Consider the following 60,948-nt stretch of genomic DNA (forward strand, 5'->3'; position numbering starts at 1 on the left):
ATGGAATATAAAACTTGTATGAAATGTGGAATATGGAACATGAATAAAAAAAACTCTTTGCAGTTGATATTTAACTGCAACGACATAATCATAATGATATTACCATGATTATTATCATCATCATTAAAACTATCATCCCCCTCCATTCTTACATATTACCTCACAATTGACAAAATGTCCCGCCTTCCTAACCCTAATCCTAATCCTTATATCAAACTAAACTTAAAACCCTATCACAACCCTAACCCTAACCCTGCAGGTCCTTAGTCAAAATAAGAATAGTACCGGGAGCACATGTCGTGCTACCGTCGACTCGGGAATATCAACATTCATGCCTTTCATTAATGGATGTCATATAGGCGTGTACGCAAACCGAAACGCCTGACGATGCTACAGAGAAAATGTGTTTACCTACGTAGAAAATGAGGGTAAAACAATAACAAAGGTACCACCGACTTTATCGTTTATAGGCCACTTCATCGCTAATGTATTCAAAATGGTATGGATTTATGCTTTTTCCTCAGGATTTAGTTGCAAGCTATTCAATAGACCAGGTTAGTAACGTGACAAAGCGTTACGTGATGTGCCTTGTAACAACAGCTTTAAGTTTCCAACAACGAGGAGCCTTGTAACAGCTTTAAAGTTTTAAAGCTTACGAAATCCAAGTATACTGATGTCCTGTATGATTAATCTTTGTTTCCGAGACTTCGTCAAATGGGTCCTATAAAATCTAATGTTCCAATGAGTTTTCCACAGACAGCTGTCAGGTTGTCGTCAATTGACATAAGCTTGTATGATATTGATACAATAGTTCTCGGAATTAAAAAGAGACAGAAGGACTTTTACAATGCAAAGTTGTGTTAGTCAGCAAGACTCCAATGTCATTTGGGAGAGGCTTATATCGATCATTTGTTGAGTGTCCATGAACGTTTTGTCCTAATAAGAACCTATTTTGTGTAATGGATTGTGATTTTGCACAATAGGTGATCACGTCTATTGTGCGTAGCCATGTGGTGCTCAGGTGAGAAATTATACTGCACACATGACGTGAGTTTGAGGAAAGCGTAAATTTGTATGCTTGCCCACATAGTATCTGACACTAAAATTGGGGTTGAAACCAAAAGTATACAATACTGTGGACAACTGGCTGTGAAGTGGGGTTACTATATATTTATTTGTATACGTATATTATTTGGATGTGTGTGTTGGGTTGTTCGTTTGTTGTTGGTTTTTTTTGTGTGTGTGTGTGTGCATTTGCGTGTGTCTATGCCCATTGGATTTATAACAGTTCGGCGAATGATTGTAAGTATTATTGTACACACAGTGTGCACAATGTTCATTTCATATGCTTCTGAGTTTTAACGGGAACAAGGGCCGGGCTACTACCAAATTTCCAATTAGGCCTACACAAACATTGCCTTGGCAACCCTTGTTTGCTTTATCTTTCCTACCACGACTTTTGTCAGTTGACTGATGAGGAGGAGTAAATAAAGGATGATAGATCGACGTCAGATTCAGTCATCATTAAGTGACACGAACCCCGGGCACAACTTGAATGATATGATTTTATAGTCATAATTATAAACTCGTTATACTTTAATTTCATATCGTATTTTACAGAGAGGGAGAGAGAGAGAGAGAGAGAGAGATGTATAGCATGTTTTGCCCTGGGTATAAGAGCATACATTTGTCCGTGGATTACACAAATTTGTTTCCGTTCACTATATTTCCACCAATCAATATGCAAACTAAAACCTGCCGTCTTAACATTCCTATATGCTGGTCCGTTCATGTACCTTCTTTCATTCTTTCATCATAATGACGTCAGGATAAATTTGTAGACCGACTATTCCATGTCAAACAGACATTTAGAAATAAATACTTCATTCTAATCTGCAACTTGACGCACACTTTATTCTTTCAGTCGAGAAATATGAAATAAATCAGACATCGAACGCACTTACAAATATAGAATTAGCCTGTTATAAATATATCATGTGGGTACTGCAGCTAGATTTAATTCCATTCAATTCAATTGAATTTTATTTCCATCAAACAAAAAGTAATACATTATAAAGTATACATTTAACAACCCATATTGTTGAACATGAATATAATGCGAATTATTAAATTATTTTTCTTTATTGTTAATGTACCGTGTAATTTGTATTGAACAGTGTATTGTCAATATTGTGTATTCATCAAGTCTATTAATTCTTCTTCAAGAATCCTATGACTTGTACAAAAGAACAAAAACGTATCTGTATAATAACATTTGTCATGAGATTGTAGACACAAATAGAGACCAAATGAAATCAAATCAAAATATATGAACGAATGATTATTTCACAGGAAAGCAATGTACATTTTGCAATATTAAGAAAGAATAACATGATGAGAAAAGAGTGATCTATAAAAGCGAAGCTTGCTAAACGTAGATCACTCGAAAGAACAAAAATGTACCAACGACTTATTAATATAATGACCTAACCTGAGATAATTGAGTACTTACGCTACCATTAACAAAATCTGTTATCTGATATTGTGTTATGACGTCCAGATTGTCACTTGTAATGGAGTTTCAAATCATACACACACGTAGGGATATGTCCGGTCTAGTGGAGAAGATCTATAGTAGCTAGAGTTGGTGAATTAATTTCCATTCACAAGGTTCATATAAGAGGATATTATATCTAACAGAGTAGACCGTTTGATACGCCTCTGTGAAAGACCACAAGGGTGAGAGGATCGCGTGGTTCAATGTCGTATGGATTGGCAAACAATAGTCAGGTGGGCGTGGCTAGTAAGATACCATACTTTGTGATAACAATACAATTATTTCCCACACAATGAACCTTGTACGTGACGGTCCAACACACGCTATACTTATTGAGGTGTCGAATGACTCATTGTCAAATATTTACAGTTCTATCGTAGAGATCGATCTACGCCTGTGCGTGCGGGAACTTTTTTCTCTCTCCGCCCATTTTCTCTTTCTCTCTCTCTTTCTTTCTTTCTTTCTTTCTCTTTCTTTCTTTCTTTCTCTCTTCCTCTCTCTCTCTATCTATCTCTCTTGTTTTCTTTTTTTATGCATTCAATCATGAATTACATATGGATGATATTCCTATATGTACCTATTTGTATGTGAATGAAAATGAGCAAATATAATATGATCGCGATCATGGAATCTCGTTTCTCCGATCATTGTCATTCAATCATATCATATTTCTGGTCAGTTTCCCTATTATTGTGAACATCTATTATACATATACGATATCCTTATATCACAACGCAATAACTACATGTATTACATGGGTATCTGTACATTGCCATAGTACTCTTGTGCCACACTTTCCTTTCTATCGCCGTGTATAACATCAAAGTTTTTTTTCCAAATGGATAAATTTGGTGTAACGATAGAAATGACAGTAATGATATTGATGATGATAAAACTATGACTTTATGTCATTCCAATTATCACAATATTGTATTGATAACATCCACCTTCTCCATAGTACAGCTGTCTGTAAGTATTCTGAGGGATTTAAATGGAAAATATAAATCTACAAATCATACTGCTGATTACAGCCGTAAAGCCAAGTTCCTGATCTCATGGACATGCCTGGCTATTAGCCCAGCTTTGCTTGATTTTCTCGTTTTATTCACTTGCCACCAAACAAGGATGAGATTTTCTTCACACTTCATCGTAGTATACTTTCTGAAAGTTTCTAAGCATGAGCTCACTCTTCAGAAATATTCAAAAGGATAACACACTTATTTAAGATGAAAACTCCAATACAATGTATTTTCACCAATCATCTTATCATGCTCTTTTTTTCACCATTATCTTGCAGACCAAAGTGACAGAAAAACAAATATCTGGTAAGTCATCAGTCAACTTTTGTGCTTATCTTAGCCTTGGTCATCGTGGTCCAGGATTTTTTTCGCCTAATGTTTGTACAGTGTCTACACCAGCAGTTTACTCGATATGTACACCAAAGTAGTGCTGGTATATGACTGGGGCTCGTGAAAAAAAAAAAAGTCAGGTGTCGTGTGGTTATGTCACCCATTGAAGAACGGGAGTTTTAACTGCACAATAAAAATGAGCGTATGAATTCTGTCTGATGATGATAGCGTCCTGAGGTATCGTGTTTCAATTTTTTGAAGATTACGAGGTACTTATGAATCATGTTCCAAAAATACAGTTGTTTGTGCTATCATTATGCTTAAAGGATAATATTCTTTTATTCCCTTTCAGCTTCCGAGGCATGTGTTGTTGTCTGAGAATTGCAGAAATTCATTCAAACAGAATGCAAAATTTAGAAAAAAAACTTCTTTTCAGAAGGATTTTGTGGCTAATGCATGTAGATTTTAAAGAACTAAAAGTAAGATTAAAACTCCTTAGTCTGCCCACTTTCAAAACAAAAAGGCATGGGTCATGTGTTTCGCGCCAGATCAAAATGTTTCTTGTTTATCTCCTCATCATTGTTACCACTGTCATAATTCGAGGTGGCAGTTATGATATCGTTACCGTCACATTACATTCTCATCATTACTCTTGTTATCATTGTCTTATTATTCGAAGAGGTTATTCATGAATGGTACAATACAGTAGAAGTCAAGTAGAAATTGCAGCTGTTTCATCATTAATTTAGACGTTGTTAAACATGTTGCCTCTACTGGAGACAACCAAAAATGAAAGTAGCGTCATACTGGAGTAGAGTCACCACGTCCTACATAATCACCATTATCATTACCACCAACACTTGTAACTATTACGTCATCGTCACCATTACCACCGTCATCATTACCCTCATCATAACCATCACCACCACCACCACCATCATCGCCATCATCATCCTCATCATCATCAATCATCACCATCAATCATCACCATCATTATCATCATTATCATCAATCATCAACATCATTTCCATCATCATCATCATCATCCAAGTGACAGTCGCCATCACCTAACTTGTTGCCCTCTGTAGAATTTCAGGAAGCGTTCGGACTCTACGACCGTGATGGGGACGGCATTGTGTCCACCGACCTGCTGGGAGAGATGATGAGGTCACTGGGGTCATGTCCGACGGAAGCGGAAGTTGCAGAGTCCATCGCCATGGAGGACCCACATGGTGAGATAGTTTCACAGATGTAAGACCTTTAGCTATGTCTACATATTGATCGTTTTTATGTCTTTATAGCAAATTGGTCATAACAACCCGACCAAGGTTTGCCCAAACTAACGGTGCGAACAATGATGGATTCCACGTTGTGTGGTGTATCGAGTCTTATAAGGTGAATTTGAATGGCTCGTTTAAATTTTGTGCTGGGTAATCGCATTGGCACAGAAATAATATGAATGTATCGATATTCATAAATCGAACTTTGATACGTAAGAGTGGCACAAGACAAGGGTTTTATTACATTACAAAAAAACTCTGGTATTTTTCATCCAGGAAAGGGTGCCATTGACTTCAAGACTTTCACACGTATCATGGAAACGCACATGAGTCAGTCGCAAGTTGACGCCGAAGAATTCCGAGACGCGTTCCGGGTCTTCGATAAGGACGACACGGGGACTCTCAGGTCAGTTGTAGGGGTAAAGTATAACCTGCTGAGATGGGTCTAAAAGCACACTGTCATGATATAGACAGACAGATATATATACAGTCCGAACACGCAGAGAAAGGTATATAGAGATAGGTAGTTAAGTATTCCTTACAGATTTCTTTTCGAATATACGTGTATTCTTGACATGACATTGTTAGCTCGTATTTTGTAATAGAAGCTGAATGACAGCATGGAAATACTTCCTGAATGACGATTGCAGTAATCGTTTTATTTGAATGTCTTTCAACAAAATTCAACCTTTTTACACTAGTAGTGTATGAAATATGAACAATGATCATTACAGGATAAGGAACAGAAATAACATCAATAGACAGACAAATAAATAGGTAGATTTTAGTTTGATTGGATACATCATGAACATCGGGAAGATCAAAGCAGCTCAGAATTCAATTCACACACATTCAGGAAGGCGAGATAAAGAAACCGTAAGAGTTGTCTTTTTTTATAGAAATAACATGTCAAATTAACCTACTGATAATGTTTCAATGACATCGAATGTGAAGAAACGATTATATCAACGAAGTTTGGTTATATCAGACAGAAAATTGTGATGTGTAATTACTAACGAACATTTTAATGTTGACATCTGACCAATCAGCGCTGCCGAACTGCGTCACGTGATGACTAGTCTTGGTGAGAAACTTACAGACGCCGAGGTGGATGAGATGATAAGAGAGGCTGATGTTAGAAGCGACGGCAGAATTAACTACGAAGGTACTACATATTACTATCTGCTTTCGTGTTCCAGTGAAATGCCTCATAGTAAAGCTAATTTATCACTTTCTACTGCGAAAACATCGTCATAGTGCAACCAGATTATATTACATACAATTCACCATTTTGAAAAGAAAAAAAATGATTGTATGTAAAAATCTTCTTGGAAGAATGGGCCAGTTTGAAGGTTCTGTTACCTTTCTTATAACAGCAATGGTGCCCGGTGTTCCACAATTAATGGCTAATTGATTGTCTCTCTTTTTTCCCCCAACCATATATCTGTGCTTCAGCTTCAACCATGAATTTGATCGCATGTATCGACCCTGCTAATTATAGTAAACTTTTGGTCCTCTAGAATTTGGTCAACAAAATGATTCCATGGGAATGAGAAGAAAGGAGAAATTACAGTAATTACATTTGACGTTGTAATTTTCCAAACATTTCTTTTATAAGATGATAATTGCACTGCCTACATCTCATTAATCATTCTGTTGGTCCTAATCTTCACCTGTCTCAACGTTTGATTTGTGGTATAGACTGTAGAATGGTGGATGTTTGCAAAAATATTGAATGAAACCGCAGAAATAGTCGTAACAATGAATCTATTTGGTTTTAACATGTCTTCCGATCTGTCTTTGTTTTCTAACCAGAATTCGTGCAGATGGTAGCCCAGACTCAGAATATGGAGGTGTGACAATTCCCCATGGATCATAAGACTCCAAGAGATCTATCAAATACAGATTTTTATCTATCATGCTTGCACTCAGGTGTTGTGTTATGTCTATTAACAGTCGTGATGAGTAGTTCTCCAGCATGGCTTGACTTGAGTCTTGGTTGACCGTCAAGTCATTCCACCTGAATGGGAATTATGATAATGATAGTGTGTGAGACCCAGAAAGTAAAAAATACCAGGTATTGACTATATTTTGTACATATAGTTTAGACGAGTAAGATGTTACATTTGTGCATTTCTCTATCTTTCAGATGACGTGTACCATATTAAAAAAAAGTCGCACACTTTGCTTCCTTATTATAGTGCAATTTCAGCGTAAATGTTTTGAAGGGATTCATGGTTAGATAGCAAAGTGAGACGTTCAGTGCCTTTCTGTGTTCGAACTAAAGCGTAGTATCTTACAAAGTGCCAAAATACAACACAAGGGGAAATTCTCATAACGCGTCAGAGACGCCTTCTTTGTAAATTATGACCATTACCCACGATGCAATAAAATACATCATGACGTAAAGACTGTAGAGCTGATTTCTTCAAGGTGGCATCACACTATCCCTAAATTGGCATAAGATGGCAACGCGAATATGGGGTTTTAAATTTCGCACGAAGTTGGTCCCGAATTCGGTTAAAAGCCGATCAAGAGCCGAAGCGAATACATTGCCTACAGAAGGTCAGACAATGACACCAGAACCACACTAGAAGGCTACTCGAATCTGTGAATCTTTATTATAAAATGAACCTGTCTCCTGGCTATTTTTTTGGGCTTGCCAAAAGATTTTGCCATCCTTCACGAAATTGCTTCCGGAGCCCGAGAAACTCAATCGGCGTTCATACAATGGCTTAATTACTAGTTTATGGATGCTCTCACGAATGACAGGAAGTTTATACGATCAGAGCCGAATTTGAAAATGTCCTTGTCATGTCTCCATCTTTGCTCAATTTTGGGACGGTGTGAGACATGCATTAATTGGGATTGGCATGAATGGGGGTGTCATTTGCTTGCTCATGTATAGTATGATCGACAACTTTTCGCCAAAGTAGCAGGACGCCATCTTTTGACGTTGCATCTCCGTGCAATAGAAATGTTCCTCGGTATTTTACTCTTGTATATTGAAAGCATCTTGTAAAGGTTGGTGTATGTTCGAAATGTGACTCGTTGAATTATTTGTCGTATCATTGTTAATGAGCAGGGAAGAGTACAGAAAAAAGGGGGTTTCGTTTGTTTATTTGTTTGTTTTCAGATGAATATGTTTTATTGAATATAATTATAACATCATAAAGGTACATACTTCGCGAAATAATAAACATTTTCTACAAAACATATTTGGTTTTGTTATGCGTGTGCGGGTTTTTTTCGACTCCTCATAACTTCATCAAACTTACACGCATTATGTCAGTGATGGCAAACGTTAATGAGACAACTCATTAAAGGCTATGTGCCCATACGTATTTATTTGAGTAGGTTGAATCTTTGCAATATACCGTGGTAAAGCATGGTTGATTATAATAAGATAAACATCTATCATTACTGTCGTTTTATATTGTTATTGTAATCTCACAAAGGACGAAGCCCGAAAGCTCAAATAAAGGGGTTTGCAACACAGCTAGGACGTCCTCGGTGTCATTTTGTTGTCACTTATATACATAAAGTCACCTTACACTACCCCGCCATGTTTTTAACTATAAGCCCCTTGCTGCCGATATATATGTATATCTATAAATGTATAATATACTATTTATATAAGTAAATATATATCATATATATATGCATTTATATATATCATAATAAATATATATATATGTATATATATATATATCATAATAAATATATATATATGTATATATATATATATATATATATCAATCAAGTTGTATGTACATATAGATTATGCAAATATATATATTATGTACATGTATAGCACAACGATGTACATGTATATGCATTGTGATATTTGGATTATTTATATGAGACTCTCTTCTTCCCTCTTATACTCCACTCTTCTTCTTCTTCTTCCTTCTCTCTCTCTCTCTCTCTCTCTCTCCTCTCTCTCTCTCTCTCTATCACCATATTATTTACACTTGTTCAGCCCCTCTCTTTTATTCTTTACCTATCTAACAGTGTCTTTAAACCATTCTGGCTCTTATTGTCCCAACTCCACAGACCTCTAAACTTTTTTTCTCTACTTCTCAAGCTTTCTCTTTCCAGCAATCGTTCGGCTGTTGTAAGATAACACTTTTCCTCATCATACCTCACTCTCAAGAAATTTGTCTCTCCATAGCATTTCTCAACATCGGCTCGACTGTGACAAAGTAGAAAACCAAAGAACCACTCAGGGAAGCAGGTGTAAATTTTAGAAAAACGCGCGTATATACAAACTGTACGGCTTTTATTTACCCTGGATTATGTAACCAGATTTTCAGCCATTTTCTTTTTCCACCACCATGAGATTAATCTGCCATCTTATTAGCCCATTCACATTTTCAAATTTACATTGTTTGAACAAAAATCCCATAATGTTTCCAGATTCTCAGCCCTTTTCCCATAACCTTGAGGACAATTTATGCCTCAGTAATAATTTGTCATTGTTTTTATATAATGTTGTATACTTTTACATTTCCATAGGAAAAAGCGAATGGTTCTTCAGTTTCAAATTTCCCCGTTTGTTTATTTGTTTTTATACGCGACGGTTTATTATGAGGAAGACCTGAAGAGGTTGCTTTACTTTCTCGATGGATGGTTATAATTTGTTTTAAAAAGAGTGAAAGAAAAAGACATGTAAATGATAATGTGTCCTTTCTTCATATGAATTCCATTCATACCAGAGAGTACTGTCCAACCTGAAAAGAAAAGCTGAAATGTTAGCAGATAATTATTGTATGCATGAAAGCCAATTCTTAAACAGCGATTTTTTATGATGTATGTAATATCGAAATTTCATTCATAGATTCGCTAAACTCACAACTTTAATTGATCTATAAAGCCATCAACAACGATGCCAGCTTGATTTGTTGACACAAGTTTGCATAATACTCAGAATCGTTGTGGGATGTGACAAAAACTTGATGGTTTTCTTGTTTTGTTGTTATTGCTCTGTTTATACCAAGTTAACATTTCACATCTTGTTTGTGTTCCTCTCTGACATTCTAGCAGTGCCTTTCCAGTTTACTCCATAGTTTTGTTGCTTCCTTCCATTATATCCCATCGGCTACCGCGTATAGCTCTTTGAAAGAGTGTGCATATACTTGTAGTGCATCACCAGATGTGGTACTGATGTTTATTAAATTACTTGATAGACAACCGAAAATTTGCTTACCATGACTTTCTAAAATATTTTGTATGGAAAATAATGAAATGGCCTTCTACACTTGGATTATGTAAACTTTTAGTAACCATTGCACCCCCATGATTTTGTGCTTTTCAAATATTTGCAAGTGTAAAGACACTTACCTTCTCACAGACATGAAATGCTTGTCAGCCATTAGAGTGCCATAAAACTTACCTTCCGCTAGTGATCTATTTACACGGCTGTCACTGCAGCCCTCTGAATACGAAATTCATTTGCATAATACTCAGAATCCTTGTGGCATATGACAAATGAAAAATGAGTACTTTATGGTTTTCTTGTTTTGATGTTGCTGTTGTAACCAGTTAAAATAGCACATCTTGGTTGTCCTCTTTTCTCACATTTTAGCAGTGTCTTTTCTGATCACTCCATAGTTTTCTTTTGCTTTCTTGCACTGTGCCATCGGCTACTGTGTATAGCTCTGTGCATCACCAGCTATGGTATAGATGTTTGTCAGATTATTTGATAGACAACCAACAATTTGGTAACCATATTTTTTCAAGCATTTCAAAATAATGAGATGGCATTCTACGCTTGGATTATATGCACTTTCAGTGGACATTGCAGTTTTATGATTTTGCGCTTTTTAATTATTTGCAAATGTAAAAACACTTACCTTCTCGAAGACATGAAATGCTTGTCAGCCATTAGAGTGCCATAAAACTTACCTTCCGCTAGTGATCTATTTACACGGCTGTCACTGCAGCCCTCTGAATACGAAGTTCATCGAGAAAGGACTGTAGAGGCGGTCGTTTGTCGGCATCGCAGGAACAGACATAATTCCCCATATCGAGTAGGCCTTCGATCTTGATTTCTTGGCCGACGAAGCCGATCAATCTGCCCAGCTGGAACAGGTCGCTCAACTGTGATGTTGGCTGGTTTTCCAGGGCACACTCGGGTGCGTAGTGGCTGTAATTCACACCCTGCTCGTACTCAATAACGGCCTCCTCGTTCATATTCAACTTTCTGGGTCCAAATGACGACATTCCAAAGTCAATCAACTTACCGTACCATCTATCCTTCAAAACCAACAGAACGTTGTCCTCTTTTAAGTCGTTGTTGAGAATGCCTATCTCGTGCATAGCCTTCAGCCCACAGACCACGTCGATGAGGATGTCATACCAGGCAACGTTTGTAAGTTCGGGTCCTTTTCCATCGAACTTGTCGGCGATGGAATGTGCCTTTCCAGTACTGGCATCGCCGAGAAACTCCATAGCCATAGATAGCTTATCCCCTGAGCTTCGGAAGGCGCCGTAAAACTTGGGGAAATACTCCAGTCCGTCTAGGGCCATGTGAATGTCGATTTCCTTCTGGAAGTTCTTCTCGATCCGCTTTTGATAATCGATGGTAGTACTAGACGGAAGGGTGAGGATTTTGAGGGCCACAGGTGTACCAGTGACGGCATGGCGATGGAGGGAGACCACACCAAAGGCACCCTTGCCAATCTCCTGACAACTTCCCGACACATCCCACGGTACAAGATCATCCTGGCGAGCTACAGAAATATTTTTCGCTGGTGGGGAAAGATCCAAGGAGTGTGAGGCTGCACGACGTGTTGGTTGAGGCCTGTTGGCGGTCAGTTGGTCGGATGAAAGAGCCACTTTGTTACCTCCCAGTGACTGTGACTGTGACTGTCCAGGGCTAGAAATCTTGACAGTGGAGGAGGCTCGTGCCGCTTCTGGCGATCCTGACAGGTGGACAGTCTGGACGTGCTTCGTAGCGAGATGGGGAGATTTCGTGTTTGATTCCTGCTGATACTGAGGTGTCTGAGTCTCGACGTCTGAGAAGGTAGGCTTTGATGTCCTGAGATAGGCCTGTCATCAATTGAATGAGAGGGTAAAAATCTGCTGATGTAAGTGACATGAAGATGCGAATCTCACTTTGCATAAAAAATAAGTGCATCAATCAAAAATATATTGAAGATCCTAAATTCTATTCAGGTATTAGCCGTGAATTTAATCTAACTTCCAATAAGCTATGAGCGAGTACAAGTAACAATGAAAAGATGAATTACTGTAAAATAAGAGAATACACCCAACCTTTGACTATACTCACACTTAAAGTCTCTTCTGCCTCCTCGGCTCTCAAACGCTCCTTCTTCAACTGCCTCTCCATCTCCTGCTTCTCCTCCTTCAGCGACCACCACGCCTTCTCGATGTCTTCGACGATTCGTTCATTACTTACCTTTATCCCTAGAGTTCTGGCCAAGTTCTGTTAAAGTGACAGACAATATGTATTCTTTATCTGTTTTTTTTTCTGCGTTAAGTTGTCCTTCATTCTTTGTCGATATAATTATGCACACTTTTATTTGTTGATGAGTGGATGTGAGTGGACTTCTGTTTTTAACACCGAAACTCGTTAATGCCACAACTCTTAAAGAGAAGGAATGTTCACATGATCGAAGAAAGTCAGAACAGTTGGCTTTCTCTAGAGATGATGATGATGATGATCCACAGCATTTGTATGGCGCCATATATCTGTCACAGAAACATTCAAAGGCGCAGACTCCTCCAAGACAGTTAGCAATTAAATGTTTGGTGAAAAATGTGAGTCTTGAGTGAGGCTTTGAAGTGATCCAGTTTGTCAATTTCACGGAGGAAAGATGGGAGGGAGTTCCATAGGCGAGGAGCAATAGAGGAAAACGCCCGGTCTCCGTATCCCTTGAGATGTGTGATGGGCACCTGGAGAGTGAGGCCAGATGAACGAAGGCCAGGGCGAGGCTGTCGTCGCTCAATTAGGGAAGACAGGTATCCTGGGGCCAGACCATGAATGGCCTTAAAAGTGAGAAGTAAGATCTTGAAATCAATTCTGTTCTTGATGGGAAGCCAATGCAGCTCAGCCAGGACAGGGGTAATGTGATCATACTTCCTCAGCCCGGTGAGCAAGCGTGCTGCTGCATTCTGTACTGCTTGAAGTCTGTTCAAGGTTGCAGATGGAAGGCCAGCTAGGAGGCTGTTACAAAAATCCAGTCTTGATGTTATGAGTGAATGAGTGATGCTTTCTGCTGCTATCCTTGTAAGCAGAGGTCTAATAGCTGCGATGCTACGAAGCTGGAAGTAAGCAGTCTGGCATACCTGCGAAACATGCCTATCCATCCTCATAGACTGGTCAACATTCATTGTAAGATAATAAAAGAACATTTGCATGTCAATTTCATTTCAATTAATGAAAATTTCCCATTTACATGAACAAGATTAATTGAACGTTTTTGTGCACTTTACCTTGCATGGTCAAAACTCTTACCTCTAAATCAGACTCTATTCGATGATATCTTAGCCGACTTTCCTCCATCTTACTCGTCAGAGTCTGAAATTGAAAGAATATTGAAAAGAAATGATCTATAAGAGCGATGTTTGTTTGACATTCCGATCTGGTCTGCACATTGATTGATAGAATCAGGGCAGATTTGATATCCACTGAACAAGATAATGACAAAAAATATAGAAAAGATGCTTACGCGAATGTAATCCTCTGTGTTGTTCTGTTCCTGCTGGAGGTGCAGGATCTGGAGGAGCAAAGCACCAGACAAGTTGAGGCCCGGAGGGGAGCCGGCAGACTTGATCCGCTCTTGGCTTCGTGTGCGAATCACGAGGTCTTGCATGTTCTATTATAGGTACGGTGAAAAGTTTTGATTTCGATATGTTATGGCCACTTATGGTCTACTTTCATTGCCATAAACTCCCGGTGGCCAATGACACCGGTTTATGTCACTAATGAGCTTTTCATTGCATGAAACGCAAGGGTCTCTTTTCGTTGTTTTGTTGTTCTGATGTGCAGATATTTTTTCTACAGTAATCCCGGTCTTCCCCCATGAAATATCATATTGTAACTCCAATTCCTGAATAAATCTTATATATTTGCTATTCGTAATAACAAGTTATAATGATCACCCTTACTCTGTATTTTGATTGCCAGTAAAAAAAAAAAAATGAAATGAAATAGATAGATAAATAAATAGATAAATAAAATAATCGGCAAAATTCTAGTAATTACACGCTATATCTCTGGGAACATCTTCTTAAAATGACACCAAAAAAAAAAAAAAATATGTAACAACCATGTGGTGCCAAATTTTCGGTAGTACAAACAGCTAAGTGTCGATTGTATGTAAGTGTACTAATGTAGCGCGTACACGTGGTATTACCACGTACCTGTTCTGATCATTCTAGCTATAAGTCGTGCAACATTTCATGTCATACATGCAACGTCAGTAAAGCCGACTCACAGATGTTCGAGTCCTCGCCTTTCTGATGATCTCTTGGCTGAGAGGTTGAGATGGTGATGCACTCATCAACCAGAGAGAAAAGATTTGCAGAAATTCAAACATTCTGAAAGACAAATCCAGCAATTTAAAAATGTATGAGAGATTAAGGTCCCTAGATCATACAATTGTAGAAGGGATTATCATATTTCTAACAACTGTACTATCCTTCCAATATACACAATACTTCGGTATTGCTACTTTTGACCTTGAGGTGACTTTGAGAAAACTGAAAGCTGTGTTCGCTCTCTTATATGGCGACATTCCTGAAGGGAATCTACCTGTGTTATGATATAAATTGAAAAGAGGGTTTATGTTTACCTTGAAGCAAATTTCCTGGGCAAATAACCGAGATTCTGAGAAGAAATGAGGAAATTTCTAGAGAAATTTCTGAGAACAAGTGTACTCAAGCGAGAAGCTCAGTTATCACTGCCTTTTGTTGACACAAGCTGGAAGGGCGTCTCCAAGGAGTTCAACGCGTCATGCATGACACGCAGGTGTCTGACAGCGCTCTTGCTAAAACTCCAATCACAGGAGAGATGACAAGAAGTCAAAAAGCATTAGAGTAACTTTCAACCAATCGGGTGTATTGTTAGAAATCAGAATGTTAATGGCTGTTACGCGCAGAGGAGCGCGTACTGAAAACGGGGTCAAGACGCGAGTACACGCTGCGTATTGATCGTGTATTGTGGTAGACGTCACAATGACCTTTGTTCATTCATCTGTCATTAATTCTCTTCTTTATTACGTATGATCATTATAGGTATGGAGATTCTATTGAGTCTTTGTTGCGTTTGTAGTGTAATTTCTGTGCCCTGGGCAATGTTTCATAAAGTTGTTCGTAAAGTTACGAACGACTTACGAGCGACTGGTGATGAGTTCTTGTGGTGAATTATTGAAATTCTAGTAAGTATAGCACATCACAACTGATCACCAGTCGCTCGTAAGTTACGAACGGCTTTATGAAACACCCCCAGATTTGTGATTGTGTTTGTATTATTTCTTAGAAATGCTGAGATTCATGTTTCACCGTTGGTACATGCAATCAAAATGAACACCATTGCATTGTGCCTTATATGTTTCAAGAATTGCGTGTGTGTGTGTGTGTGTGTGTGTGTGTGTTTATATTGCATGCTTATGAAGTTCCTAGAAGCCTATATAGATGGTTTATCATCGCAGCAGTATATTTCCAGTCGTTTGTTTGCCATGCAGCAAACAGAGGCTCCGCTTTGACGCTGACTGGGAGATTTTTGTTCATGTATTTATATATTTATTTATTCATTCATTTATTTATTCATGTGTCTATTCATTTATTCAATTTATTCATTTATTCATTTATTCATTTATTCATTTATCCATTTATTCATTCGTTTATTCATCTATTTATTTATTCCATTTTGTTTTCACAGTTTAGCCCTTTTAGTAAATACAAAATAAAACAAAACAAAACAAAAGAAAATCTGATTTACACAGGGGCAATGCATAAAAACGACACGAAATTAAGATTATCTTTCTTAATAGATTGTACGCGACACATCATTCACAGAAAGGCTCGGAAAACATCCAAGGCCGAATGATATCTCCAGAAATGTTATTCATATAAAGAGAAAAACACACAGGAATATCAATTGAAATCTTAATGGCCTGTCTATCTGACGCAGCCTTTTTGAACACACTGACTTTGCAGCAGTCCTTGGTGGAAGTTATGTTGCCCTACATGACGCATACATTTCAGCCGACCCATTACACAGTCACACACACGTCAGCATGAGATCTAATGAGAGAGAGAAAGAGAGAGAGAGAGAGAGACGGTTCGAATCATAAAGATGCCAAGTAAATAGCCTAAATTATTTGTGAAAATGTTGAGAGGTTTAGGTTTTTGTTCGGGTCGTGGGTTGGGGCAAGATGAAAGGCCGAGCTATGAACATTCAAAGCACTCAACATGGATCAGAGCGAACTCGTAACCTTGCTCAAACACTGAGAGTTTTATACATGCATGTCTCCACACATAGAATATTGCAATTTACTGTCATTCTAAGCATCATGTACTTGAGAAGGAACGCCTGACGACCATTTAGGCCTATGGAATCCTCCCTCTGTATAATGTCATTTTAAAGAGACGATCAGATTCTGAATGCCAGTTTTAATGCTTCAATATTATGTTTAAATGCACGAAATGAGTGTATGTATAGATCCATGTCTAACATATCTAAAGATGCGTGTTTGATTCCTGTTTTACATCAGCGATGTCACATGTCCTTTCCTGCGATGCGAAAATAATTATGATTATGTACTTTTTTTTCTATGTTGCTGTCTACATTAATGTAGGGTTATCCTGGATTTTTTTTCATTCAATTTTTAGGTTGATATTGTAATTACGGTGGTATGACGAAGTAACATGTCACCGAACAAGTCGGAGACACATGTCGAGCTGTGTGACCTTTATCCTGTTTCGATAGTCTAACTTTTTGTAACGGGTCATGGGTGACCAAAAGTCAATTAAACTTCTTGCTATTCGATGATGATGGGTTGTCGAAGTGGATGTTCAGGTTGCCTGTAATCATAAGAGGAGTGGGTTTGTACACTCTGCAGTCAAGCATCTCAACGAAGTCGTCCAGGAATTGGGAAAATGACGAGTGATTTCCAGGTGGCCGTGCTGGAGCTGTAAGATGTAAAAGCACAAGAGAGAACCTCGAAATTTACATAATCCTCAGGGGTAGTAATGTGGGTGATTAGGCTATCTCGGAAGAGGAGACCAAATCCGCCTCCTCGTTTCGACGATCTGGGAAGGTGCTTGAACGTGAAACCATTTGGCAGGAGGTCAGCGATAACATACACCGACAATGTCTAGGCGGCGACCCAGTGTGAAGTCCTGTAATTCAGTTGATTTGTTCCTCAGTGAACGGAAACTTAGCATGCAAAAGTTGAGACAATTCCCCTGGTATAAGAAGAGCATTGTGGTTGAAGGTCAGAAGTGAATGGTTTTTGCTAGAGGACTTAAATATGTGACGATGCCGTCTGGAGCTTGACGTGCCCCAGTGTGTAGGTCGCTCACGAAGCAGGACGAGCTATTTGATTTTGAGAAAAGCATCAGGAGGCAGGGACAACTTGTCATCAATCCTGCAATGGCGATGGTCTCGATAGTCAGCATCGTAGGTCATAATTATACCCCAGTCACATAGAGATGCCGGATCACCCCGGATCTGATCCGGGGTGATCCAGGGTGATCCGGGGAGAGATCCGTTTTGACGCCTTGGGCATCCTTGGACATCCGGGAGGCCAACACGGCAACTTTTGGAGATGGCTGCTGTCACAGAATTTGCCCGATTTCCATCCTTTTATATGGAAATAAACGGAACAAAGAAATTTTCATAACCTCTGAGAACTGTTGGCAGGCTGTAACTCATACAAGATGAAACGGAGGAACCAATGTGCATTCAGTTAACTCAAATATTTTAATTGTCTATAACTGTGAATCTTGGTTTTACAGCAAGTTATAAAAAGAGAAAAAAACGAACATAAATTATTCCTGCTCAGTGGCTTTCTGGCTCTTAGGACTTTATTATGTTTAACTTAAATTGGACTTATTTCACCTCGAATGGCTGTCACGGGTGTACGCTGCGTGACGATGGCTTATGACGACGATGTATGACGATGACAATGCAGGTCGATGACGATGTCGGTCGACGACGGGGCCCCGTTACGCTGGTGCTGGTATGGACTGTCGCGTGGTCTGTCGTAGCAACTCTTCGCGATTGCCGTTCGCGTGGTCGCTCTCCCGACGGACGTCTTAGCGGTGTCTCCTCAGCATCCAGGAATGAAGTCCGGTCGACAGTCTATGCTCCCTTACTGCCTCGGAGCTGGTCGACAGTCAACGACGCCTTTATGCACCTGCCTCTTGCAGTATCAGTGGGCCCTTGACCCTTCGGGAAACCCGGAAACCCTTCAAATATTAAAATATTCAGATCACTTACAGCCAGAGCACTTGAGCACATTCATATTATCCTAATCAACGTTCAAATTACCTCATTATAAATATACAAATGTATCTCAGCTCATGCAACCATAAATAACAACCATTCTATATTCTATATCACATATTAACTTGAGCGTTTAACAATAGCCATTGTATCTACATCACATATTAACTGAAACCTTTATCACAATTCACTCTCAATTCGGATATCCGTTACAAAAACAACTTATGCCAATCAAATACATAAACACTTCAGAATTAATGCACTTACCACTATCTGTGGGTATCTCTAGTTAATACTGACTGGGGTGGCGGCCCCTGTCACCGTTACCGAGTGGCCATTCTCATACAATGGTGTCCCGGAGACAGCACCACAGCGTGATGTCCCCTTCAAGGCCTGATGTCATACTGCCGCTCCTTGCCACACATAGCACTACCGTGGCTCTACCGAGAGCGGTCTGGAATGTCTTCTATTGACATGTTAAAGAATTTGCATCAATTTACATACTTAAGTGCTTGATATTTACAAATTCCATGCAAATTGACCTCAGTGGAGGAGAGCGTCTGTCACTCCACTCGTGACAGCTGCTGAGTCTCCATGAAGTGTATAACATGCAGTATACACAGGGTTCATTCGACAATAAAAAAAAAAACAATATCGGGATCCTCTGGAAAATTTCAGAATACCTTAATGAAAACCACAAACACTCTTCAAATCCTTTACAATGCACTTATATTACCACACACCATTTCTGTAATATTGTGTGAGGGAACTATGGTATCAGCAAAACTAACTCTATAATTGTCGTTACAAAATCGTGCCGTAAGACTTATTGCTGGTTCTCACGACTAAGCACACACTGAATGTTTGTTTTATGATTTAGAATCTCTTAGAATCTCCAATGCACAATCATGCATGTAATAGTCTGTTGTTGTTGTTTTTTTTTTTTGGGGGGGGGGGTCATACTGATTTTTTTCAATACAAGTGGAGAAATAAAGCAAGCGAACAAACAAAATACCACTTTAAAATGACGAGTATATTTGCGTGGATTTACTCAATAATAATGACAAAGGGGAAAGTCTTGAGGTTGATTCTACGCCAAGAAGGAATGCAGTTGATTTCCCATTTCTAAGCTGTTAGTTAATTTCTCAAACATTTTTCTCAGCGGCCCGTTGGGGGCGTTCGATGTCTGCGCTGTTGTGACTCTTTATTTATAGCCCATCGGTTTGTCCCGCGTCTCCCAAAATACCGTTTGGGAATTAGGCTGCCAGATGAGCTAACGAGAAATGCGGTAGCATCGTCTCTGTATGGAGAAAGAGGGGAAAAAGACGAAGACACGCACACAAAATAAAAGATCCTGCAGGCAAGATTGACGCAATTTATTGCTGTTTGCAAAAGGAAGGAGAAAATTGTAGATTGCGGGCTGCTCATCGATCAAATTTATTTGACGGGAATGGGTTCAGCATTCACTGCAGTTGGATTCTGAGTACACAAGTACAACTGAAACCCTGTGTTTTTGGTTGGATTTTTTTATTATTATTGTTGTTTTTTGCATGTGTCTGAGTTTACAGGTATTCGTTTTTATTTTTGTTTTCGTTTTTGTTTTGTTTTGTTTTGTTTTGTTTTGTTTTGTTTTGTTTTGTTTTGTTTTTTGGTTAACAAGTGGGGGAAGTGGTGATATGACATTTGCTCCTGCGACAATTATTGCTCCGGTCTTATTTTCTCCAAGGACTTAGGATTACAGTTTTGATAGGGATTTAGGTTTAGTTTGATGTAAGGCTTAGGTTTAGGGTTAAGGTTTTGTTTGTGGGTAGGTTCTATGTTTGACCTAGGGTGCAGATATTTTATGGGAGCATACAGTCGCACGAACAAATTTTTAATGTCATGGAACCGGGTAAAATATCAAAGCGCGCGCCATAGTATATCAAGTTTTACACATCATGCCGATATGCTTTGGAATGCGCTTGCATGTTTTCACACTCTTTAAAAACAAGTGAATATGTCCATTCCTGTTAGTATTGATAAGTGCCATTTGTCTCTGTGTCTTTTTGTCTGGACACACATGTTGTGGGAATCCATTGTATTTCGTTAGGTCCGAAGAAGTTGTTTAGATGCAGAAGAATTACAACCTTCATAACCGTCGCTCAGAAAAGAAAGTAAAAGCACCGCTGGCAGTCATTAGTTGATGAAGTATAGGAAGCAGAGAAGGGAAATGGAGATGTGAATGCCAAGGTAAAGAAGCAAATAGGATTGGCCAAGGTTTGCTTTTTTCCCACCTTAGAATTTTCTCGCCTAATGTAGCCTGATGCACGTGCAATGGAGCATTAGGTGCAAGTCCTGCGTCAACAGGAAAAAACAAAAACGACAACAGAGACGAAGATAAAGCTAGCTCTCTCTTTATATGATCACTGGTGTCAATATTATAGCCGCCCACCATATCTCCTCCTCCCCCCCCCACCCCCCCTTCTCCGTCACCTGTTTTGACTCCGTCGGTATCATTAGGGACTGGAAATCGATTAGCACCACAATATCGATAGTCCCATTACGGGGTTGCACGTAAGCAAAATGTCATTTAAACAGCAGACGCATCCAGTATGCAATGAGACGGGCGCCTCTTTTGCGAGATAATCTCGTCTGTTGATATCAAATACATCTCGATAATTCTGTAATGATCATATTTTTAAAGAGGGTTGAGTGTTTTTATTTTATTCCTTCTTCTTAGAGATATCCTATACTCTTTCCGTCTCAGAGTCAAATCGTCGTCCGCAAAATGATAATACTAATGATAATAATAATAATAATAATAATAATAATAATAATAATAATAATAATAATAATAATGATAATAATAATAATAATAATAATGATAATAATAATAATAATGTGATGAGAGTTGATTTGGAAAGCATCGTATTGACATATTGCTAGAATCCACAAGTGCACTACTTTTTTTCTCTCTATAGCTTCTTCAATGTCAAGTTCTGGTAAAACTGATTCTCAGTTCGTGCGTATGCCTAAAGTGCAGTTCAAATCAAGACGACAAAACGGCTTAAATTGTCAGTGCTTCTTCCTACAGTGAAGACTTAATTGCACAACTCTCCCAGGAAATTGTCAAAGGTACTTCGTTGCCTAGCGACCATATGTGACGGCATCGGATTTAGGTCCTGATTATAATCGCAGGAGCAGCGAGCGTCTAGTCAGAGTCGACGCCAGGGCTGTCTGCTGTTCTTTAGGATCTTTTTTTCTTCAGAGGAAGGAAGCAAAAAGAGAAAGGTGTTAATGGTAAATCAGAGAAGGCTTATGACACGTGGTCAAGTGCAGATGAGCTGGGCGTGGCAGCATCGCTACTTATAAAACCTGTCTCAGTAGCTAGCCATGATTGATAGCATCCCTCTACAAAACCATGACACTCTATGAGTGCTATGGTCAGTGGAGGCAATACCATGTCCATCATGCAGCAACTTCAGACGATATCTTGTGGACATCAAACATCACTTTAAGCATGATAGTTAACGCTGTATTTGGCTCTATTTAGATAAGCCCATATCTATCATTAATGGTAATGGTAATGGTTTATCTAAAAATTCATTTGCAGCCATGGAGATGGCTGAATTGCAGAATTTTGTACGGTATCATATTTCATTTTATTTTATTCATAGCAACGAGGGTATTGCACTCATAGAAAGCGAAAGCGTTAACAAAACCAGACATTTTCCCTTTGCGCATCCCCTTTCCACTTGATATTCACAGAGGCAAAGCAGAAAGCCTCAAGCCTTTCATGCAAGACCGGGATCTGGTCGAACGACAAAGTTAATGGTCCATTTTTTAAATTCTTTAAGTCAACAGTGTATCGTCATTACGACAGTATAAAGACTGATAATTCTTCTGTTTTGATGGTCAGACATGATTGTGAAATATGACTGTAAGATGTGTGAATACAGGAGGTCCTTATCCTTCTCAACAGATGCATTGATAGAAGCTGAAAGGAAGACGTTTAATATATTTATTCATGAAAGTAGGAGCAAAATTAGTCTCCAAACAAACCTAGATCCTATTGAAAATGTCATTGCTGCATTATAGCTGACATTTTTTGCTCAGTTCAGCAGTGTTTTGTATTGAAAGATTATTTGCTATCAGGTATCTTTATTTCTATCTAGATTATGCTTTTTATGCATGTCATAACTATGTGGCTTGAATGATAATTGATTTTAACTCCTTCGATAGGCGGAGTATTCTGGAGCGGGGGCTGGTAGTTAATACCCCCTGCCTTTCGTAAAATGTCAGAAAAGGTGACGGCTGGTGTTCATGGATGACGGCACAACGGAAGTCATGATGTTGGTTCTGAGTGGGTGGTTGAAACACATGGGGGGGGATGTAATATCATTAAAGACTTCACCACAAGCAACCCATACTACGCCACTTAAGTGAAATGTTTGCAGGCACAATGTCTTGTTGAGGTGATTACTCACAAAACAGTGGTTTTCTCTTAACCAACAAGATTGTTCGGACTTTTTGATGAGTAATAATAAAAATCGATTTGAAATGAAATGAGATGACAAATAATAAGGTCTGCAACTATCGTTACAGTCCCGCTATGGTTTTTGGAGATCAATGTTTGTTTGTTTATTTGTTTGTTCGTTCGTTCCGTAAAGTGATCACCCCATACTGTACACATGCAGGTTAAGTCAAATAACGGAACTGACAGTGCAACTCTGGTCAAAGTTTCTCCCCCGTCATTTGTTTTTGCTGTTAGTGTGCGAAGGGAACATTTACATTGTGTCTTCTCGTAATATCACTTTTCCATCAAAATACCTATTAAAAGAAGGCGTTTATAGCAACAGTACAGGTAATGTCCGCTTGCCTGCAGATTATTAATGTTATAGTCTACACAGAAGGGGGAGGCAAAAATCCGGTAAGAGTCCAGTCCTTATAGCATACCATGTCAGTTGAGAAGCTGACATTTAAACTGGATTATTTCTCATGATACATGGCAGATTTCGCGCAGACGATGGCATGTGTGTTCAGAAGATTATGCTTATCCCATTATATTCTCATTCGTGATAGTGGTGGATGAATTAGTGTTCTCAATATAGTTTATAGGAAAATAATAGATTCTTAGTGACAAGTATCATAATGTTCAAGTGATTAGATGTTATTATATGTGTGTGTCTATATTGTATGTATGATATATACCATATACACATCAAAACTATAGTCATATTGATATATATGTATAATTATATAGATATATGTATGCGTATACAACAACATATAAATATATACATATACATGACTATACATAGAATTTAACATATTACATATAGGCCTATACTCATGTAAATACAATTTACATAGAGCATGATTAAACACGTAGTACTCAGGCTTGTCAATAATTCCACTGCGAGGTAAGTCCTCCTCGCAACCATCTATGCAACATGCAATGCTGTAAACTCTGATCGTATGGGGAGAAATCAAATTCTCTGGTTTGATTTTATCATCTGAAAGTAGCTCCGAATGTGCTGGTTGTCATAGATTATGCGGAAGATGTGCAATCGTGTTTTTGTCTTCTGATGACGTCATCACGACGACCTGTACGAGTGGCAAGACATACTTGCTGATCGAGACCCAAGAGTTATTTCTGCACTTATCTCACATTATGATATCAAGTAAATCCTTTCTCTGTTTTTTGGTAGTATACAAACCTAAAATAAAGGTCAAGTCGTGTAAATTGGTCACAGTATTGTGTGCTAGTGGAAATGGATTAATAGGTTTTTGAGAGATATAACACCTGCAATATGCTAAACATGTAGAAAGGTCTGAATTCCACACACTAGAGCGAATGCGATGAGATGCAATTTGCTCTGCGCAGTTGTCCACAGCATAGTCGCAGGAGGAACGATCTTCATTAGATGCTGAGTTGTTCGCTAAAAATCTCCGCCACACGAAGCACGACAGCACAGAGGCATCATCCAATTACATTCCCTTCTCCTCCACAGGCAGTTCATTTTTCATCGAAACACGGAATATGTAAGCATAAACTGAAAGGGTAATTTCGTGTGTGTGTTCGTGTTAGATTTTACTGCAAACACAAGGAGAAGGGATTTTCCATCTGTTTTCTTTTCGCCGGGAAGACTGTCCATCTGCGATTCTGAAAGGAGTGGAAGCAGTCGTTTAGCAATCTATCGGTGGGGAGGCTAGTCCTTTGTTTGTCGCACAGTGGGGTTTCTTTTTTCACCTGATCCGAGCGCAGTGTGTTATGAGCGACTGACTGTGTGTTGAAGACCCGACTTCGCACACTGAGCAGTGACAGCGTTTACTCCGGCGATGGCTACCTGCGTGCCACAATGGCTGCTATCATGCCTTCTCGTTGCAGCGGCTCTACTCGCCATCGGGGCCCGGGAAGCGTGGGCGGAAGGCGTAAGGACTGCCGACGCTGTGGACGCCATTAAAGCTGGTCGACAACAATTCCTTCAAGGCCTGAGAGGAGCCCTGGCTGCAGTAGCGGCACAGAAGGAGAACTTGGCCGAAGAACTACTCGCTGACTTTGCTGAGGAAGAAGAGGAAACGCTTGACGAGGAACTTGCTTTACTAGACCCCCCTAACGTGAAGACATCCGATATAAGATTGCCTGATGCAGCTATCAAGACGGTAAGCGGTTTCCAAAAGATGACAGTTGGTTTGGGGTTTTTTTGTCAGATTTTAGATCCAAATATATTTGGATAATGTATCCAGTATTGACAAGATGAACATTCAAAACAGACAACAATAATATCCTCGGCATTAACGAGATAAACACTCAACACATGCTCAAAGCAGACAACAATTCGTTGCAGGTAAAGAAACTAAAGACAATCTCTGTTCAAAATCTTTAATACACTCTGCAGGCAAAGGCCTACTAATCATGAAGTAAAGCACAAACACCATTATCCGTCATGAAATCTTGACAGAAATATGTAATATCACGACGACTGTTTCATAATAATTCATTACTACCCGAAAGAGAGATGAATAAGCTATTGAGACATTGAGTCTTCGTTGTCGCAACTAAGATATCGGAAGGTAGTGGAAAACCCTGAAGAGTTGAGTAACACAAAAAGACTGAAAGAGATATAGAGAGGAAGAGAGAAAGAGAGAGAGAGAGAGAGTAAAAGAGAGAGGGAGAGAAAGAGATGAGAAAAGGTCAAGGTAATGCTTTAAAAGAGTAGGAGTGTAAACATATTTCCCATACATGGAAACCTGATCGATCTTCTATAAAGTTACCTACCATATTAAATGATAAAAATATTCTTCACTTTTATACGTTTGAATTAAAAATTCATAGATAAAGTTATGTGTTGATTTCCATGATTATAATGTAGCTCCAAATAACTTATCATCATTACTTTCCTTTCTCTTCTCTCCACTTCTTTCCGCTCATATATTTCTAATCTTTCCCCTCGTACTCATTATAATACTATTCTCCTTGGTTTGATGTTATCATACACACTCGAGGTTTATGTTTTCCTTTAATATTCCTTTAGTTATAAAAAAAGAGAAGTATACAAGATACAACATCGCCCCAAGGCCGTTTATCCCAGTCACGCAAACTGCTTATGGAATACAGTCTCCTCCCTAAACCATAAAATGCGATGTTCTTGTATGCACACGCAATGTATCTATTCCATTCATACTCTTGGGCCCCATTTCATGAAGAGGTTGACACGATAGCAACTCTTGATTTAATGACAATTGTCATGGTAATGACAAGAATGCAGCTTCCTGATTGGCTGTTGCTATGAGAAGTTGCCATCCTTCCAAGAATTGCTATCCTATAACATCTTTTATAAAATGGGGTCCTGATTTTCATTTCATGAGAATGTTACTGTTAGCTTGTTGTATGAGTCATTTCTACAAGAAAAGAAAATAAGCTGAAACTAAAAGAGGATTACAGATTGTTGCAGTAAATGGGGTGATTCTAACGGAGATGAACTTGATTTTAGCCTAATAGAAAAGGAAAGTATTAAAGGAAAAGGTGGCTAGTTTGTGGACACGCAATTGCATCTATTCCATTCATTACTCTTGGGCCCCATATCATAAGAGGTTGACACGATAGCAACTCTTGTTTTAATGACAATTGTCATGGTAATGACAAGAATGCAGCTTATTGATTGGCTGTTGCTATGAGAAGTTGCCATCCTTCCAAGAATTGCTATCCTATAACATCTTTTATGAAATGGGGTCCTGATTTTCATTTCATGAGAATGTTACTGTTAGTTTGTTGTATGAGTCATTTCTACAAGAAAAGAAATAAAACAAGCTGAAACTATAGGAGGATTACTGATTGTTGCAGTATATGGGGTGATTCTAACGGAAAATCAACAGGGATATCCCCTCAAATATAGCCCAAAATGAGGGATAAGAAAAACAAAACAAAACAGAAATCGCGGCATGGCTGGACTAAGAAGATAATGTCAGTTTATGATTAGTAAACAACCTTACAGTCCGAAATTAGCGGGGGCTTCGCTTTTTTTTTCTAAGATGACAGAATTTACAACAGACAGACTGAAGACATTTTTAAACTCGAATATCAGAGAATAGAATGCTAGAAGTGACTTTGAAATGTGACATAATTGATCATCTAAACTTCAGTAGGAAATAAAAATCATGTTTGACAAAAAGGACATGATCTGCTAGAAAGGTAAAAAAGAATGATGAGGGAAAGAAAATGTCTTCACTTCGGGAAAACTTATGTCAAAAAAAAATACAAAAAAGTATAAGCATTTCACGCATTATATGAGGATATATTGAACAATGTTCATTGTTCATGTATCTGGGCCAAGAGAAGGAAGTGAAGGAATGAAACAAGAAAAACTATATGAATTATGAGTAGGCCCTACCTTTGATTCTTCATTGACATCAAGCAGCATAAAAAGACATTGGGAAAACTGGCAAACAAATGTCATCGATATTTGTCGAGCACTAATTGCCTTGTAAAAAAAAGAAAAAGGTGTCTTCAAATTCTCTCTTTTATCTATTAATCGGATAAAAACTCTCTTCCTTGCCTTATTCCTAACATGATGCACTTGAAAGCACTGTAAGAGTAAAACACACATTAATTTTGTCGGTCAACATTGTATCTCACACAGAGTTTTAATGACGTCACAGATTCTTGAATATTAATATCTATGTGTGAGAAACACACGTTATACATTCTGCAACCGATTAATTGCAGCTCGGCGGACAAAACACACAACAAAGAGATATGATGAAAAATATAGCTCATATTGATATTAATAGGAAAAAGAAAGTAAAAATACTTCATGGAAAAAAACAAAAGAAATTGATATAATGATAACAATAGTAATAGTAATTAAAAGAGTAGTTACAATGACAGTTGTTATAGTGAGCATTTTCGATTTATACATTTACTGACATAAACATGAGACGATGATCAGCAGGCCACGTAAGGAAGGAGAAAAGAAAAGAAGAAAATATGACTTTTTGCTTAAATATGAAAATCAATAATGTCTCACATCTTGAAATGAAGAGTTTTGCACAAGAGAGTCGGCTCTTATAGAACAGTGTCTGTTTGGATTCAATGTTAATTTACAGTGCCTAGAGACGTCTGTGTGCTAAGGAATCAATTATTTTCTAGAAAATGAGCATGATCAAGTTCCTTTGGGTAACATTATCCCGATAATTAGCTCAAAACTTTTATCTTATCCTGATGATTTGCTGTACTCACGTTTTACAGCCTAGAATCTCTTACGAAAGGTATTTTGGTATCTGAAATATTGACAGACTGAAAACAAAATAAAAGAAGTAGGACGGATGTGGTTGTCACAAGATTTTAATCAAGTAGCGTAGGAAGCAAGGATACGTCTGCATGAAAAACAATGAGAGAAATTCGACGCAGCATAGCCTATAGTAGTCCCTCGGGACTCTCGGGATTGCTCGTTTCTAAACACTCGCTGGATTCATGCAGGATGCGCAGTGATTACCAATGGTTTCGGGAAATTTAAAAAGAAAGATAAGTTTTCTTTCTTTCTTTCTTTCTTTCTTTTTTTTTTTTGGGGGGGGGGGGGCTAAACACACATGAATTACTGTCCATTGGAAACTTTCAACTCCAAGAAAATGCCATGTTCTTGTTTTGTCCTGAGACGTGTCAACCATTCTATGGAGAAACTGCTCCTATGTTTTCCCAAGTTTAATGGTATATGCTTTAATTTGGACTGACAAAAGAATTTCAAGGTTAGAAGGGAAGAGATTAGCTTTTAAAGTATTATGTTTAAAGGTATGTTTGCTCTGAAATTGTTTATACTTTGTACTGACAAATGAATTTAAAGTTTATAGACATTAAGAGATTAGCATTGAACAAGGCCAAATCCGTACCTTGAATGCTCATAATGTAATATTTCATTTCCTGTATAGCGAGTAGAGAGTTGTTCTAAATATCAGTTTAAAGCCTGCTCGAAATCTCACTGTAATGCAAGCTTTATGATGATTTTGGTTGTGAATACTCACAATCTTTTATAAATGTTAGACATTCAATGTGACATTTGTAAAAGTCACATTAGGGCAAATGAACTTTGGACGAGTGAACTAGTGTAAAAAAAGAAAAAAGAAGAAAAAAGGTTTTACCACATAGTAGCAAACTACACATCTTACATCTATATGCACACACACGCACACACTTTGGCCCCAGTATAGTTGTTGCTTGCTTATGTACAGGTCTCTCATTGATTTTCTCGTACGTTTTTGGTTTTTTTTTTTCGTAATTGAAAGCATTGGAGATGGTCTCTAATGCGGCAAGACGTGATGTATTCATGATTACGAATTTGATTGCAGAACGAGAAAGAAAATGTCAAGAGACCACAAACAGAATTAGACGAACATTTTTAAGTCAAGGTCCATGTTGGCCTTGGTTACATATAGGTGCTCAGATGGAATTACTCCGCGTGTTATTGATAAGACATGACCTCCACCCACGCAATGTCAGCGAAAAGAGGGAAAGTAGTATCGGCTGTATAACCAGAGGCAGGAGATTATTACGTGCCGTTCATGCAATTAGCCGACGCACCCGCTGGCTTGGACAGATTTGACACTCTTCGTGGAGGTGACGCAAGGCTCATTAAGGGAAAAAATGCGACAGCTACCACACAGTGTTTTTGTAAATTAGGAGTGAATGTACGTCCAGTTAGGACAAGGGCTTCTGTTCTAATGAAAGCTGCTGCATAAGATCGCGCACCATCATAACCATGGAGGTGTAATGTTTTTAGGACGCCACTCGGTGTATTTCAAGAAGCGTTTTCACAGTTTTAAGTCACCTAGCTCCGAAGGACTATAGGCGACGAGGATAAAGCGGCTTGCCTAGGGGATTCGATCCAGGGAACTCGTGATTGCAAATCCTCATAATGGCTCCAACAGCTCCTCTTCACCCTACTAGTATAATGAGAATTGAAAAGAATCAAGAAATGTCGTCTGTGTGTGCGTATGGAGGGGAAGGGGGGGGGGGGGACAGCTGACCAGGTAAAAATGGGAAGGGTCCAAAGTTGTCTGGAAGCGGCATAGAGCAAAAATTCTGGAATTTCTATGGGTTTGTGGTTTGTTGATGTTTTTTTTTTTACAGATAACCTTTAACCTTTTTAGTTTCCAAAATGTGTACTTCTTGTTATTTATTGATTAAAACCAAAAGTAAGGGTATGTGTGTGTGTGTGTGTGTGTGTGTGTGTGTGCGCGCGTGTGTTTGGGTGTGTGTACGTGTGTGTGCTTGGGTGAGCCATCCCCGACCCATGCTCGTGATAGTACATTGTAGCATGGGAAGGGGAAAAACGATCAAAATGAAAAGAAACTACTTTTTTATCAGAATCAGTCCATGCGTCTTGTAGAGATTAATGAGATTAACTGTTCTAAAAAAAAAATAGGGGTGGCGCAGGACAAGACATATGTAGAGGCCTCCAGATCAAATAGACTTTGGGAGGATATTGCATATTCGACTGTAATGACTCTGTGTTGAAGGCAAATACTGCTTGATCGCCTGATTAATGAGGCACACGATGACAAATTTCAAAACTAATTTGCGTAGGCGGTTTCAATTCGTAGCTGATTAATAACGACGTATATCGCTTGTGATAACTGGAGGGTCCCTTAGATTGAATTGGGGTAAAAACTGGACTGATCTCTTAAAAAGAAAAACAAAGATTCCGTCTTATCTTGTATCTGTGGTAAATACTTCAGTGGATATACAGGCATTCCTCCATTCTGTGTGAAACGACTATGTTCGCACAGTTAAGATATCAGAATTATAAATCTTCTCTTAACAGAATCGATGTGTCCTCTTCCCAATACATGTCACTTTCCATATTTCACACAATATCAACCAGTTGAGTGGCTAAGGTTATCGTTGTGGTTTTTATATATATTTGAAGGATTGTAACAAAAAGCAAATTATGCTACTATATGGCATTGATGAATTAACGTTTGCCTTGAATATTCATTTACCAAGTTTAAAATATGGATCCTCATCCAGTTTCCTGCATGTGGAAGTTATCAATTCTTATGAACATGACATACTGCCATGGCAGGGCATGGGTGATCGTAACTCGATGGTTATTGTCTGGATTTGATATTGATGAGGAACCCATAATACTGTAGGCTCTAGTCGAAACTGTATGATACTCTTAGGGACTATATAGCTCAGTTTGATAAAGGTCACAACAAAACAAAGAATATACTGGCCCTTTTAAGAGAATAGTCATAACGTTGTCTTTATATCAGGGAGGTCTCCTCACCTCCCTGCTTTATATCCTCATCGCCAAGATCTACACTAATTACACGGAAAGAGATGTGAACAAAAAAGAAGAACAACATAAATTATCTGGCTGTCTTTGATACACCCTCCTCAGGTCCCCAAACAGTGTATTGCGAAGGTGTTAAAATCCCCAGTTATTATAAAGACCATGGCTGCATTAATACTGCAGACCTATACCCGTATTATTATACACAGATGCTCGCGGATCAGTGGGGAATCATTGTGACGTCATCGTTTAACGATAGTTTTCCATACGTCTTGACGTCACACGTATCCTCTGTTTTAATGGAGCTCCTCTTTGTCACGTGATCAAATTAGCAAATTCGTGCACGGCAATGTTTTGACGAAGGATGACGTCCAAGCATGGTTTCGTATAATCAAGCTTCCCTCTCCCTGTATGAGTAGGGGAAAAACTATGGCCTCTTTCTATTATTTCTTCTTCTTCTTTTGCCCTTGTTGTATTGAATCGTCTTGTTTTGTCTTGTCTTGTCTTATCTCGATTCATTGTTTGGGTTCTTCGTAGACTTTCGCACCAAAAAAAAAAAAAAACAAACACACAAACAAACAAACAAACAGAAAATGACAACATTCATTTTGGCGTACGCATTCCTCCGTCGTATTGCATAATGACGTGAATTAGTTTAGTGACCAAAGAATGCCAAGATTAGAATTCGACGTGTCGCTTCGTGTTAAAACAAAAGAAATGCATGTAATCTAGGGGTTCAGTGTGTGTAAATGTCATTAGTCATGGACATAATATGTCCATGACTAATGACATATACACACACTGAACTGAATATGATCATTATTCACTATTCCCTTCAATAGACATGAAATGGCATCCCTATATTATAGGGATGCCATTTCATGTCTATTGAAGGGAATAGTGAATAATGATCATATTTGTAATATATCAAGCACGTGCTGATATAGTGTTACTATAGTGTTTATCATAATGGCTCTACACAAGCACCGCAGTCGAAAAACGATATTGCAGTCATTATTTTGATACGAAATACAATGAGGTATCTTAAAGGGATAATAGTATTAAAGTAATGCCGAGACAAAATAGCACACAAATGAGATTTCTTTGCACTTAATTTATTTTTCTATCATCTTCAGATAAAAAGGCGTGAGTTTGAGTTTATTTTAATCATATGCGGATTAAAAGCCTGCTTTAAACTGGACAGCTGTTTCACATTGAGCAACAGAGGACATACACAGCAAAATTGCAGACATATACAATCATATACAATAAATGACATCCGTGTAACAAGTTACGAGACCAACACAAAACAGTTGAAAAAATCAATGCAAAAAGCAAAATAAAACAAACAAACATTCATGCATATTCGCAGGCATTTAAATAAATAAACAGGTTGATATAACTACATAGCCGTCGCCTTACTTTCCGCTATGACGTCATGATCTCTTTCGTGAAACTTTTTACGTCGCCGATGATTCTTAAATGACCAGAAAGATTATTGAAAGATTTACGTGCGATATAAGATAAAATTAGAATGTGGTTTGGCATCACAATTCGAGTATTTAGCATACTTAGGTTTCGTAGTTTGATTATAAAACTTAGTGACTTAGGTAGAACACTGCTTGTTCATTATAATATATGTGTAGATTGAGTAAATTGAATGCTGTCAACTCAAACTAATAAGTCTTATCAATTCATTTTCTTTGTTACAAAGTGATTTTCGGACGTGCGGGACCTCTTTTTAAAGAACTTTTCACGTATTATGGGCACTCAACTTATCCTACAATGTGCAATATGACAAGATTAAACACAGTGTATGTTTTCAGTGTAAAGTCTATTCAACATTATTGACAAGTCACATTGAAAAAAAAAATTTCAGGTGTTGTCAAAAGTACGTTAATCATGCTCAAATAATTAAGTTTTGTATTCATAGTATACACACACACTCACACACACAAACACAAACACACATTGAAGTATCTAATTCTCTACATCAGCTGTATTCTATGATACAAATAGAAATAACCATTTCCCCTCATTTTTTTACTTACATTAATTAGATTTTTGGTCGGTTTCCCATTGTTTGCTCCATGTAAATGTATACATATGTATATATATATATATATATATATATATATATATATATATATACATAATCACAAGATATATATATATATATATATATATCACAAGATCTCTTTTGGTCATGACCTTGGAGTAAATATGAGACTTTAATAGCCTTATTTCATCAAATTGTTCTCCAATATTATAAAGGTGATGAATTATAGCTCAATACCCCTATAGATGTGCCATTATCCTATTTTATCATGTAAGACGCACACCGATGCTTTCGATAATTGTACACTATATGATAATACTCTTACTCTTTAGCTGTACTCGTATATATAACGTATAGTTTGCATGGAAGACTAGCAAACCTGCTGGCAGTTCTGACTGGGTCATCACAACTGTTTTATTTTATCTTTGTCCATATCTGCTTTTAATACGATTAATGTATCTCGTTTTGTTTGTTTTCCTTTTTGGTATTACTCTGATTCAGCAAATAGATGAATAAACAATTCCACTTATTTTTATTTTAATCATTTGTATTATCAATGACCTCGATGAAAACTTAAAACGCGCTTTCGGAGTTCTAAATTTATGTGTAATTTAGATGTTGACATTGCACGTAAGTATAATGATGGACTTTGTTGTTGTTGTTGCTGTTTCATGAGCTCTTTATGGCATGGGGCATAGAACATTTCTAGATTGAGAAACAGAAATATTACAGTCACCGCGGAGAGAGAAATTTATCGTCCAAGTGTGCTTGCTTCTCGAGCTGTCTGAATCACTTTGTGACGTCTTCCAATGTCGGAGATTGTTTCTAACATGCGACTGGCAATATCCAGTCCACACAGACACGGTCATTTCACTTTTTGACAATGTTTATGCCATCTTCTTCTCTTTGGGAAAAAAACCCAAAATAAACTGAAGAAGCGATGACATCTGGCACCCTTGCCATATTTCATTTCAGCAATAAAGGAAATAGCCTGCAATATCAATTTCGATGTACAATTATATTTGAAATAATATTGAACATCGAAAGCATTTCATAACAAGCACATGTGTGTGCTTTTTAGAGAGAGAGAGAGAGAGAGATAATGTGTGTGTGTGTGTGTGTGTGTGTGTGCACGCTCGCGCGTGGTTTGCGAGACGTAAAATTTATGTGTTTTCGTGACTATCCCTCCTTTGGTAGTGAAGGGGTTTTGTGTATGTGTGTGGGGGTTTTTTGTTTTGTTTTTTTGCTTTTTTTCAGTAAGTGTGCGTATTTGCATATTGTAGACCAGAAGCTATCGATTTTGCAAGAAATACCCACCTGCTTTTTTCAGTGGAGAGATAGAACCGATTAAGGGTGGCTGCATTTACTTTGGACAAAGACGTATAGGTTGATGAAGGATGAAATCTGTTGATAACATGGTTGGTTAATCGTGTGAATACATGGTAATGGTAATCATTAGGCGGAGACTCATCCATCAGCGAGTCTTCAGCTGTGTGCAGGGACGCGGAAGAACTATAAGGTCGCATGTTCACCTACTTTTCTCGTTGTGTCTTTATTTGATGTAAGGATTGTGAAAGTTATAGGCGATACTGCCATCACACCTATTTTCATCGTTATTAATCAACTCGTAAATTGATATTGGCAGATTGTTTTCAAAATAGTGAGAAGAACGAAATACTTGGTAATTGTAAGAAACATGCTATAAGAGTTTTGGACTCAGGCAGTGTTCTTCCATATGTAAAGTTATAAAAGGAATGTATGAATTCTATAATTAGAGGATATCACGTATTACAGGGATTCCATTCCTGTTTGTCTATCTCTTTACTCTTATTGAATTCTCCGATCGCATTTAATCAGTTTTGTCTATTGCACTATCGCTATGTTCGCACTAACATCTTTTCACTTTTTACATATTTAGTGTGTGAAAATTGATCGGAAAATTGGAACAACAATAACGGCAATGATAATTTTGATAATGATAAAAACATCGATGATATGGTAAACAAAAACATCAATGACAATGTTTATGACTGAGAGATGATACGATGAATATCAACAAAACTTGAAATCACACTGGGATTTTTTACAGATTTTATGAATGTGTGCGAGTATGTGTCTTTATTTGTTTTTATTCGACAACAGCTGCTCTTACTTCTTCAGCTATTGCCGATAAAACCCAAGATTTGATGGAATAATACTTAACAATAACATTATTTTGTAATCATCATGATAACAACAATCTGGATGAAATCTAATTAGCAGTAATATGAATAATGATAATGATGACAATAGCGGTGGGAATAAGAAGAGGGAGAATGTTGATAAGGCTGCTCGTGTATTTTCTTATTCAATGTATGAAACTGCGGGGAATTCGTATTCATACGCATGCTGTTTGCGTAGATAATCAAATTTGTACTGCATTACAACAGTAGACTCGCCAAAGATACAATCAATTCAACAAGCAAAATATACAGGACTGCGGAACGGGGGGGGGGTATACTATTGACCCTTGTTCCCCCCCCCCCCCCAAAAAAAAAAAGAAAAAAGATGATGTGTGAAATCATTTATTCAGCAACAAAAGAAGTGACAAAATGAATATTCGTCTTCAGCAGATTGTTGTCGCTCTCCATTTAAAAAGTTTTTCAACATTTTAACAAATTAGAATTCATGTAGCATTTTTTTTTGTATTTTACCTATGTCAGAATATGAGGAGACACATCCCTATAATATACAGTACTCTCTAGGCACTGATAACTTTCCTCGATACCTTTGCAATGATAACCTTGTCTTTCATTACATAGAACAGTACCTCAGATGTAGAGTGACTTAATCACACGCATTCACGCTTTTAAATTTGTTGAATCAGAAACTTTAATCAGATTCTGCATCGCAGTCTTGTTTTGTGCGATTTATGATCGTAGTGATCTTTGTGTCATTTTTTGACACGAAGCATCATTATTGTTTGTCTTCTTCTGCCCGTAATATTAGTATTGCCATTATCAGTATTACTGTAATCATTCTTGCAGTTATTCTTGTTAATCCTCAGTATTGATTTCGTCATTGTCGATAACTATAACAACATATTGTTTATTACATTTGCCCTCCGAATGATAATTTCAAACAATTTTGGGCTATATTCCCCCCCCCCACACACACACACACACACACAGAGAGAGAGAGAGAGAGAGACACTCCATTACTGCACATTGAGCGTCTGCATCCTCCCTCTCATATAGCAATACATGATGACCATCTGAATGGGTGTTCTTACGGAAAAAAAAAATCTATCGGCAGTATGTTGGGGGGAGGGGGAGGGGGAGGGGGGGGGGGGAGGGGAGGGGTTTATCAGCCTGCCAGCCGGTGTCGTTCAACCCCATAATCAAATAGTATATAGCACTCGCGCGCAAATGAATCGGATGTGGTTTTGTAGGCGTGTGTATGCTACTGTGCCTCCTTTCAATTCGGATTAATGGCGGTGGTTTTTAACGCTGAATTGCATTTACACCATGTGCACAATAAATCTATCGCTGTTCTTGTGAGACTGGCACAATAATATAGTAAACTCACTCATGAAATTCATGTATTTGCCACAGTTCATCGTCGATATTATGTATGTTATATCGTTTTTTTCGAATCCAATATTCTGCACAAACATTTTATAGGCAAACTATGAGAGCTATACGCTTCTGGTATCTAAACAATTTCATATCACATTTTCTACCACCACCACGAGAAACTGTGATAAGGACTTCGACGCGTAACAAGATGATAGTTAATACATGACCTTGTATACAGATGGACTATTAGCATTGGTAATACCTAAACTCAATTCAGTTCCTTCCCCTGGATTTAAAAAAAAAAGAGAGAGAAAAAGTCATCTATATACAGAATATGGCGGTACTCAAGGCACTCAAGACAAATAGGGCCCTGACAGTGTTGAGAAAACAGTTTCAACTGATGTTATAATGGTATCATAATTATCTTCTATTTATTACTTTAATCAAGTTTTGTAAATGATAGCTCAAAAACGGGCCTCATGGACGAGAATATAATGTAGAACATTTTATTTGTGTCTATTTATATCTGAAGTTTTGTTTTGTTTGTTTGCTTGTTTGTTTGTTTTTTGGATGTAGAAATGACAACAAACAAATAAGTTCATGCATCATTCCAAATCCGATCCATCAGTCCTCTGCAATCTTTGGTCTGAGATTTAGCCTGCCTTGCTACAAGTAGCTCCGGCTCATGAAAGGTAATTCCCACCAAAGCAGTACAGGAGAGCAGACAACCACGGGGAATTTAAGGAGGAAGTCTGCAATGTTGTGTTCATGACTTTAAGAAAAAGGTCAGATGTCACTAACTTAAGCCAACGCATTATATAGCATAAAGCCATATGCCAAGGGAGTGTTGGGAAAGGTTACCTCACTCGACAGAATTGATGTCCATTTGGGCATGCACTATCAATCGCTTTTCACATAGTGCGTTTAGGGTATGGACCCGTGGGCGACTGATTGCTTGAAATCAGTGCTGCGACGCTTGTGTCCTTTTTCACAGCACTTTGGAGAAAGCAATTTTCTTGGATAGGCCTATCTATATAAACCAGTTGAAGTGCGGGATTGTTGACATATTATTTTACGTTCGAATGAGAAAACCTCACAAGTACCTCCATGCTCTGTTTCAGATAATTGTAAAACTTAAAAACAAAAACAAACAAAAACAAAAACAGTTCACTAGATCTCACTTGGTGCTCGATATTATGGTTGGTTTTTTTTTTTTTTTTCGCTCAGGTCCTTGTCGGCCTTGTAGCCGAGATGCTGAAATGTTAATTATTAAAGATCAAAGAAGGCACACATCTATTTACCTATTTACCTATCATACTTCTGGAGAGAATGAAGTAGAGGGGCATTCCAGACAATTCATATAATCTTACACCTCATAGTGAATAAATCGTTAGTGCCATATTTTGTAGGATTCATTGTGGTCCTTGTGCAGATAAACCATCAGATAAACCACCACTCTGAAAACTTCAAAACATAAAACTGAACAAGGATGATGACTAAGAGACTCTCATATTCCTGTAATTTAGCAATGACATTCCATTACAATATCACTTGCTTTACAAGTTCACCAGAGTAGAATCTATGCATGCCTTCATCTTTTGTTCTGCTTCCTTTAGCGTCCAATCATGCATTCTTATGTGAAGCTGCTATGTCATCATCCTCGTTCATTGCGATTTGTCATGAATTTCTAAAACATTCTCATTTCTCATACCAATCACTATATATAAATTCCGAAAATCTGTACCCTGTATAACTAATTTATAAATGTTCAATGCAAGTCTAAAAATCGTCTGGAGGTCTCCTTTAAAGAAGTTGCTATTCCACAGCCGAGGCACTCGAAGACCTGGAGATACTAAGTACCTATAATCGAATTATGCCTGTAACATACAGGTACCTATGCTTGTAAGAAATAACCGAGTTGTTTATGATGGAAAGCTGAGTATAGAATACAGAATACTTTTGTTCTCCCTCCTTCTGATCTTTATGTTATAGATAACTTCTCTTCTATTTTTCCCTTCGCCATTCTCTCAGACTCTTCCTCATATTCCAATGAGATTGCTAGCGCTGTCAATTTGATTAGGCACACAATCTCTGAAGCTCGTCTCACTTTGATCTTCCCTTTCTTCCCACAAAAAGACTTTTTCCAAACAAGCTTATCGCAGCCCATCAGAGCAATGCTCATGAATAATGTATGGCCATTTCACTTGAGATAACTTGTCTCCACAAATGATGCCGTCGCCGCGCGGCGTGAGCTTCGCTCTTTCTATAGATCGATTATTGCCTGCTACTATACGGAGATCCGTAGTTTATTTTCATCTAAATCAAGATTTCTTTGTCATCATAGAAAGGAAACACAAGGAATCAAACAGAAAAAACCCCACCTACCCCCTAAACAAGCAAAAAAAAAAATATATTAAAGCAATCAAACACCCCAACAAAATGTGTCAAAAGTTAAAATGTAGACTATAGACAGATAATCAGGTTTGGTTACTAATATAGGTTTTACATAACACAATGTTGTCATATTTGAGAACTGATAAACTAACATTAGATTTTAGGCTTTATTACACTGCATTTTCAGCACAGCGTACAAAGGGACATCCGGGTATTTTCAGCCCAGTAATGGCGGACGTGCGCACACAGATCTTTTGTATCGAGAGCGTACTGCGATATGACACTCCTATCAATCTCAGTGATAATAGTCGATTAGTAGAGGCCGGAGGAGGTGCAGTGTGACATGTTTTGAAACCATGCCATTATCTTATATCCCCTGAAGTGCATGATAAACATGAATCACTTGAACCCATTTCAAGAAATTGTCTGCCAGTAATATTGAAGATGTTGTTGAAGTGGGTGTTGATGGAGTATTTGAAAAGGGGGCCTGCAACTATGTTCATGGGGTCTCATGAAAACATGATCATCATTCCATAAATAATTAAATGTGTACGTGTGTGCGTGTAATGATGTGCGGATGTTTGTATGTATGTGTTGAGTGTGTGTGTGTGTGTGTGTGTATGTTTGAAGGTAAATAAACGTAACTTTGCTACACAATATTATAATTCACTATTTCCTTAACCCAGTTTCATATGATTATGACTGCTGACTGCAATGACAAATTTCGGATGATCTCGCTGACCAGTTTTAGCATTCCCGTGGACTGATCAGTACTTGGGAAATGAAGTCAGAAGTATTGTACACGTCAGTGTTCCGTACGTTGTCCTACAACACTGTCCTCGAACCAGACCTAGAGTTTATAATCCATGGTCGAGCTTCCGGGACCTTTAATAATGTGAGAATGAGATTACCTATGGCGAACAAGATGGATGAAGACCATTACCAGGAAAGCAAGGGTTCGACACACGTTGAAGGCTATTATTACTAGACTGCAGAGAAAGGGTGCATTTCATGTCATACAAACGTGCAAACGTGCGCAATGATTCTGCTGATGCTTTTAATGCCCAACTTCATTTTAGCCATGTACAAATGTATATTTCATGTAAAAATCGACTATTGAAAAAAAAAAAAGTGGTTTCCTCCACAAGGTATCCGATATGTACAAAATGAGATGGAAGCCAAATTTGGTAATGATTATATGTGAAATCACATGGAACGATATTAATAACTTTGCGAGGATAAATCATAGAGGGGGTCGCTTACAAAGTCTACTCTGGGCATAATGGCGTAGGAGGAACACGTTATGCGTGCATGCAATAGCAGCTGTGTGAAATCGAGACACTCTTATGCCATCCCTTGGCTGCCATCATTCAGGTCGTTGTCTTCTACCATGCTCCTTTTCGTGTGATCTGGATTTGGGAATATGTGAATTTTCCATACAGCTTTTGACAAGTTCATGAAATGTATGTATATATATATATATATATATATATATATATATATCATATATATATACATACATATATTCATTTCATATATACATATATATATATTTCATATATATATATGCCCATGATCAGACGTGTTTTCATGTCTGTTTCAGAAACGGGTTTGATTAAGATCTTTTGTCACACCATGGGCACTGATGAAGAGTGTGACCTTGCCTTTCAGTATTTGAGAGCTATGCTCCGTTTTTAAGATCTTCAAGATCTAGGATTTATTATTTTTTTACGTCGTTCTTCTTCTACTGATTCGTTAACTATATATATATATATATATATATATATATATATATATATATACATGTATATATATTGAAAATATCTATGAATGGCCTATAATACATCGGTGTGGATCCTATGGATGAGGTTGTATGGGCTGGGGACAGTAAATGGTCTAGACTGTATCATCAACCCCGAGCTACCCGCTATCCCCTCATTTCAAATTGTTTTTATTTATCTGTACATGTTAGAAAGCATGAGAGATGAATCGCACTTTAATCCAGTAATCGAGGAGAATTCAGGTGCGTATCAAATTCTCATCATAAGATTTGCACCTCTGAATTTCACTGTATGTTTTGTGTTGGAAAGAAATGAAATACATGTAGAACGTCGTACCCTATTAAGTGGATTTTTACAAAATCAGAGGAGTTCGCAAAAAAGAAGAGGAATACATACAATATATTGCATATTTGTTTGTATACATTTGATATACATTAGATATGCCAAGAGAGAAACAGAAGCTACTTTTTTTTTCTCCTATGTTACTACTCCTAAGAACTGATTTGTCTTTCTCAAATGATTTCGTTGATACCATATTCATAGAGGTGAAACAGAAACGCGATAAAAACATTATCGTGGGAGTTGTTTACAAGGCCCCGGACACTGATTCTAGTGCATTTAACGACTTGCTCGAAAATTGTATCTCTAACATAGCTAAAGAAAATAAATTTTGTTACATTGTTGGTGATTTTAATTATGATATATTGAAATATTCTACACATTCCGCCACTGGTGATTTCTTGAGCATAATGTATGAAAATTGTTTTAGGCCTTTGATTACTAAGCCCACTCGTTTAACTCAATCTTCCTACACCTACATTGATAATATATTTACAAATGTCATGGATAAACCTATTATACCTGGGGTACTTTTCTCAGATATAACAGACCATCTACCGATCTTTCATATTACAAAGTCACATTGTGCTCAAGATACCCACTGGCCGAAAAGACATTGTAAACGGACCTTGAAAAAAATTGTGTGTGATGATCTCTTACGTGAATTGTATTCTAACAACTGGTCATGTGTCGAAAACTGTAAAGACCCCAATATTGCATATGAAGCTTTTATGAATGAATTTGAGTCCATGTGTGAAAAACATACGGTAGAATACAATGAGGCATTTAGGGGAAAGAAATACACTCCTAGGAAACCATGGATGACAAAAGGGATTATGTCATCAATTGCAAAAAAGCAGAGATTATATCGGAAACATATCACCTCCCCTTCCAAAAGAAATGAATTTTTGTACAAACAATTTAGAAATAGACTTAATAGACTTATTCGATTACGGAAGCAAGAGTATTACACACGTTTACTGGAACGAAACAAAAATGATATTTGTAAAACTTGGAAAGTTATCAATGAAATTCTGGGCAGACAAAGCAATGCCTCTAGATTGCCTCAACGTATTCTGAAGGGTCACAGATTAATAGAAGATGATAAAATGATTGCCAATATATTTAATTCTTATTTTGCATCAATAGGTTCTTGTATTTCAAAAAATGTCAACAAATCCTCAAACCATTTTTCAGATTATCTGGGCAATCAAGTAAATAAATCAGTTTTCTTTTTTCCTACTGATGAAAATGAAATCATCAAGCTCGTACAACGTTTAAAGAATACTTTGTCTGCTGGACATGATGATATAAGTGTTGTATTTATTAAGAAAACTGTTTTTGCAATTGCCAAGCCTCTTTCTATTATATTCAATTTATCGTTAACCACAGGTGTTGTACCAGATGCATTTAAGATCGCCAAAGTAATTCCAATCTATAAGAAAGGCGACAAACAAGCAATAGAAAATTACCGTCCTATTTCTCTTTTACCTGCATTTTCGAAAATCCTCGAACGCATTATCTATAATAGATTGTATGATCATTTGCTCCAGAACAAAATACTGGCCAAAGAACAGTTTGGATTTCGACCTTTATACTCAACTGAATTAGCTCTTTTACATACCCTCGAACAAATCCTTTCTTCACTCGACAACAAAGAAACCGTGATTGCCCTGTACGTTGATTTAAGTAAAGCTTTTGATTCGCTCGACCATAGCATTTTGCTGCACAAACTGGAACACTATGGTGTTAGAGGTGTACCCCTCAGTTGGTTCAGGGATTATCTGACAGATCGTAAGCAGTTCACATGTATTAATGGCACAAACTCTAGTACTTTACCTTTAACGTGTGGGGTCCCTCAAGGCAGTATTTTGGGCCCTCTTCTTTTTTTAATATACGCTAATGATATAATAAATACATCAAAGTTTTTACAATTCATTCTGTATGCAGATGACACAAATATATTGTTTTCACATAGAGATGTAAATACTCTGTATAGTACTGTCAACACTGAAATGATGTACGTTTGTGACTGGCTCCGAGCTAATAAGCTGCAGATAAATGTTGATAAGACAAAATATATGATATTCCACTCTAACAGAAGTTTTCGGCAAGATGTTTCATTGGTTTCGTATTCAGAAATTAAGATAGATAATCGAATTATTGATCAAGTTGATAGTATTAATTATTTAGGAGTTATTATTGATGATAAATTGACTTGGACTAAACATATAAATAATATTCATGGGAAGATAAGTATCTCTATTGGTATAATGCATAAGCTTTGTTCAATACTGCCGAAACATACTCTTTTTATGTTGTATAATGCCTTTATCTTGCCTCATTTTGATTATTGTAGTCTCGTATGGTCTGGAACCAGCTTAACTAATTTGTGTCGTTTATTTGTTTTACAGAAAAAAGCAATTCGAATTTGTTCAAACGCCAACTCTCTTGACCACACCGCTCCACTTTTCAAAAAATTGAATACTCTCACTCTCCCTGACAGTGTCTTAGTCAAACTGGGTCTTTTTATGTATGAATACTCGAATGCAATTTTACCTGACATTTTTGATGGTTCTTTTACACTGAACTGTGCATTACATAACATTGAAATTCGAAATAAGGGTAACATTGTGTTGCCATTTTGTCGCTTGAGCATAAAGCAAAAAAATTCTGTTTTATATAAAGGTGCTAAGTTTTGGAATAATTTGGATTCAATTTTTAAGAATGTATCCACTCAAAGTGCTTTTAAGTCTAGATATAAACAATATCTTTTAAATGCCTATTGAATTGTATCAGTCCATCTTTGTTAGTCTTGTTCTGTCTGTTTGTTTTTATTTGTGTAATGTAGTAGCATATGTCTTTTATTTCATCTTATTTGTCTATGTTATCTGTAACTGTCATTAAGTAATCTGAATGTAACTCTGAATTTGCATTTGCATGTATATTCTTATGTATCCAACTCTCCTAAAGGGGATCACTTGTCTCAAGCCTTTGGCTTTCTTTGTGAACTCCCCGACACATTTTACTCTGTATATATTTCCATTTTTATGATTATCAATAAAGTGAATTGAATTGAATAAGTTATGATTTGGAGAGGAATTTTGAAAATTTTGCAATCACAAAACAAAATCACAACACTGATAATTTTTATGAACATCAAAGATTTTACATGAAAGGCTTATACACTCTTCTTTAAAGAAGCACTAGCAAATCATGGAGATTTGACTTTTTCAAACTTGATGGCCTTAAGGGAAGAGCGTGGGGCTTGTAACTCATTCAGTGAATGGTGCTTGATAATTATTTTCACCATGATGGGAGAGAGTCACCAGAAATTCGTGCGAAATCACGGATCCAATTAAGAATAGATGTTTTGCGGAGGCCCGCCGAATTGATGAAACACACAGTCATATGACACTCGTGCAACCATGATAATTATTACACTGTTTCCCTGCGGCCGTTCCCCTTCTAGACACAGCACAACGCAAGGCCGAGAAAACATCACCCACGCACAGTACATAAAATGTCATCATCATTATTGATTATGGAAAGTTAGCTACATAGATCCAGCTCAAACAGGTTTACCTTTTGTGCTCTCGGCTATTAACGCAAAGCACATCAAAACAACAAACTTTGTGTCTTGTCTTTCTTATGTTCTTATGTCCCTTTTTACCGTCTTTATATCTTTTATATAAAGACATTTTGTTTTATATTTGTTTGTTTGTTTTTGCGAGAATTTATCACGCTGAACGCATCGGGCAAAATTTGAGTACATCAGATCAAAAGATTGTGCCGCTAATTACCATGAACATTAAAATGTTGGACATAAAAATGAGGACGAATATGTTATATATGTATATGATTATATAGATATGTATATACAGAAATGTGTATTTATTTAAAGAGTGAATAGACGTCAATCACGACAGGAATTTCGTTTCGAGTTAGTCCACATGTTGTATTCCTGCATTTCCGTGATAACTAATCACGACTTCGTTATCATTTCCATAATTCCATTTCATTGTGTGAGGACCTGACATCGATTACAGATGTTAAATACCGTGAATCAGCAGCAGAATTGGTAATGGTAAATGGTGTCAGCTAATCGATGACCTGTGCTGATTATGACGTCCTGTAAGGATTAATGCTTGTTCATTAAAAACACACACGCACACACACACACACACACACACAATCGCATGCACAGACACACAGAAAAACACTCACGGAAACTTTCTCTTTATTGTTTGGTGCAGGGCGGAGACATCGAGTGCACTGGCACCTCCCTCACGGAAGCTCAACAACACATTGGTGAGTGAAATGGATTAAGTTATCGTCATCGTTGTCATTGTTGATGTTGTTTGTACTGTTACAGAAGATACAGGAGCAAACCCTCTCAAATCGAAGATTTTCTGTGATTCTGGTATCAGATCCCCCAATTTATTAAAAAAAAAATCTGTCAACCATTTATCAATTCAATCAGTCAGTCAGTCAGTCACTTTTTTCCATTTCCAACAAAAACAGATTTTTACAGAAATTTAGTACATTAATCAACATTACAATGTACAATAAACAAAGTAATATAAGGTTGAAAAACTTCATCGCTCTCGATTGTCCCTCTCCCTGTCTGTCTGTCTCTGTCTCTGTCTCTCTCTGTCTCTGTCTCTCTCTCTCTATATATATATATATATGTATATATATGATAATTATGTTTGACCATATATACATATCTAATATATATTGAAATATATATGATATAATATGCGTATGTATATATATATGTTCAAACATACATTTTGTATATTTGATAATGTTACACCATGCTCTGATCTGAGCGAGATGTCGTGCCTTCGTAGGAAACCTTCACGTATAGATATAACATGGAATGCATACAATGTGCTGCCATTTTGCACCGTTTTGTGATAGGACGCGTGATTTCAAGCCTGGGCCCCTTAATAGACAGGAGAAAAAGTTTCATTCAGTCGGGTCATTCTTTTTCAGGACATCTCGTTGGCGTTTCACAGCGATCGAGACTTGGGCAAAATTATCCCATGCATCACTGTCTGTTTACAGCGCTCTCTCTCGGAATGAAAGCAACAACAGCAACAACAAAAATTGTCTGCAGTTTGCAACTTTCTGATAATTTATATAAAGTGGGTTATGACTCATACCCACAATCTTGATAAAAAATGTCATGCTTTTACTAACTTTAAAAAAAGAGAGAGAGAGAGAGAAGCGCAAATCGTTTGAGAATTAATTTCTCAAAGGCAAACAGCCTAAAAGCTTTGCTGTTGCATTCACTTTACATTCAACAACTCGGCGATATAGTAACGGAATCTAAAGCGAGCATAGTTCTGTTTTTAATTTACTCTTTGTCTTAACGGTATACGCAATTTTACAATAATCTAGCTCTTTTAGCTCACTATTAAAAATGTCTCAATACTAACATGATTATATAAATTATACCGGGAATGGATGATACTCGCTTATACTGGAGTCATTGTACTGATGTCTTCATCATATCATTATTCACGTTACTGTTCCTAAAACGTACGAACTATAGACTTATGCTTGATGGGACTCATCTCATTACAGACATGGAAACGAAAACCGAAGTTTCACAGGTTTTTCTTTTCTTTCTTTCCTTTTATTGTTCCTCTCCTAAATAAGATTGTATACCCGATCTTTATTATAGTCAACCTGTCAACAGATCGAGCACACGATATTATTCACGGAGAGCAACAGCAAAAACAAACAAATGAATAAACGAATGAATAAATAAACAAGTAAATTAATGAATAAATAGATTAATCAATTAATTAATAAACAAGTAAAAATGATCCGTAAATATACTCCGCAAAACTAATTCCATTCATATGTCATGGATAAGAAAATGAAAAAGAAATTACTCTATTTTATATATATACTTGATTTATTGATTTTTGTGGAAAAAATGATTATCATATAGAAAATCTAATCTTACCAAAATCTCTATATTTGATCTATAACTGATATGAACATTTTCTTTCGAAATGCATTGTGGTAAACCGAACTACGCTGTCAACCTTTAAATACGTTCAGACAGTTCTGTATCTCACCTTACGTTGATTCACGTCACAAGGTCGCTGGTACATCGTTACCTTAAATTATCTCAGACGGGATAGACAGCTAATGGTCTGTGTCGTCCCGTAAAATCACCCTGATGGTCCTGTCTTAATAGTCATTGGTCTATGTTTTCTTCATTCCCAGTCGGTTTCAGCCCGCTGATCAACCGGGAGTCGGTCATGCACATTGCTCTCTATGGTTGCCCGGACAAAGCGGCCAGCAATAAAGACTACTGGTAATCACCGCCCCGATTCGTTTCAACACTTTAAAGATATAAATATCTATATTATATATTTGCGAAATTAATGATGTGCTTCAGACAAAGCCCTTGCTTCCAAGTTTTGGATGTAGACATGTTACATAACTTTATTTAAGTTTATTCTTTGAATGCTCATTATATCTGTAAAATATTTCTTAGTTACGCCAGCATGAGCTCACGTTTCAAGCCATCGGTAGGGTATTAAATTAATGGATGTCCTTTTTATAGCAGGAATACAACAACGCAGACTCACATCAAATCAGTGATTTACAACTTTAAAGCTGCTAGTATATTTCCGTCACTTTTATTGTGTAAAATGTTTTGTATTCTTTTCTGAATTAATGAGTTATTTTATCAAACAGATATTCACTCTGAAGAGGCCGTCATCCACAACAAAGAGAGCATTGTTTAATGATAAGATAATGACGGCAAATGTTATATTACACATTAGTTGTATCAACAGTAAGTATCTGTCGTGTAAGTTAAATTGCATTGGACGATTTAGTTTGTTCTTCGTGCAGATATCATGGAAAAATTGAAATACCAAATCAAATCATATCACATCAACTATACATAGTATCATTGTTATTCCATTATCTCAAGTTCCCGGCTCATTTAGAATATACATTGAAGGCTAGTGTCAATATCATTGTGTAAAAGATGCTCCTTTCATGTTCTCTGTTTGTGAATGGTTTACTCGTTTTCTCTCTGTACATGAAACCCCTTTGGTTACAATCTGCATAGGCAGAAGTAACGAGAAATATCTTGTGAATGAACGAAAGTGTATAATACCCTATAATGACGATGAGAGTAAAAGTTATAACTACACTGCTTCCCGTGTTGAAAACAAATGATATTGTCCATCCGATGTACCCCCCCCCCCTACGCACACACATGCAAAATGACTATGAAACAAGTCTTTGTACAGTCACCAAAGTATCACCTTATCCTACTGACTTGTACTGGGTGAGAAAAAAAATGTTTGGCTATATCCCTGGTGCTCGCTTTTATTAATCGAGAATAATATGTTGGCGATGTCTTCTTACTAGGGCTTTCGCGCCATTGTGGAAGATTTATAATGCTCAGATGATTCTGGGAATAATCACAATGCAGTGAAGTGTGTACTGTGGGGGAAATTCTTAAGAGCGCTATAACAGTGTGAGAGAAATGAATTTCATAAGTAATGAAGATAATCTGAAATATTGATGAATACAGCAGGAGGGATCACACTGTGTAACGTATTTCATGTGACACTCATTTTATTATTTCTCTTTTTTTTTATCAAATAAGGTCTTGCACCCCTCAGAACAAGAGTGGAATATGCCACGGTCCTACAGCTCTGATGTACGAATGGACGCGAGACAGATGTGACGATTACCTTGCAAAGGGTGAAGCTATCACAGTCGGAGGGGCATTCATTCATAATGTCGTTTTAATGGTGCAATATGTTGATGGTAGGTAGACATTTACAGCACATAGTGGTTACACGAATATAACTATTACTGGATTATGACCACCCGTCTTATGCAAATACTAAACAAAATATAAGGATATCACACCTATTAAAATGAAGAAAACCATACATTTAGCATGGATACTTCTGTGTTTACAACATGTAGCAAAATTACTATAGAGTAGCGTGTAAAAATAATTTTGGTCAAACAGCAATTTTAAGATATAAAACATGAACAGGCGTCATTTTGTTAGGAAAGTAACTGGCAATAACATGTTGCGGTAAGGCGAGATGAGCTGTTGCCCTCCAGATACCACGATCTAGATGCCACGATCGCCGTGAGCTTAAATTGCATGTCTACTTCATTCCTGCTCGCAATAGTACAAAAGATGTCTGTATTTGCGTATGTTGTTGTCACACATTACCACTTACAATGATAATAAATAACTACCCCTATTCAGTTGCATGCCTTAGAAAACCGTATATTGATAGAAATCTATATTAATATCATTAAATGTTGTATTAAGGTTTCATTTCAATATGAAACAAAAAAGAGATGAAATGACAAGTATATGAATAAATTGCAAAGTTGCATAAATAAACGACTTGAAAACAAAACACTCACTTAGTATTGTGGTAATGTGAGTTGAAATTATGATCATGAAATGATGATGCACTTGAAAAGTGCGTCTCAGGCAATTTCGAGGTTAAAACAAAAAATGCGTGTCAAATGTCATCATGTTTCTATTTTTTGATACAAAGATTTCGATCACGGTAACTGGTACTCACACCATTTCCAAGGGCAGACATCTGAAGATATAATGTATTTCTGATTTGGGGGTCGTAACTCGTCCGCGAGAAAATTTTTCATTTTTTCCCCGCTATAGTATAGTATACCCTTACCTCTTCACTAGGTTGCCCTCATGACATCACACCGGATCTGTTTTCATGGGTGATTCGATTTGTTTGTCGTCATTTTGTTCAATTTTTCACGGACTTTTACTTTGACGAAAGTGCTTTTAATCAAATTTGGTTATCTTTCTTCAGGATTAAAACATTGCCAAGCAGACAAACTATCTCTCGATGCACTTTTATGGTGTTATTTCTTTTTAAAGGTGGATTTTCAGATTCTTCCGGATTACAGCTGAAGTTGATGCCATCTGAGTAAGTTATTATTTACCTACATCAGCGTTACTCAAAGTTAGATTGAAATTCACTTTGTGTAGAAGAATGTCTCTTTTTATTAGTTTACGGTATAGCAAGGAGGTTCAAGAAATGGAGTAGCAACAGTGTTATTCCCTTTGATCCCATGTTTGATGCCGCCACTAAGAAATATTTGAAGTATGTGCTGAACCGGAGCTGCCTCACAGATAGGAAGACAATTGATTCATGTGGCATTGCATCATGGACTTTATAGTCACTCTCAATGGAAGATATGTCATTATGATGGTAATTACTTTTCGCTGTCCCTTCCTATAAAACATGAGCGGTATATATTACATAAAGGTACAAACACAGGGATGTGCGAATAAAAATTCCACAAAAATTGATGAAATAAGAATTGAAATTACCCGACTTTACATGTTTTTACACTGATCTAACATATAACTTTATAAAGAACTTATCAGTTTCATTTATCGGAAGTGATCGGAAAGATGATGAAATCGACTTTTCAGTAAGGGTGCAGTTCAAATATTTTCACAACGTACGGCTCAGATTTATACTTGTTGACATAATCCTGGACAGGAGTTACTTTCTTTGTCATATGCCTTATTATTAGCTGAAATCTAATTTTTCTTAATACAAAAACAAACAAGATGTAGCCGACATTATGTTAGTGTTTCAAGTGAATCATCTCTTTGCTCGGAAAGACGGCGGCATCGAACTCCGATCATCAAAGTCACAAATGCACCCTGTAGAATTCCTTTGTACGTCAAAAGAAAACTGACAGCTGTTTGAATGTTTACAGCCACTTGGAACTCCATTTCTCAAACCTCCTTGGGTATAGTTACATTATGTATATATGATATAACTTTCCTGGACTATTGAATATTCTTGATGAAATTATTATTTGCTATATCATGATACCTAGAATGAAATATGGTTCAGATAGTTAAATGTGAAGTGCCTACCGGGCAGAAATTAGTAACTCTATTGATAACAATTGCTCCAGAACAATGAACTATTTATATTTAGCCATATTTCATGTACATGTAATTTAAATGTAAGGAATACACGTGTAATGTACCGTAATGGATACTTGCCTGTGTTGTATTTTGGCTAAAATCTGTCATCTTTTTCACCACGATGATGAGATGAATATTCACGGCAGTTTTCCACCATTCCAATTGTAATCTAAACCTTTGTTAGCATGCAGAGGTCACGGAAGAGGGGAGGGGGAATTTGGTGATTAGGAGCTGCACCCTATCCACCCATCCCCCTAAAAAAACAAAAAGAAAAAGAAAACAACTTTTTCTCTGAAAAAAACAAACCAACTACAAGAAACCCCACGTCATTCCATGGGCCCCAACGAAGGGGGAAGGGAGGGAGGGTGGGGGAGGAACATTGACCCAACCACGAGCTTTCTGCCCTCCCCCCCCCCCCCTTCTCGATCGGAGAAGGGAAAAAAACAAACTTCAACGGCCCTAGTCATGAATCTCGCCTGCGCCTTGATTCGTTCATGTCCTCATTCCATCATTTCAAGGCCCCATCATTTGAATTGTTAATGTCTCATTTTTGTGACGTCATAATGGTAATGGTAGCACTGAGGAGACAGGCATCATCGAGACGGTCAATTACTACTCAGGGGCACTCAAGAGCCCAAGCTGCGACCCAAAACCACTCATCGACAATGCGGAGGACGAGGACGAGGACAGAGACGAGGACGAAGCCGTGAATGAGCAGCAGGAAGAGGGCCCCGATGAAGGAGACGAGGAGGTGAACGGGATGCAAGAAGAAGAGGAGGAGGAGGAGGAGGAGGTTGAAATGTTGCCGAGCAGCAGCAGCAGCCTGGCCGTCGAGGAAGACATTGGCGACGAGTACTCGCAGTCGTCTCTCTGGTCGATTCTGGAGCAGAACACAGACTGGATGAGTAGCAGAGTACCCCGGATCGATTACGGTGCCGACGAGTCCATCTCGATGTCGGAGTTCCTGAACCAGGACGAGTACTACAGCGACCAAGGGATCGACCAGTCTTACCAGAACAGAATTGACGGTGACTCGTACATGAATAACTACGGTGATGAAGGGTCGGTCTATGCTAGCTCAGCCGACTGGATGGCCAGACTACAGGTAAAGTGGCGCAGCGTTCTCAGTGTTGACTGAGTAAAATGTGTAACGCACAGTCATAATTCTATTGTCCCTTGTAGGTATTAGACACCGACTACCCCATAATGTTTTATTTCTGTTCTTAAATTTGTTTTACAGATCTATTTGTGTGGGTTTTGTTTTGTGTTTTTTTTTTTTTTTTGCTCTGAAATGGTGAGATGGCAGATACAACACTTTCAGTAGCTGGTCATTATTTCTGACATTTCCACCCGAGATTTAATGTTTGATTTTAGCATTTCACCAACGTTCGTGAAACATTCTTTATAGGGTGACGAAATTCTTTTGAGCGTGTTGATATATATATATATATATATATGCGTGTGTGTATAAGTGTGTGTGTGTGTTTATAGTTGGTTGTTAAAGACGTTACTATGGTTAACATCGTAAGAAGTGAAATAATGGGCATCCCTCTTTGCATCGATAGGACCTGTGGAACTCCGCCGGTGCTCAGGCCTATGGCATGGTCCTTCGCGGCTGGTGGCCGCGTGACGAAACTCTGGAGATCGGTCAGGTGGCCGGCATTGCCACAGACTCCAGTGGAAAACTCTCCCTAGTTCACCGGGCCGATCGTCAATGGAAAGACGGGTGAGAGCACGTCTACTGCAAGTATTGTTAGACTGATCAGATTCTTATCATACAAAGCAAAGTGCTTGGATTTGCTGTTGTTGTTATTGTTTGGGGGGATGGGGAAGGGGAGGCAAAGTATGCAAAACATACCGTCGTGTGCTGGCCATAGTGTTTGCCATACATAACCGTATTAACGTTCTGCCACGTTGTCTATTCAAAATAAAAATGAACTATAAAACGCACCCTTCCAATATCAGAAATACAGATACGGAATTTAGAGTATTTGAAAAGGTATAGTACATCAACGCTGGATAAATCTGCTATTATCTACACCATTGTAGAGAGTGTGATTTATATTCAGTTGTAAACTTTAAGCCACGCGCTTCTTCTCGTCGATAACAGAAATGAATTCCCTGGAGTAAAAGAGATGGTTCATGAGGCGATACAGTGAGTTAGAATTGCAGGGTATATAAACTGTTACAAATTAAACGAAAAATTTACAAGTAGGCCTACCTCTGGAGGTGACCTCCAGAGATGTCTAGAAGCTCAGTTAAACGCTAACATTGTTTTTGGTTAATTCAGGTAGTAGATTCGTTTTAAATTGGTAAATACGCCACTCTGAGTTTTTGGTTGTCTACACGGATAAAACTTTGTGTCGATTCATTAAGATGGCTGGCAAAAGAGTCCGGTTAAATATGACCTCGGTCTGCCATAGAGTCTACTACACCATTCACCACGTTTCATCATGTCATTCGGTGTACTCTCTCGTAATTCTGTTTTGTCATGCGCTACGCAGGGTCTTTGATGACGAGAACAACTTCCTCTTGGATGAACCTATTCCTGATGACGTCATCGTAACCCTTGACCCTGGTACTGGCGAAGTCCTCACTTCTTGGGGCAGTGATCGGTAAGACTATAATCATAATCGGTATGGCATGCCCTCTGAGTTTGGGTTCGAAACAAAGGTCAAAGAATATCACCTGAGTATATACAAAGCAAATAAAAGTAAAGAATCGAATAAAGCATATCAGTGAAAATTAGCTTTGCTACATTTAGAACTAAATTGCCAAAAAAGAATTCATTGAAACAAACTTCTTATTTGGGGTATTTTACGAACCACCGAACACTTTAACATCTAAGTAAGATTTCATTATGTTCACATTTTGCGGAAATATTATGAAACTATGGCAAAGTACAACAATTAATCTTATAGCTATAATAGATCAAGCCACTTTGTACATCATCGAGAATGAGGCGTGTAATGATTTCAGTAACGCAGCATTTAACACTCTGCATGTATGTTGTATTTTAGCATCTACGGAAGAATTTATGTATGCATGGTATTGCTGCAAAATGACGATAGAAGTGTACTTATGCTTACCGACGACTTGCTATTGCAAGGTATTACTTAATGATTACAAAACATACGCAATATACAAAAGCTGTCACAACATTGCCTGCTTTAACAATTGTACTATATACTATGTCATATAGTATAGAATTGCACATGTCTTGATCATAAAGTTTTTTTACAACCTGATGTGTTGTAACTACGATAGATATATGTATACACTTAATAGCCAAACGATATTAAGCGGGTTCAGCTGAAAAATTGAAAAATCCTCATGTCAGTGGGAAAAATTTTCAGCGCTTTATAGCTGTCTTTACATGAAATAAATGTTATTGTGGTACTGATAAATCCATAATGCATAAACCAGGCACGCATTTCATTGATGCATAGATTTTGTTCGTCACAGTTTTAGTCCACTCTCACTTCAATATTTGAGGGAAAAAGAAGAGAAATTGAAGAGAAAACGAGACGCACGTAAAAAAAAATGTCATTGTACTTATTCATAAGTAGTGGTCGATTAAACATGTTGTCTGTTTTGTGTTGTTTGGACAGTCCTTGATTAGAACGGCCCTACTAAGAAAACGAAATGGAAAAAAGTTGTATGACGCGAATTTAATATAATTATAGAACATTATATGCACTGATAATAAAGGTGAACAATCGTATTTAAGGACGATTCAAGTCTGCCAATTATACCGTCAGAGAATTTAATGCTACGAACGTAATAGCCCCCTCCACGTTAAAAAAACAAAAAAACTTGTTACTTATTTCCCATGTGGAAATATAATCATGTAGAGAAACTGGAATCAATTTTGACTGCTACTTGGATCAAAATATTAATTGCAGTCTACATGGCGGGAAGACAATAGTCATGGTGATTACTGACATCACGTAGTAACTAGATATTTATAAGATACACTAATGTTGTTTTATTTCGAGTGAAATACTTTGCAATGTACGTGGATTTGTGCATGCTTAGTAACTGAAGCTCATATCACATCGATATATCCCTATTATATCCATGTCTAGGACATGTATCCGCATATAGTTTCTCTTGTGCTTCTTTATGTTTTTCCCTGCTCGATAAGTCATCGGAAAATTAGGCAGGCAACGATGGCTTCAGGTATACCTGCTTGTAATATATTGCAAGATAAGATTACTTGTAAAGTTGTTACATGTTGCAGTTCCTCACTATATTGTTAACTATTGATGTGGTGTGTAAATGTATAACGTATTTGCAGTAAAATGGAGTTATTTCGAGATCTCTTTGTTCCTGTCCACTTCAAAAGATTCTACATGCCTCATGGTTTGTACATCGACGCACACGATAACATGTGGCTGACTGACGTCGCGCTACACCAAGTCTTCAAGTTTCCGGCGGGTTCCCGCACACCGTCCCTCGTGCTCGGCAAGGCCTTCGATCCGGGCAACGACCTGGACCAGTTCTGTAAGCCCACCGACGTGGCGGTCGACAGCAGAACGGGCGAGATCTACGTGGCTGACGGGTAAGATCCTGGTGTCATTAACATTCTGATGCACACAACTATTCCGTCACTTTGTTGCATCTTAACTTTCCTCGTTCATGGGTACGAATCAAAAGATAAATGCAAAGTCATTACTCTCGAGCACAGATTGTAGAACTCATTTCAGATAGCTCAAAAAAATTACTTTGACCGTTTTCTACTCATTCATTCAATTCTTTATCCATTCATTTCCATGTAAATATACTGTCTGTTCATGAAGTACAAGTATTCTTTTATCAGTTTGCATCTCTATTTATAATGTGTTGTTGCCATCATCATGGCTAAAAATGTGGTTATAATCATCAATACCATTACATGATTTTAATCATTATCATTATGAAAAACCAAAAGATGTCAACTGAAACAGACTGTCCCTAATCTGCCCCCTCCTTTCTTTTACTGACGATACCTGAACGAAACGAACTTACATTGCGCTTTGCACACCTTGCTTGTAATATTGAGCTTGTTTTTTTCGTTAAGAGAAGTAGGCTGCGATTGTTTTAAACTTTTAAAAGACATCTTGAAATGTGGTATATCTATGTAGCTAATTTTGCCAAAATAGTCGATGCATCTTGCACGGTTCTTTCGTGATCATCCAACTATGCATACGGTATGCATGTATGAGTCAGATTATATTCTATCCAGAAGACAAAATACGAACATGACGAAACTAAAACCTTTCCTTGCCTATGATCCTTCAACTGGCATACATACATAACATAATCATCTCACACTACACAAATTCCGTCCGCCATGAGTTAAAAGCTACAAAACAGTCGCGAGATTATCCGAAGAGCAAAGTACACATACCCTCTATTTTTTCTTCATTCAAAATCTTTACACTGCAAACTACAGAGACCATTAATGCAAGAAATATGAAATTCGCGGTTTTATCTGACGGACTCTATTTTAGTCACTGAGGTTATTTTACTTCAATCATTATTTTGATAGAATTGATAGCACGTTCAGTTTAAAGGATGTGGTAGTTTTGGTGTCCGGAAACTTGAAAAATTCCATCATGTATATTTCTCTTCTTGTTTCAATGTTGTAGGTATTGTAACAGCCGCGTACTAAAATTCAGCCATAATGGAACGGTTTTAATGGAGATAACGGCAGGAAAGATTCCGGGAGGTAAGAATATCGTTACAGAATGAGCTGTTATTCAGTGCGTGTGCTGCAAACTAGGACTGTCCACAAGGAGCTTTGCTTTATGATATATATATATATATATATATATATATATATATATATATATATTTATCTATTTATTTATTTGTTTATTTATTTATTCATTCATTTATATAATGTTTGTTCAAAACTACCGAATTAACCTGACAGTTGTGGTTACATGAGGGGTAATGACATTACATCAAATTCGAGAGACCCATATTATAAAGTAACATTGTCCTCTTCCTCCACACAATTGCCTCGGCTCCTATAACTCACTGTTTCTCTTCCTCCCTGGTTCTCTCTCCCAAAACATGATAACATATCTCCCTTCCGTCAGAACTCGTACCGCCCTGGTCCCCGATGAGGTCGTTCCAGATCCCGCACAGTCTGGCTATCATCGAGTCGAGAGACATCATCTGCGTGGCTGACCGGGAAAACGCGCGCATCCAGTGCTTCAACCTGACCACCGGTTCCCTGGAGCGCCAGATCGCATCGCCTGCTTTCGGCAACGAGATCTACGCCATCGCCTACAACGACGACGAAGGTACCGAGTTACTAGTAATTTTAGTTGCCATGTTCATTATATCTTTACTATTTAGCACAGCTAAATCCCACAAGCTGATCTTTTCTGTGGTTACTGTATTTTCTGCAAAACCAATATCTAATTTAAGACTGTTAAGGGTGTTGGCTTTTATAACGTATTTGACGAAAGTAACTATTGTGTCAAAACTATGGTCAAAGTTGATTGGTACTCTAGCTGTGAATGAGTTACACTACATTACATGAGTCAACTCAATGGGTATGATTACATACTCGTTTTTTCTTTCATCTAGATGTCCTCTACGCCGTGAACGGTCCTGACGAAGGCGAGGAGGTCCCGCCATTGGGATTCACTGTTGAACTGGAGACGGGCGAAATCCTCAGCACATGGGACCCATACCCGAAGGTAACTCGGCTGGAGGAACCTTAAATTATTCATTGTGTGTATGCGTGTGTGTGTGTGTGTGTGTGTGTGTGTGTGTGTGTGTGTGTGTGTTTGTAGTGAGTATGTGTTCTTCCGAGCACTTGTATGATCTTGTACTGGCGATCAATTTTTTTTTTAAAAGTTGTAGTTGAACTGCATTCGGGGCTTAAAAGAGGGACTTTTGCTTTTAATACATTAAGTTGGCCTCTGTTTTTTTCACAGCAACTGGGCATCCTTGCAAGAGATGATATAGGAATTATCATACATAACCGTTCGAAAGCATGTCTGTGACATGTAAAAATGTCAAATTGTGTACATTCAGAATCTAGATTATTAGCCATGTTGCAATACATAATTATGATGAAACTGATAAAAATGATCATTAATATCATCATCCTTGTTGATTCCATTGTTACTATCATAGTACCAGTAATCACCCTGGTGATAGCAGAAATAGTAGTAGTATTCGCTGCAGTATGGCCGGGTAGTCCTGGTCCTAGTAGTCCTGATCTCAGCTAGTGGTATAAAGATGATGATTACGTCAAACGTGACATGACCATCCTATATACATTCTCTGGACTGTTGCAAAATTCAGGTTAATTTCTTCAAGAGGAGAGAACTTATACTTTTGATATCAAATATGTTGTGCAAATAATCATCATGTTGGCGACCACGGAAGGCTCTGTTTTTATGAAAGTATGTTCGAACCCAACATGATCTAACATAGCTGTAATTCCCTGTGACTATAGCAGTGAAAAGTTTAGCTCATACTCATCAACTTTGATATCTTCGCTTTGCCCTGTTTGTCTCAGATATTCGGCGTGGTCCATGACATCGCCACGTACCCTCCCGAAGGTGCCGTCTACGTGGCCGACATCGGTGTGAATCGCGTCTGGAAGTTTGAAACAACATCCAGCAGCCTTGGCAATGAGATATAGAGAAAATATGATCGTTGATAGATCCTTCGATGCTGATACAAAGATCACTATATCATACGGCTCTAAAGAAAAACATGAAACGGTACACCAAGGTGCACTTTATCAATCTTTCAGTAAACTACAGCATCTGGAAGGAAAGATAATCTAATTAGTCGAAACTAAGATCTGCACAAACAACAAAAACTGTTGAGAACCGTGCCACATGTGTCTGCTCGTCCTCATAGTACTATTTTTCGGAGAGGGTGATTACGTGATTGGTTCAGACTAGCTTCACTTTCAATAGTAATATTTCAGCAAGTATAGTTAAAAACAAACAAACAACCAAGACAATAAAACCAGAATTACCGCATTCCTAATCATTATCATACAATACTTGATTTATTTCCAGATGGGGGCAAGCTAAACATAAGCTTTGAAATCGTTGAAGGTATGTTATATTGTGTACTTCTTAAAGTGACTGTTTCAAATGTCAAATCTATTTCGCCAGCAACATCGCTGATCCGCGCAATACTATAATAGTTTCCGAACAAGGCACAAAGTTATACATCAATGAAGAAGAACGTGATTCCATAAATACTTTTGCATACAGAGTTGCAGACACGATGGGTGAGCTGTCTTGAGTAAGGATGAATTGAAAATTACTGAATAGTAACAACTGCACATCTAATAGCACATTGCGTCACATCTCATAATGGAAACAGGCCGCCCCTGATGATCATGCCCTGAAACCCGTCCGTACGTCTAATCATTTCATTTGGAAGTTAAGCATGTCTTGATTTCTGCAGCTCAATAAAAAAGGATCAGTCACAGCACTATAAGCACGCTTTTCCCTCGCACACATCTATTTTTTTGTCCATCTGTCTGTCTGTCTGTCTATCTATCCTTCTGTATATCTATCCATCTACTCTATCTACCAGTCTGTTTATCATTTTCTCATTTCTCAGTTATAGGCAAGTAAGGTGATTTTGCTTGTTTCGTTCAGTAATGTGAACAGTTAACATGAAAGCAAAGTTCACCAATCTCAGAAAATTAGAGTGTAGAGCCACATAATGCAAAAATGTTTTCAAGTGCAATTTGTCATGTTCCGGGCGGGGGGAAAAGATGAAAATGTAGAACTTCGAAGCGGCATAAAGAAACAAGGAGAAAACGGCGTTCAATGTAATTTGCAAATTAGTTTTGACGGACCAAGCAGCATTGTACAAATGTCTCATTAGTTCAATCTTGATATTCATGTCGAAGTTTAAACCAGAATATGCTGTGAATTGTGTATGTTCATAACTCTATCAAAAATTTACCTAAAGGCCGTAACTTTATGCACTTTATCGTAGCCTTATATAGTTGTGTAATTTGTGCTTTGCAGTAGAGAGAAAAAATGCAGCTGTAAATAATCACAAAAACATATCAATGTTTAAAGGCTTACAAATATTTATTTTTAAAGAAAAAAAGAGTCATTACATATTTTCTTTGGTGGTGTGACTTACATATCAGAGGAAAGATATCCCTAGAATCGTATGAGCCAAATTTTAAATGTAGTTGAAATATAGATATATAGTATATTTATTGCTAAGGTTGAAAATTCTAATTAAGGTATGCATGTGGTAAACTCGAGATGTTATATGCCAAACACGCGCGTTACTGCTGTCACCGATTCAAATACATCAGACACTCACGCACAAGAATTTGTAAGCATCCTGCAATTTCTCAGTTGTTTTATTCCTTTGA

At 37.7% G+C, this 60,948-nt stretch overlaps 2 protein-coding genes across 2 annotated transcripts in view; both read left to right on the top strand.

The window, feature by feature from the left end:
* Window positions 1–8,675, top strand: part of LOC139736040 (neo-calmodulin-like) — a 14,902-nt gene extending 6,227 nt beyond the window's left edge. Inside the window, exons 2-6 of the mRNA XM_071646785.1 lie at window positions 3,855–3,882; window positions 4,995–5,138; window positions 5,463–5,592; window positions 6,236–6,351; window positions 7,002–8,675. Coding sequence (XP_071502886.1) covers window positions 3,855–3,882; window positions 4,995–5,138; window positions 5,463–5,592; window positions 6,236–6,351; window positions 7,002–7,045 — 462 coding nt within the window. The 3' untranslated portion in view covers window positions 7,046–8,675. The remainder of the gene's footprint in view (window positions 1–3,854; window positions 3,883–4,994; window positions 5,139–5,462; window positions 5,593–6,235; window positions 6,352–7,001) is intronic.
* A 15,917-nt stretch (window positions 8,676–24,592) lies between these two features.
* LOC139736079 (probable peptidyl-glycine alpha-amidating monooxygenase pamn-1) lies at window positions 24,593–60,464 on the top strand. The gene is made up of 14 exons (XM_071646826.1): window positions 24,593–25,311; window positions 45,826–45,880; window positions 47,819–47,909; window positions 49,224–49,387; window positions 50,502–50,550; window positions 52,149–52,278; window positions 52,366–52,677; window positions 53,138–53,298; window positions 54,077–54,187; window positions 55,921–56,136; window positions 57,206–57,285; window positions 57,662–57,868; window positions 58,158–58,270; window positions 59,101–60,464. Exons 1-14 carry the CDS (start codon window positions 24,988–24,990, stop codon window positions 59,224–59,226), a joined length of 2,139 nt encoding a protein of 712 aa, XP_071502927.1. The 5' UTR covers window positions 24,593–24,987; the 3' UTR covers window positions 59,227–60,464.
* The last annotated feature ends 484 nt before the right edge of the window (window positions 60,465–60,948 follow it).

This window comes from Diadema antillarum, unplaced genomic scaffold, assembly GCF_040938485.1.
Source record: "Diadema antillarum isolate AM-2024a unplaced genomic scaffold, OU_Dant_1.0 seq00000620_RagTag, whole genome shotgun sequence".
NCBI lineage: Eukaryota > Metazoa > Echinodermata > Echinoidea > Diadematoida > Diadematidae > Diadema > Diadema antillarum.

Bases quoted from the DNA above. Each gene is read 5' to 3' on its own strand.
- LOC139736079 (XM_071646826.1), top strand. From the start codon at position 24,988: ATGGCTACCTGCGTGCCACAATGGCTGCTATCATGCCTTCTCGTTGCA. The intron at 53,299-54,076 runs GTGAGAGCACGT...TGCGCTACGCAG, and splicing joins GATCGTCAATGGAAAGACGG to GGTCTTTGATGACGAGAACA. The intron at 58,271-59,100 runs GTAACTCGGCTG...TGTTTGTCTCAG, and splicing joins CATGGGACCCATACCCGAAG to ATATTCGGCGTGGTCCATGA.